The following is a 72,089-nucleotide window of genomic DNA, read 5'->3' as shown; positions in this document are numbered from 1 at the left end:
TTCTATCCAATTGTATAAATAGAAATATATTAATAAATGGCTAGGCATTCTAATTAAAGAGCAGTGATTATGAAATTAGATTAAAATGCAAGACCCAAAGATATGCTGTCTATAAGAAACCCACTTTAAATATAAAAATACAAATAGCTTGAAAAGTAAAAGGATGGAAACCTTAATTAGAATAAAGCTGAAATGGCTATCTTAAAATCAGATAATGCAGACTTCAAAACAAGGTATAAACATAGGATAAAGATGGATATTTCATAAGTAAAGGGGATCAATTCATAAAGAAAGAATAGTAATCCTAAATGTATATGCAAGTAAAACAGAAGTTCAAAATACATGAAGCAAAGACTGATGGTACTAAAAGAAGAAATAGAAAAATCCACAATTTTAGTTGGAGACCTTAGCATTCCTCTCTCTGTAATTGATAGAATGAGTAAACAGGAAATCACAGTAAGAATACAGAAGACTTGAACCACACTCTCAGCCAACTTGACCTAATTGACACTAATGGGACACTCTACCCAATAACAAAATAAACATTTTTTTCAAGTGTACTTGGAATATTGGTCAAAATAAATCATATACTATGCTATTAAAAACTCTTAGTATAGGCCAGGTGCAGCGGCTCACCCCTGTAGTCCCAGCCCTTTGGGAGGCCAAGGTGGGCAGATCACTTGAAGTCAAGAGGTCAAGACCAGCCTGGCCAACAGGGTGAAAACTCCATCTCTACTGAAAATACAAAAATTGTCTGGGCATGGTGGCAAGAGCTTGCGATCCCAGCTACTTGGGAGGCTGAGACAGGAGAATTGCTTAAGCCCAGGAGGCAGAGGTTGCAATGAGCTGAGATCACACCACTGCACTCCAGTCTGCATGGCAGAACAAGACTTCATCTAAAAAAAGAATAAAAAAGAACTGTGAACTAAACCTCCATTCTGTATTAAACAAAAACAAAAACAAAAACCCTCTTAGTAAATGTAATAGGATTAATATTACAAAACACGGTCTGTAACAAAAATGAATTTAAACTAGAGATCAATTATAAATAAAAAATCTGAAATTCCAACTAATTGAAAATTAAACAATACACTTCTAAATAACAAATGGGTCAAAGAAGAAATCACAAAGAAAGTTAAATATTTTGAACTGAATGAAAATAAAAATATAACATATCAAAATTTGTGGATGAAGCTAAAGCAGTTTAAAAGCAAAACGATACCATTAAATGCCAATATGGTGGGGAGCTCTCAATTCAATAATCCGAGCTTCTTTCTTCAGTAAAAAAGCAGTAGAAAGGAAGGGAAATCAAACCAAAGGAAGCTGGAGGAAGGAAATGATGAGCTCAGAGCAGAAATCAGTGAAATAGAAAACAGAATAATAATAGAGACGGATGAAACCGAAAGCTAATCCTTTGAAAAGAGCAATAAGATTGATATACTTCTAACCAGACTGATCAAGAAAAGGTGAGAAAAGACCAAAAATAAAAAAGAAATATTATAACCAATTTTTTAGCAACAAACTCATCAACTTAAATGAAATGATAAATTTCTTTAAAGACACGAACTACCAAAGCCCCCTCAGGAAAATACAGAAAACCTGAATAGCATGATATCAATAACAAAATAATTGTTTTAGATAACAACCTTTCCACAAAGAAAATTCCAGGGCTAGAGGGCTTCACTGGTAAATTCTTCCAAACATTTAAGGAAGAAATAACACTAATTCTATACAAATTATTTCATAAAATAGAAAACAAGGAGACATATTCCAAATCATCTTGTGAGACCAACATTACTTGGACTCCAAAATCAGAAAAAGATTAAAAAAACTGCAAACCATGTTTTTTCAACAAATGGAATCCAGCAATATAGAAAGAGTAATGCACAATGACTAAGCAGGCTGATTTAATATTCAAATATCAACCAATAAAATTAATCATGTTAACAGGCAGAAAAATCATACTATGTCATCTCATAGATACAAAGTATTTGATAAAATTTAATATGCATTCATGATTTTTAAAAAACTCTCAAAAAACTAGAAGCATAAGGGAACTTTCTCAAGTGGATAAATAGCATCTATTAAAAAATTTATAGTGGAAAGGCCTAAGTACCTAAGGATAACCTACTAAACGATTTCCTGAAAAAATCAACCACTAAGTGTTTGAGGACTAATCGCCCCTGATATCAAGACTTACTATAAAGCTATAGTACTGGGGATCCAAAAAAATGTGGCAGTATTGTACACTACTAGACATGTGAAACACGTAAGAAGTAAACTCTAGAAATAATACATTGCCAATGGGTAAGTATAGTCTTTTCAAGTGGTGCTGGAAAAACCTGGGCAATCCACATGCAAAGAAACTAGAATCTAGACATGCGACTCTTAGCAACTTTTCACGACACACAGTCACTACACACCAAAATGTCAAAATGTGATCACATAGCAGCTAAATAATAGGAAATTGCTAAACAGTACAAAACATTTAAAAGGAGAAAATCTAGATGACCTTGGATTTGGTGATGACTTTATTTAGATACAACACGCAAAAGCTGTGTATCCATAAATGATAAAATATTTACTGGATAAGTATGGACCATCAAATTATTAAATACTTAGCAATTAATTCTGCAAAATCTGTGAATAACACTAAAGATGTAAGAGAATAGAGCAAGGGCCCAGCAGCAGTGGCTCATAGCCTGTAATCCAAGCACTTTGAGAGGCCATGAAGTCAGGTGAATTGCTTGAGCTCAGGAGTTTGAAGATGAGCCTATGGCAACACGGCAAAACCCCATCTCTCACAAAAAAAAAAAAAAAAAAAAGTACAAGAAGAATAAGTAGCAGTGGAAAACTTAGCAGGTGTGGTGGTTCATGCACCTTTAGTTCCAGCTACTCAGGAGGCTAAGGTGGGAAGATCGACTTGAGTCCTGGGAGGCAGAGGTTGCAGTGAGCTCAAGATCACGACCACTGCGCTCCACAGCCTGGGCAACAGAGCCAGACCCTGTCTCAAAAACAGAAACAGACAAACAAAACAAAAACAGAGAGAGAGAGAATAATGGCTTAAAACTAGAAACAAGTCAAACATTCATCAATAGGAAAATGGGTAACAAGTTGTAGGCATATCCGTATGTATTAGTCCATTCTCACATTGCTATAAACAACTACCTGAAACTGGGTAGTTCATAAAGAAAAGATATTTAATTGACTCACAGTTTTACAGGCTGTACGGCAAGCATGGCTGGGGAGACCTCGGGAAACTTACAGTCATAGCAGAAGGGGAAGGGGAAGCAGGAACATCTTTACCTGGTTGGCAAGAGGGAGCAAGATAAGGGGAGCAGTACTATGCACTTTCAAACAACCAGATCTCTTGAGAACTCTATCAGGAGGCAGAATTTGGGGAATGGCACCAAACAATTAGAATCCATCTCCATGATCCAATCTTCTCCCATTAGGCCCCATCTCCAACACTGGCAGCTACAATGCAACAAGAGATTTGGGTGGGAACACAGAGTCAAACCATATCACCATACAATGAAATATTACTCAGTAATAAAAAAGAATGAAATGGCCGGGTGCGGTGGCTCACACCTATAATCCCAGCACTTTGGGAGGCTGAGGTGGGCGGATCACCTGAGGTCAGGAGTTCGAGACCAGCTTCAACATGGAGAAACCCCATCTCTACTAAAAATTCAAAATTAGCCAGGCATGGTGGTGCATGCCTGTAATCCCAGCTACTCGGGAGGCTGAGGCACGAGAATTGCTTGAACCTGGGAGGCGGAGGTTGCAGTGAGCTGAGATTGTGCCATTGTACTCCAGCCTGGGCAACAAGAGTGAAACTCTGTCTCAAAAAAAAAAAAAAAGAAGAATGAACTAAGGATACAGAGAACAACATGGATGAACCTCAAAGCACTACATTAAGTAAAGGAAGCCAGATGAAACAAGACTCCATGCTTTCTGGTTTCACTTATATGTAACTCTGAAAAGGTGAAACTATAGTAGAAGATAGCAGATCAATAGTGGCTACAGGTTAAGGGTGGGGAAAGAGGATTGACTACAAAGAAAGCACAAAGAAAGCTTTTGGGTGCTAGCAATGTTCTATACTATATATTGATTACTCATATTTGCCAGGGTTCACTGCACTTGGGCTGAGTGAATTTTATGTTAGTTATACCTCAATAAAACAGATTATTTAAAAATACATCTGCAAATCCTATTCCCGCCATTGATCAACAGTGTCCTCTTTCCATTGCCTAAAATATCCAGAATTTCATTTGAAGTTTTGATGCCATATAAAGTGAGTCATGGAAGCCAGCTTTTATTCATCCATCCATGCAGCCAGATAGCCAAGTAGAATAAGAATAAAATACAGTTTGGTTTTTAGAAATCTTACAATCTAAAAATAAAACTATCATGTTTAACATTTATGGTGTGAATGTTTTATACTGCTATTCTAAGCACTTTGTATATATTAACTTATTTAATTATTTCAATAATGCTATTATATGAATTGCATTATTAACTCCATTTGAGGAAGAGAAAAACTGAGAAACAGAGAAGCTAGGTTAGCTTCCTGGCTGGTAAATGATAAAGTTGGAATTTGAACCCAGGGAGACTGACTCTATACCTGCTCTGCCCAATATAGTAGCCGCTAGCCACACATGCCACCTGAGTACTTGCAATGTAGTTAGAATAAACTGAGACATAAGTATAAAAATGTACCACAGAGTTCAAAGAATTACTAAAAAAAGTAAAATATTACATTAATAATTTTAATATTGATTATATATTGAAATATTTTAGATATTTTGAGTTAAAATGAAATATATTATTGAATTACACTTACCTTAATTCAATAATTTATTTACTTTTCAAAATGTGGCTATGAGAACATTCAAAATTATCTATGTGTCTAACGTTATATATCTATTGGACAGCACTGCTGTAGATGTTGAGAATTTAACTATCACATTCTACTGCTTTGGTGACAGACCTAAGAGCAATTATGAGATGATGCATAAGTGGCGAAATAGAGGTATGGACAAAGGATCATGGGAGTATTAAAAGAAAATTATCAGTTTTGTTCTGACCAGGGATAAAGAACCTAAGGAAGGGCCGGGTGCAATGGCTTACACCTGTAATCCCAGCACTTTGGGAGGCCAAGGTGGGTGGATCACCTGAGGTCAGGAGTTCAAGACCAGCCTGACCAACATGGTGAAACCCCGTCTCTACTAAAATACAAAAAAGTAGCCAGGCATGGTGGCTCATGCCTGTAATCCCAGCTACTTGGTAGGCTAAGGCAGGAGAATCGCTTGAACCCAGGAAGCAGAGGTTGCAGTGAGCTGAGATCGCGCCATTGCACTCCAGCCTGGGCAACAAGAGTGAAACTCCATTGAAGAAGAAGGAGAAGGAGAAGGAGAAGGAGAAGGAGAAGGAGAAGGAGAAGAAGTCAAATCTCAAATCCTGCAGGCAGAGAGCTTTGAGCTCTCATCCTGCCTCCACCGCCTATTATCATGAAACCTTGGAGTTTCCTAAGCTCTCTCTTAGCCTTTGTTTCCTTACCTCTAAAAGAAAGATGACAGCAGAGCCTATTCCTAAGGCTTTTCTTTATTGGAGTTATATCTATAGATATTTAGTGTATTAGGTATTAAAATAAATAAATGTTAAAATATTAATTCACTTAAAAATATAAACTCATAAAATGTTAATGCAAATAACATATTTTAATTTGTAAAAGCCTATATTTTCCAAAACAAAACAAAAACTTAATGAGAATAGTATCATTGTTTTACATTTTTGCAAGTCTCTTTAATGTCTGGCTTAATAGAAGATAACTGGATTCTCATATCTGTTATATCTCTATCTCATATCAAAGAATGCCAAGGTCCCAGAACTACGCTTTCAGAACTACTGGCCTAATACAAAGCTCTCAATGGCTGTTAGCCATTTTTATTCACAGATTCCATTCCCCTATGAGTTACTGTGAGGATCAAATGAGAACATGTATTTTTAAAAGACTGTGAAATCATGACAAGCTTACAATGCGAAAAACTCCAGTCTGAGACATTGGTGGCTATTCTTGAGTATTTATATTTTTTCAGCAATTGAAATTTAAACTCTTGAAATGAATTTATCAGAGCCCTGCTTTGCTATTTTATGACCTCAAATGGAATTGGTCCTCAGAAATGCATATAGAAGAAAGAAAAGGAAAAAGAAAGAAAATGAAGAAAGGAAGCTCCGAGAGGAAGGATGGGAGAGAGGGAGGGCATGCAGGAAGGCTGTCTGACATTCTAAGATGTCTTAAAATGTTTAGGGATCTGCTGATGGAGACATTGTCTTAGCTACTTCATCCTAAGACTCACAGACTCTAGAAGCCCTGATAAGTATCTTCACAAAAGGACAATCATCAAAGCAATATATAGTGCCCATCAGAAGACGACTCAATTCCTTTGAACAGAAAGCCCAAGAGCTGGGTCGAGCGCGGTGACTCACACCTGTAATCCCAGCACTTTGGGATGCCGAGGAGGGCGGATCACGAGGTCAGGAGATCCGGACCATCCTGGCTAACACGGTGAAACCCCGTCTCTACTAAAAATACAAAAAATTAGCCAGGTGTGGTGGTGAGCGCCTGTAGCCCCAGCTACTCGGGAGGCTGAGGCAGGAGAATGGCATGAATCTGGGAGGCAGAACTTGGCAGTGAGCCGATATCACACCACTGTACTCCAGCCTGGGCCACAGAGCAAGACTCCGTCTCAAAGAAAAAAAAATAAGAAGAAAGAAAGCCCAAGAGCTACCCAGTTGGCCCTTCAAGGGTAAGGGATGAATTTGAGTTGCTCCTGCTGATGAGGAGAAATGGAAGGAACATAGTATTGCCCTTTACCCACAGTTTCAGTTACTAGTGGTCAACGGAGTGAGGTCTGCAAATAGGTGAGTAGGATATCATAAGGTATTTTGAGAGAGACCACATTCACCTAAGTGTATTACCATATATTATCATACTTGCTCTATTTTATTATTGTCGTTAATCTGTTACTGTGCCTAAATTATAAATTAAACTTTATCATATGTATGAGTGCACAGGACAAAAACATGGTATATATAGGGTTTGGTACTATCTACAGCTTCAGGCATCCACTGATGATCTTGGACCATATCCCCCATGGATAATGAGGAGAACTAATGTAGGCAAAAGATTCAGCATGAAAGTTGCTGTGGATCTCATGACACTAAGGAAAGTATATTAGTCATAATCACTTCAGAACTTAGCTCAAACAGGCTTAAGGCAAAAGAAAAAGTATTGGTTCACATAAAAACCAGGTCTCACATAAAGAGAGCTCTCGCTCTCTCGCTCTCTCTCTCTCCCCCACCCCTTCTCTCTCTCTTTCTCTCTCGGTCTCCTTCACAGACTACTTTGCTTTTACCACAGACTCTGCTCTGTTTTTGTCTTAGAAGCTCCTAGAGACCGTTCTTAACTGTGAGTAGTCCCAAAAGAAAGCTCTTCCCAGCAGCCGAAACAAGTTTCAGTTTGCATCTTATTCATCGGGCTTATGTTTCTGTATCCATCCATACAATAGTATAACAGCACTGAATTTAATTCAGTTGTTAGTGACCTAAAAGTATTTCTAGCTACCTTAGGCTTATTGCTTTTAGCTTTATGGGGCATTATATTAAAATATACAGACTTTATAGGCTGCTATAAATCAATCCATCCACGATATCCATCCAAAGCAATTGATCAATATGTCTGCAGCTCTAATTTGCACAAACATGATTAGCAAAGTTTGTTAGAAAGATATTGGCCTGTTCATCCTCTAGTCTAGCAGGATAGAGGCCTAAAAACAAAAGGAAACAAAGCACTTCTTGTACACAAGCCACACTGTGCCTTGAAAGATATATGTCCTGTTTCATTAAAATTTATTATGTTGGACGATCATAAGATGTTTACTGGAGTCTGGCCTCTGCAATTCATTAGAGCTCCAGGGAATAGAAATGCTCTCCTGCAAACCGAAGTATCACAATGGCATGCGATAGCTTTGTTTGACATCATCGGTTTGGGTTTATCACATCTGGCTTATTTTGAAAATTATTTCACATTAAATGATTTACTTTTTAAAGGGGAATGAAGGGAAAGAGGAAGAGTAATCTAATAAAAGAAATTTAAAACTCAGTTAATTAGGACAAAAATGTTTTTAATCCAGCTCTATAGATTTGGCAAAAAAAAAAAAAAAAGACACCAGCTGGAAAGCAATAAAGCATATCTACTTCTCATCCACACCGCTGCCAGCTGCTGCTTCAAGGGTTTGGCAAAACAAGCCTTTGTACAATAAGTCCACTTCTTTTATTCCTAGAGACTACAGCCTTTTTTGAACTTGGATGGTGACTTCATAAAGAGTGCTGTTGTTTTATTTACTCTCAATTAATCATGCTCGACTGTAAACAAAGTGTCTGTTTTAGTTCTGCTGACAATTATCCACTTGTCAACAGCTCCCTCAAGTACCTTCAGCATCTGGCTACGGCAGGAAACCTCTACATCAAAATGAATGTTTCAGTAAACTCAGGATTTCATCAGCAGTCAGGATTACATTGTAACAAATGTCACCAAGCCTCCTTGATGAGAATACATAGCATCAGTTGATAAAGTGTTTTTCAGGATATCCCTTCGTTTCTCTCTGTTTGCTTTGGCACAAACAAAAACAAAAACAAAAACCAAACAAAAAAAGAAGAAGAAGAAGAAAATTTCAGCTAAGGACTCTTGGAAGACGGGGCTGAGGAGGTGGCGGGGGGTGGGCAGCGGACAGGGAGGGATGGGACTGTGACTTGGGATATTTTTACAAACAACCAAGCACATGAAGACAGCTTCAGAAGTCTTCAACTATGGACAGCAAACGTCCTCATTAGTTACATTCCATGAGATCAACAGAGCCAAACTGTTATAATTGGTGGTAATTTGTGTGAGGAATTCATAGTAAGTTTTAATGCTATTTCACTAAGGCTTGAAAGTGGCACGACTTTATCCAATGTTCAAATACCCGCTTTCCCTTGGGAATTTTCCTCCCATTTAAGATGTGTATAGAACGTAGGGGAAAGTCAGTGCCAAGGTCATTAATATTTTGACAACAGTAGAACTGTTATAAAGACAAAACAAATGTTACATTTGGTGGTTTGTTGAGGGGGAATTACTAAGGTGTGTTCCCTGGAGCTCCCCTTGGAGAAGCGAGCCATAGAAAATTAAACTGAACATCCATACTATATCCCATTTCTGTTCTTCCAGCCCTAAGAAAGGAGAAAAATCATATACATCATGTGGGAAGGAGAGCTGAGTGGGGGCTCTGACAAACCAGTCCTCAGGGACAATGTATGGATTATTTACTTAGACTTTTTATCTCCTTGGGATTAATTTACACCCACTTCAAAACCGAAGAGATTCAAATAATTTGGCACCACTCCCTCAAAGTTGGACTTCTGAGTGAGGAGTCAGTGGTGGGGAGCCCGAGAGGATTATAAACCATCAAGAGATATCAAGCACCCAGCACCGCCAGACCGGCGTTCCCATGGACCCTAAGCGGCCTAGAACTAACGCCTAATCCAGAAACCTTGCCATCCTTCGCGACAGGAACGGAGGGCCAGGACAGAGAGACCCGCTCAGCGAGGCCCCTCCCCCAGGACCCCCCATCTCTACAGTTACCAGCTAAGGTGGATTGGCGGGGTAGGGGGAGGCGGACCAGTGAAGAGTCTGCTTCTCTCCTCTTTCTGACAAAAGCTAATCAATCTAACTGCACATAATTGATTTTAATGAGGGGGGGCGGGGTTCTTCGTTTTAACGATTGCCCGTGGTCCTCAGCTTGCGCAGGCAGCGGCTGCGGGTGCTGATCTCCGTCTTTCTTCGCCGGCCGGCCTGCGCGACCCGTGAGCCAGCCACACCGCCTAGCTTTGGGGCCCTAAAGAGCAAAGAGGTCTGAGAACGGGGATCCTGTCCGGACCGCTGCCCCGTTTCACCTGGTAATTTATGCACAATTAATTGAGATATCTTTTATACTTGATGTGTTGCAAAATTAATGCCTAATTTATGTAATTAGTCAATTAACTCTAATTCCAGCATATGTTCCCAATGCCCAGAAGGTGTTCTGTTTCCCAGGTACTTATTTTGATGTCACGAAATGCAGCTAATTAATTTTACATGCATATTAATTTGGGATCTCTTTAGCAGTTCCCTTTGTGCAAGTAATTTTAATATTTGTCTTTCTAACCTTTTGGGGTAGGGTGAGGGAGGTGCAGGTGGGTATGAGCAGCACGTGGGGGCGAGCGTGGATGGTGCCTGAGGGTGGCCCAGGTGGCGGGGCGGTGTTCCCGCAGAGGCTCCAAGTGGCAGGGAGTGTAGGCGCTGCGCTCAGCAGGCCCTTAGGGGGCGTTACTGTTGCTGACCCCACGTAGTGCATTTTGCTCGCCTTTGGGAAACAGAGAGCCTTCAGGGCAGGGAGGTGGAGGCTCCCGGGTTGGCTGATCGTTACCCCTGGGGCATTTCCCGGGTCCCTAGACAAATCGCTCCTCGCCCAGTGGCCCTCACCCCTGGGAGCCAGTGACACTTTATTTATTTATTCATGTATTTGCGCCCTGAAGGACGACTCAGATTTCCAGGCCAGTCGGAGGAAGCAGAAAGCGAACAGGCTGCTCAGAGGTAGTGGCCCTTCCTTCCAGACGTCGTGCTGATCCCCAAGTGCCCGGAGCCCGAGTCCCTGAGCTCCCCAAAGCTGAGGGGTGGAGCAAGAGGGGAAGCGAGCCTCCATCTCGGGCTGCGCGAGCCTCCATGGGGCGAAGACTAAGCAGGGCGAAAGTCTACTTTCCAAGTTATTGGGTGGCACATTAAAACTTTTATCCATTTTGGACAAATTAATGAGCAATTTAATTAATAAAATCAGAGAGTAGTGTAAGTGCTATGATAATGAAGTTAAATGAGTGCACAGTAAAATATTCACTAATCCAGCGCATTGCCAAATACCCCCTTAATTCTGCTTAACACTAAAAGGGTTTTGAGCACCATAATGAGATTCTTCTGTCTGCTAATTAATTGACACGCTCCTGAATATTCATATGAGCTAGCACCAATACGTTCCTAATTGCACCGTGGAATAGATCTCAGAGGAAAGTAAATCGCCATAGACTTAATTAAAATAATGTATTCCAGATCCAGGACGGGAAAGATGAGACATTTGCCTTCGAGCGCGCTAAGAAAGTGGCACCTGGTTGGTGGAGGGGAGAGATATCAAACGTCGGCGCCCAGCCTGAAATAAGTGGCGTGGGACGCGCAGGGAGGGCGTTCAACTTCAGAAAGCAGCGGCTACGCTCGGTCCAAACACGGCGGCTCGGGAGGCCATAGCTCTTAGGTGCGTCGGTGTTCCTGCTACCCTGCGCGATGTTGTCCTAATGGAGGAAGTGGCCGATGGACAGTCTAGGATCCCGGCCCCTGACCCAGGGCCCTCTCTTTCCTCCCTGCGGTCCTGGTCCCGATCATGGTCCCGGGGCTGGTCTGAAGTGCTGTCTACAGAGGCACTGGGGGAAACATCATAGGTCCGGAAATTCCTAGGGAAACTTTTTCGAGGATTTGTGGACGCCACAGCAGCCCCAACTCTCCCAACCCAGCTTGCGACATGAGAGAAGTCACTCACACTTCTCTTTGGGGGAGAGCGACAGCTCCGGGGAGGATGCTTGGATCCTGAAAATGACGGGATCCAGGTCCCACATCCCTCAGGAAGCGCTGCGGTCCTCAAAACTGCGCAGCTAAATTCCTGGGCACATTCTCCCTTCCTTGGCCAGTCCAGTGACCGTGCCAGGGAGCATTCCATCCGAGCTTACCTCGGCAGGTAGAAAGCAGAGCAGCGAGGCTGCAGACCCTACATCTGGGCTCCACATCAAGGCCATTTTTACCAGATAATGCAAGAGAAATAAACTCTCCTCCCTTGGAAACACAAGTCCCCCACCCCCTTCTTTTTGGGGGGAAAAATCACCACAGGTTAGAAACTGAAAAGAGTTTATTTGAAGGCATACAAATGCATATTTATTATACACATGTAGGCATTAACAATGTAAATTACACCGCCAGCAGTTGCTGGTTGTTTATTCATTAGATCTTTAGAAAATCTACATTGCCTCCAGACAGCGCGATGATAATGTGAAATACACAAGCAGTTTACATAACCAACTTCAACGCAGAGCTTCGCGCTCCGCCACTCGGAGTCATCAACAGGTCGCGGGGAAGCGGACGCGAAGGAAAACCTAAGTTCCTAATAACTACGGAAAATCTGGGAAACCTATGAGGCCCACAGTTCCCTCTGTCCTTTTGGGAAGCTATAAAAGACCTGGAGAAAAAGAAGCAACTGTCTCACTATGTTTGGTTCATATATTTTACCCCATTTGTGTGTAACTTTTTTTTTCCTTGCAATTAAAAAAAATCGGTAAAAAGGGAATGGATGGGCGGAACGGAAAGATCAATGTCCTCCCCAAACTCCTGGTATTCTGGAGTTTTCCTTAAAGACTGTGAACCCAAACTGCTTTCAGGGGTGAAGTAAGTGACGAGGTTTCCTTTACTGCCTGCGCAGGAAGAAAAGACAGCCAATCTACCTTGGCTAAGGGAGGCCATCGGCTCCACCAATCAAATCGCTATGGCTATAACAAATGGTTATCCACTCCAAAGAAAATCACTTGCTGGATCAGCCTTCTTGGAATTAAATCCTCCGTGGTTCTAGATTTATCCAAAAGATGGAGATGAGGTGACACTTTAAGAGAAAAGTAGCAGTGCAGACTTAATGGTTATTTTAAGTACATAAATATTGTATATCAATATATTTACAAGATTCTTTCCCAGTAAAAATATTACTGGGAAATGAGGAGGCGGGTGCCAACTAGGGTCTCCTGCGTTGGGCCAGTGAACGACGTCAGCCACAACTCTTAAGTGGTAACGTTTTCGAAAAACCGCGCCGATCCTCTGAGGGTCGGGTTAATGATTTACCCCATTTGCCAACCACCTGGCGTAGCCTACCGCTACGCCGCGGAGGTGTGCCAGTGATGCGCTGCAGGAGGGATGCTGGGGCTCTGTTTTCTGCTTCCTTCTTTTCCTCCCTTCTTTACCTCCTTTCTTTTGGTTAGGCCAGCTGAGCACAGAAGAAAATGCCCTGTCAATCCCGGAAAGCTTGCGCTACTGGGAATGCCTCGAGTCAGTTTGCAGACCTAAAATCTGGTGTTCATACCTGTGCTGGAATTGAAACTGTGGGCTGAGAAAAAGGGCGGGAGAAGGAGGGTAGAGAGGGAAAGGTTAGCGGGAATGAGAAGGGGTGGGGAGAGGGAGGGAGAAAGTGGGGGAGAGGGAGGGAAAGGAACGCAGGAAGCAGGGATCTATTTTGGGGGCGTCGGTAAGTCCTTGGGGCAACCTCGTTTTCCCCTGCTGACAAGCTGTGTCAGTTAACTACAACCCCCCAAAAGTCAGCCAACAGTCCCCGCGCTGCTAGAGCGCCCCAAGCAGAGGCCGCGAGGGCCAGGGTGCACCGCGAGGGGCTTGGCACCGTGCACCAACCCGCGAAGCGGCGCGCTAGTCCCAGGTGAGCCAGAAATGAGCTGAAGGACTGCCGCGGCGGGGCGGCGAGCGCCAGGCAGCACTGCAGGCCCCACCAAGCCCCGCCCCCTAGCCATTCTTAGCTGGGGGAGGCCAGTACGGATCAGCCGCTTTCTTCCTTTTCTCTCTTTTTCAAACCAGCTTTGTGGGTGGCAACTCAGCGGGGGACCCATGGAGACAAGAAAAGAAAAAGCAGAGAAAAAGAGGGAGAGAGGGAGAGAAGGAGAGAGGGAGAGAGGGAGAGGGAGAGACAGAGAGAGATCAACAAATAGTTTGTAACCTTCCTAGGAACACAGCGAGTTATTACATTTGAAAGCTGTTGTGGTCTTCAGCTAAACCTGCTTCTGCCATTAAGAAAACACATACTACACACGTTTACCCTGGTTAAGCTCTCCTCCCTGGTCAGCCTGAACAAACAAAGCAGAAGCGCAGGGTTTAAAGGCTGAAGATCTATAGGTTGTCCGGTTTCAAAACAAATTAAAGCAGAGGGATCCACCAAAAAATATATATATTATAGATGCCAAATATTCTTCATTTCACATATCTGCAGTTGCTCCCCAATCGATTTTATTCCAATATATTAGCAAAGCACATTTTAGCCTACTGTCCAGGATTTACGTTAATATTCTATTCAATCAGTAACTTATTTTTCCCAAATCGTACATTCAAAGGAGCTTAAAACCGTTTTCCCACTTATTGGAAGCTTTAAAACATTTTATAAAGCTAAAAATCACTTCCCTGTTGCAGCTCTTCCAAAATTCCTTCCCCAAAACTAACATTTTAAGAGTGGGTGCCCAGCCAGAAATACAATTTTTTTTTTTAAAAAAGGAGCAAACCAATAATTTTTGACAAAGAAAATTCATATGAACAGTATAGGATGATTTTTCTCTCCCTCCCCACTTTAAAAAAAAAAAAAAAAAAACCCTTTGCTCCACCCCGCTATTAAACAAAACACAATACCTTTCTCTGGGTGGTACTGCACAGAAGTTGATTCAGTTTTGACAATGTTGTTTAGCTATCATTTGCTATTTTGAATGAATGGGAGCAATCCCCCCTTTTACAACATTTGTTTCCTATTATGGAGAGGTGCAGCAGTTGAGGGCAGACATGTGAAAGTGGCTGTTTGATTCTCTTTTTCATCTCCCTGACCCTGCTTTTGTCCCTTCTCACCCTGGGAATGTCACGCCTCGCTACTTCACTTTGAGATGCTCCAGAAAGTGGCTTTGTTATTCCCTTTTAGACATACACGAAATTGTTCTCATTCCCCCCGCTGTAAAAGATACTTCACATCGGGACTCGGTTCACAAGTGCAATGCAATTTGGCTTAGTCCAACCTTTGTTCTGCTTGTACAAATGAGCGAACAGTGCACACATTATACAGTTGATCTACTGCTGTCTTAACCCCAGAGTTAGGGGCTGGGAGAAAAGCAAGTTAATCCCTTCAATACCAAGGTGGCTTTAGCAATATTTCCTCCAATAATAATAATAGATTTGAATTGCTTCTTCTGTTTCACACAGTACAGAGCAAAACTTATGGGGAGGGTTTAGCAACAACACAAAAAGCCTTCCACCAACCTTTTGCAAATAACTTTTTAGACAAATACACTTGTGTGCATGGTAATGCCCAATTTAAAGCTATGCAACTGTTTGTGCAAAGGAGGGATTTGATTTGGAAACAAAGATTTTAAAGCCTTGAAGTCTCAGAACAAATCACAGCCAAGCAAACATCAAATGGTATTTAGCAAAGCAATTCCAAAGAGAGGGCATTGTGCTGAGCAGGGAAAGAGTTGTTTTCACAGGCAGGCATTGAAATTGCTTGCTCACTATGATGGGGGAGGGGGAGGAGGAGAGCGGGTGGCACCTCTTGGGGGTGGGGATCAAGCTGCACCAGCACTTAATTCTGGCTACTCTTTATTTTATGCTTGAGGTGGAGGGGAAACTGGGCCTTCCATGCTCTCCAAACTGCAGCAGCTGCTTGGGATATACTATTAAAATGTGTGGGGTGTTGCCTCTCCCTTTACCTCACTCCTAAGTGAAGCACAGATTTAACTCTAGGTGCCCCAGCCACAGCCAGAGGCCCTATTCACCGCTGGACAAGTTATTCTGGTGGCGGCTAAAAATTGACACCCTTGAAGTTGAGCCCCCCAGTTTGGATGGGAGTAAAGGGTGAACAGGAGGTGGAGACTCTTGTCTTAGAACCCCGCAAGATTGGGCCCGGAGGGGAGATCTAATTATGGCCAATACACTACTTGTCAAAGGTTTTTTTGTTTTGTTTTGTTTTTTCCTCTCTGTGATGAGTTAAGGTCCAAACCCCCTGTAGCCCAATCACCAACGGATGAAATAGCTGGCTGCAAAGTTCTCCGGCAGATATTCTTCCCCACTACTTGGAAAAAGTATGCTCCTGCGGCAGCACAGTGCAGGGGTCGCTGGCGAGGATAGGGAGTGTGGATGGGTACGGAGTCCTTTCACTGCCCGTCCGCAGTTGGCACCAGAGCGGAAAGTGTGTCCCCTCCCCCGCCTCTTTCCTTTGGGCAGTTTGATTTCCCGCCAGACTCAGTCGGAGTGGTCTGAAAGAGCGGGCTCAAACTCCCGGGGCAGTCGTGGGAGAGTCGTAGCGGATAGGTTTCCCCTGACACGCGCCGCGTGCTCGTCTCTGCCCCCCCCCCCCATCTCCGCCCCCAACCCGAACCTGCAAGTCGATGTTGTCCGGTGAACCCGGGAGAGGAGAACTTTCTGAGCTAGTTCCCTCTGGTCCCAAAATCCAGCAAGTTAAAGCCAGGCCTTGCGGTGTTGGGGGGTTGGCGAGGGAGGCGCACAGATACTGAGGACAAACAGCCCCCAGGACACTCAGGATGGCAATTTTTTTAAATTGACCACTGACAAGCTGAGCGAGTTTGTTTTAGTGCTGAATACCCCGGGAATGAAATCCTTTTAAAAGGGAGGCTAAGTCGTTTCACGCCACCAAAGTGCAGATTTGAAGAATGACTGATGGGACAAAGAGGCGCGATGCGTTAGCGCGGGTTCCCAGAGCGAGCGCAGCACTGGGGCAAATTCGCGAGGCGGCCTGGAGAAGTGGGGCGGGGCAGGGGAGACTCTCAAGGCCCTAAAACCTGAAATCGACAGCGCACCAGCCTTCGACCCTCTCCCTCAGCACATTTCACTGTCAATTTGGTAAAGAAGATGCAAAAAGGAGAAGGGAGAGAAGAAAAGTGTAGCGAAGAGGAGTGAAGGACCGGAGTGCTGTAGGAGAGGGGAAAGAAGGAGAGGGAGGGACTCAGATTGAGGAAACGTAAAGGAGTTCAGGGAGACTCAGGGAGAAAGAAGAGGACCGCGCAAAGGAAGGCTTAGCCGAAACGCTCCAGGCAGCGCAGAGTTCATTTTCCAAGTGGGGACGACGGGTATTGTTTTTGGCACCTAGGAAACCTTCGGAAGCTGCCGGGTACTTTCCCTCCACCTCCCGTCTATGTTTGGTAAATATTAACAAACCAGAGCGCGTTATTTTCTGGAGTGTGCATGGAGGGGCTGGCGGGGACTAGGGACAGATTTCCTCTCCTGGAGCCCCCGCCCCCCAAGCCGCAGCCCCACCCTTCACACACACACACACCTGCTTGACAACAGAAGGAATCAAAATCAATATTGTATTTGTCACCCCTCTGTCTCCTTTTTACTCCCTCAGCAACCCGGGTGCCACTGAAGCGAATTGTGGATTTATGGAGGGAAATTAGCATAAATTATTACGAAATCTGTAGCCGTGTGTGGTCCAGCTTGTGGGAAAAGAGGCTATTGCGAACTCTCCAAGCAGAAAGGTGGTCGGTGGTGGGCTCTGCGGAGGCGATGAATGGCTATTGCACGAAAGAGATTTCCATTTGGTTTGCACATGGGTATAATTGACTTATGTGTATTTTATACAGTTTTCCCAACAACTCGCTAAGCCTCCGGGTCGGATGTGCCTCCCCCCAACCCCCACCCCCTGTTTGCTTTGGGTTCTGCACAATAGACTCTGATGCACTTTTCAAGATTTCTGGAAAGTGCTCCTTCCCTCCTCCTTTTCATAATACCAGTCTTAAAATGCTGTCAATAACATGCAAATCCTCCCTCCCCGCCCTGGGCTTTGTAGACCTCCAGCAGAACCAAGATAAAACTTTGTAGCAAAGCCCAAGTTTTAAATGTGTATCTCACAACTTCTCTCCTCATCCAAGGCAAACTTGTGCTATTAGGCTCGGTTTACTTAAGTAACCCTGGTCGTGTGCAATGTGCGTCAAACTCCTATCTCCACACTAGCCAAACTTTAAAGATTCATCAGACACAAATTCCTACTTGTATCCTCGCATGTTCCAAACTTGGGGGTGACAACTTTCCCGGGGAGAGAGACAAAGATTTATTCCAACTTCGGTCTTTTTTTTTTTTTTTTTTAACCCGAACGTTTTTACTCTTAGAATTTAGTTAATCTCCTGTTTACTCTGAGCAATGATTTCGACAGGCATACAATGGCCTCTTTGCAGGGCAACAAAATGCCAATTGTTAAAATAAAACACTCCTCTCTCCTTATTCCCCACCCTCAACAGGCACCCATGCCGGATAGAAAAGAATCTTCTGGCTGTCACTGGGCGAACGGAGGAGAGCTTTCATTCCTATCTAAATCCCGAATCCAGCCGCCCATGATATTTTATCGGTCTATATATCAGTATGAACAGATGCACATATTTACTGAGAGGACCCTAAAAATTCTTGGGGGTGTCTACACTGGTACCCTTCCACCGCAGGAGCGCTCCTGCCTTGCCCACAGTAACTGTTTTGTACCGAGGCCAGCCGTACTCGCGAGCAGGAAAGCCGTGGACCAGCGCCTTTCCATTCTGGGAAACACAAGCCTTGCCCACTATTCCTCCTCACGGATCCCCCAGGCTCCCAGGCTCTTTGGACTTCCCAGCTCCTTCCTCCCCCGGACCTTCGATTCGAATCTGGCCGCACCAAGTAACCCCCCAAAACGCCGCACCTCCTTATGACCTGAAGCGCGAGCAGCTGGGACGAGTACGGCTGCCTCCGGCCAAAGCTTGGCGGAGGTTCCACCCGAGTCCAAGTGGTTTATCTGCTGAGAAGGGCAATACATTTATCTGCCCTTCTCGAGTCATACCCCCAGAGACAGGTCAACATCCCTCCCCCCAGCCCCTCGCACCCATCTCCTCCTCCCGGTTATTTTTTCCGAATTAAGAAGGTGACATTATTCTTTTCTTCAAGCACTTCTGTTAATATTGAAAAACGTGCGCTTGCATCTCAAGCGAGGCAGCCCAGAGCCAGAGCCATTTCAATATTAATGAAATTGTTTAATCTCCTAAATTCATCGTGTTTAAGTTACGTTTTGGTGAGTTATTGACCGCCTCCGAAACTATACTTAATGAAGTTGTGTGTGTGTGTGTGTGTGTGTGTGTGCATGCGCGCGCTGAAAGATCTTTTTTATGCTAACCCAAAACAGCTCCACTAATAATGCTCTAATATCACTTAAAGTGTTGTGTTGAAACTTAACACCCAGAATTCTCTACGACCACCATTTCTAGGGAAAAAAAAAGTTCTCACATTTCTGGACTTTGAAGATGATTCTGTGTGGTCTGTAGGTATTGAGTTTTTAACAACCCAGTAAAATGAATGTCTTTAAAAAACCTTAAAGGTCGGAGAACGTGCAGAAACCGGTGGGAACTCCTGGTGTGTACTCATAGAGTGCGTGCATGCAGGCGGGGTCGACTCACTATTTACTTCATAGCAATTTGATGATGATGATGATGACGACGGCAGCGACGACGATGAGGATAATGACAATAATAATGATTCATTTAACCCTCCCAAGGCGAATCTGAGCCGAAGGGAGCCTGCTGTTCGCACCAGGCGGAGTGACCCGAGGCACATTGCCCCCTTCCCAAAAAGGAAAAATCTATGGTTCTTTCTCCAAGTTGTAGAAGATACTGCTGTTTTAGTGGGATCGCAGGCAGCTTTTGCTACACTCTAAATCCTAAGTAAGTTCTCCATACAAAAAAAAGCGGGGGTGGGGGAGTGAGAGGGGTGGGAGGGTTGGGGAGGGGAGTTCCGGCTGTAAAATGAAAACTTCCAGGATATGCCTGAGTTCTAAAGTTTCAAACCACCTGGGAAAAGCGAGAGCCCCTGAGGCTTACCTGGTGATAAACTGTATCAAACTCAGGCCCTCCCCAAGTACGCACAACATTTGCCCCAACAGCCCCTGAGCCTCCGTCCTGTGTCCAACCAAATTCCCGGAGGACTTTTAAAGCAAATACCTGGACTTTTCGCCCAGATACACTATTTTAATTTTTAAAAATTTGATCGATACAGTTACATCCAAAATGGGCTCTTACATGGGGATGTCCAATCACATTTTGAAAGTATTTTGTAAATTCCATCACTTTTTCAAAGCTACACACCTAACTAAACAGAGCTGAAGCAGCTTCATAGGAAGGTCAAGTCAAATTTCGACCTAACTCCTGGGGTACTAGGGGGCAAGAGTGTGTTTTCATTATAACAACCCATGCAAACAACCCCGGGTAGTGCTAAGCGCAGGAAAAGGGTCGGTTTCAGGGGAAAGGCGTGCCTAAAGTTACCTAACAAATACAAACCGGATACAACGCAGAGGAAACAGAATACCCCAGCCAAGCAATTTCCATGTCAAATATCATCTGCGCGGCTGCTCCATCTGTGAATGTGAGTGGTCGCCTGGCTCCCTGCTCCGCGGCGGCCGCCTCCTCATACCTTCACACGGCGCACACCGGCCGGCGCGTCCTGCTTGCTGCCAGTGGCCGAGGCTCTTCCCCCTCGCCCAGTCTTGAGCTGGAAGTAATTCCTATTGGCCAAGGTGTCCATGTAAATAGGTGTGAAAGAAACCAGAGCTGGCCGGGCTCTCCCTTCTCGCTCAGTCCCCTCCCTCTGCAGCCCCCGCTCCCCCTCCTCTTCCTCCTCCTCCCAAGGCGATTGTCATATGATAGCTAAGAAGTGGCACATTAATGAAGCGCCGCTACAGGGGTCTTTTCTGCTCCTGTCACTGCTTAAAACTATCAGATGGTTCGAGGGAGGGCATGGAGGCAGCCACCTAGCTCAGCCGAGACACGGAGCCCACAGTAGCGCCCTCCGGAGCCCTAAGACCTTCGCTGCCACCATCCGCGCCGGGAGTCCTCAGCCGAGCTCGGCCGCCCGCAGGACGCTCCAGGAGCGTCGCGGACCGGGCGGCGCGGGACGCTGCGGGGCTGAGCTCAAGAGCCCAGGTTCCCGCCGAGTCCAACAGGACACAGACGCTGCGCTCGGAGAGCGCGCCGAGAGAGAAGCGGCGCGCTGCGGCGCCCTCCCGGATGCGGACGCGCAACTTGAAGCAACTTTAAGGTGAGCAGCTCTGTGTTCCGTCCCTGCACCCCGTTCTTGCCCCAGGCCGGACTTACTTCCCGGCTATCCTAGCGCCGTTTGTCCGCTTCCCCTCCTGCGCCCCCTGGCTGGGTCCCACTAAGCCCGCAAAGTTGCTGGCTCAAGAGCGCGGGCGCCGGCTGATCGAGCGCCGCAGCCCCCACCCCCGACCCCCGAAGTCTGTTACTCGGCCTGGCTGACCCCGCCGGTGTCTCTGTGCACCCATGCTACCTCCTCTTATTACCTCCCCCTTCCCAGATCCGAGTAGTCCGCCGGCCCGCGCGGATCCAGAGCAAGAAGAGGGCGAGGAAGAAGATGCCTCGGCCCGGCCGTAACACGTACAGCGACCAGAAGCCGCCCTACTCGTACATCTCGCTGACCGCTATGGCCATCCAGAGCTCTCCCGAGAAGATGCTGCCGCTGAGCGAGATCTACAAGTTCATCATGGACCGCTTCCCCTACTACAGGGAGAACACGCAGCGCTGGCAGAACAGCCTGCGCCACAACCTCTCCTTCAACGACTGCTTCATCAAGATCCCGCGGCGGCCAGACCAGCCAGGCAAGGGCAGCTTCTGGGCGCTGCACCCCAGCTGCGGGGACATGTTCGAGAACGGCAGCTTCCTGAGGCGCCGCAAGCGCTTCAAGGTGCTTAAGTCCGACCACCTGGCGCCCAGCAAGCCAGCCGACGCGGCGCAGTACCTGCAGCAGCAGGCCAAGCTGCGGCTCAGCGCGCTGGCGGCCTCGGGCACGCACCTGCCACAGATGCCCGCTGCCGCCTACAACTTGGGCGGCGTGGCGCAGCCCTCGGGCTTCAAGCACCCCTTCGCCATCGAGAACATCATCGCGCGGGAATACAAGATGCCTGGGGGACTGGCCTTCTCCGCCATGCAGCCGGTGCCCGCTGCCTACCCGCTCCCCAACCAGTTGACTACCATGGGCAGCTCTCTGGGCACCGGCTGGCCACACGTGTATGGCTCCGCCGGCATGATCGACTCGGCCACCCCCATCTCCATGGCGAGTGGCGACTACAGCGCCTACGGCGTGCCGTTGAAGCCGCTGTGCCACGCGGCGGGCCAGACGCTGCCCGCCATCCCCGTGCCCATTAAGCCCACGCCGGCCGCCGTGCCCGCGCTCCCTGCGCTGCCAGCGCCCATCCCCACCTTGCTCTCGAACTCGCCGCCCTCGCTCAGCCCAACGTCCTCACAAACAGCCACCAGCCAAAGCAGCCCCGCCACCCCCAGCGAAACGCTCACCAGCCCGGCCTCCGCCTTGCACTCGGTGGCTGTGCACTGACCCGCAGGAGCCGAGGCCCCCTCTCGTTCTCCTCCCCACCACCTCACTCGCCTTCCCTGGCTCCCAGCCCTGCCCGCCGCAACCTGGAACCGCCACCCTAACTTATCCCTTTCGCCTTCGGCCAACCCGTCTTGCCCCAAGAGAACTTTGTTTTGGACCCAGGAGACAAAACACAAACTTGCAGATGGGCCGGGAGGCGCGTAGGAGTTGTCCTAGTCCCCACGTCAGGGAAGGCCGGGGCCACCTGAGCCGAGCCATCCCCTCCCTGAGGCCCCGAAACCCCCTCCCATTTGACTGGCGGGGGAAATCCTGTCACCCTCTCTTCGCCGAGAAAAGCGCGTCTTCCCTCCGCCCAGATCGGCGGAGCCCCGAACTCTGCGCAGTTTCGAGACTAGAGAAACTGCCTCAGATGTTTCCAGGAACAGATCCCCCCCACACCCCCTCCCCGCGAGGGCTGCAACCGCGCAGGGGAGGGCCGGATCTCTTTACGTCTTGGAAATCTGCAGCAAAAAGGAGCCACTAATCTTCCTACCCCACTCGCCTCCGCCCATCCGGCAGGGGCTGGGCAGACCACAACTTCCCGGGGTTGCGGCCCTGCCTCCTGGGCTTCTGCGGAGATTTTGTTGTTGTTGTTTGGGGTTTTGTTTCCTTCCAGAGGCTCCAGGCGCTGGGAGTTAGGAAAGAGGCTGCCAAGCTGAGAAGGCGACGCTTGTCCTCACACAGCAAAACAAAACTAAAAGTAACCTTGTATTGTTTACAAAGCGCCCAGTAATATGTAAACAATGAACTTGAATCTGCCTTGCTAGGCGGACGAATGGGCAAAGCCCACATTATAAGTACCTGTTGTAATGTGAATGTTTACTCTTCATTTCTGGCCAGGTTTAGGGGAGGGAAGTGGGGATGGGAAAGTTAATTGGGATGTTAACTTTCCGATTACTTAGAGACCTTTTTAGCTATTTATTTTACTGTTGGAAAAAAAGAAAGAAAGAAAATGAAATAAGCCCAAACCAAGAAAGCATCAAGGGCAACCCGGGAAGAACTTAGATAAGCTGACTGATAACATGAAGGGATGTCACCGGATAGCTCTCCCACGGACAAGTCTTTCTGTTTGCTACCAGAACTTTTCCAAGAAGCTAAAGGGCTGCAAAGAGATGTAAATACTTGTGAATAGGAATGATTATACACTGTGTAAAATGCACTTTTGTTTGTCGTATTCCTTTAGACTCTTAGATAATTGGCTGGAAAACGAACTGTTGTTCTGGTGTGACCTGCTTAAGTTAAAAAAAAAAAGTTGTAGTGTCATCAGAGCTGTAAAATTTTTACCTATGATTTTTCCCTCCCTGTACAGAATTAGCATGGCATTTTAAATATTGATGTTCTTGTTCCCAGCATGCCTGTTTTAAAACAAAGGATTAAAAAAAAAGGGGGGGTGTCTACATTAAATTATGACCTAGTCCAAATAATATTTTCTCATTAAAATATGTAAATTCAAATTTTAGTTTTGTGTGTTTTTGAAGAGTTGCTACAAATAATAATTTTGCAAAAGATGGATGTAATGCTCCCCTAAGCATGCTTTCTGCAATACACCGAGTAATTTGCCTTTTTCATATCATATTGTGAAAATAGCCAAACCTTTTATGCACTTGCAGATTGTGGGAGAAATTATTCAGACAGAATTTTGAAGGTATTTGTGTATAGGGAAAAAGGAAACAGACTATTTCTATTACAGATCAGGTGCACAGGTGCAGTGTTGAAAGAAAACCTGTTTTTGAAACAATAAGTACTTTATATGTATTTTGTCTATATTAAAATATACATTTTATGAAATATAGCACTTATAACGCTTATGTAAAAATCAGGTAGAAAATATGGAGACTTAAAAAGTAAAAACAGACTTGCTTACTCAATGCTTATATTCTGATGCATCTTATTTAGTGTGAGTATTCAGTCCCTTGCTCCTTTAAATTATTGCAGTTGTTAAAATTTTTTAAATAGAAATTACCTAAAGGTTCACCTTCATGTCAAGATACCTGTTCACTTTGAACTGAACAGATTTCTTTCATTCCTTCCTCTGAGAAAATAATGCTTGATGCACTTATTTTAAAGATATGAATGAATTTACTTCAAACGCCTGACTTGAAGTATTTGCTTTTCTTCATATTTTTGCAGAGAATTAACATTTGCTAAGAATTTATGGCTCAAGGCTAAATGACACTTTATTGAAAGGGTCACAATATTTCTGGAATGAGATGTGTATTCACCTAATGAACTTACAAGGCAAAGAGAAACTTAAATGGTGATTAACACTTTACTGTGTAAAATGATTAAACAAGAGACCCTTGTGCAACACAGAGAAACCCACATAGAAACCACAATCACTGTACTTCATAGGAGGATCCTTAGCACCTGCAACCATTATATATTTAGAGGACTACCTGAGAAACAACTTAGGATTAATGCAAAAGGTAATTAATCCTGTTCCAACCATTTTTTAAAAAGAAGGATCCCACACACAGCCAAAAAAAAAAGGTGGAAAATAAATGAATCATTGGACTGATTAAAATGCATGAAGCTACTAAAGCTCGTCAAACAGGGGACAACTAAACTCATTCATCAAGCCCAATTCACAATTATATCAACAAGATCAGCTAAAGAAAGCCTGGAAAACTTAACCACCCCGGGCTAGGAAACTCTTAAAAACTTTGTTCTCAACAAGAAATCATATACTTTAAAAAAAAAAATTAAATATGTTTTCAGTTGCCTGCAAAAGAAAATTAAGGCCATCTCTGGAATACGCTAATCTCATCGAATTTGGTAACACTGAATTCAAGCTGGGGATGAAGGAAGTATAAAGGCCTAACATGGGCCTCAAACAGTTTATAAATCTTCAGCTTAGATAAATGTTCCTCTTATAACAGGCACTAGAATTCAGAGATAAGTGATGTGTACATACACACACTTAATACCTAGAGGTAAATAAGATACAGATCTATTTCTGATTTTTAGCAAAGGAGAGATTTCAACTCAGTATTTGAAAATGCTCTTTTCAGCTGGTAAGTTCGTCATGGTGTATTGCAAAGAATGAAATAACTTGGGCATTGTGAGCCCTCCTTTCACAAATGCAGGCATCTTTTCTCAGCCAAAGTTGAATGAGTAAAGTAAAAAAAAAAATCCATTGATGATATTTTGACCTTGATCAGAAATCCAAAGGCAGTCCAAACACACATGCCTCCACGCCACTCCATCCCTGCCTCACCCCCCCAGCTTTGAGACTTATGCCCTGTTTAGCTGAAGTGCCCCACAAATAAGGAAGTTTATAACTATGATACCTTCAATGGCTCTCTTTGTCATGTTAAATCTTTTCACCTGGCTCAAGTCCAAAGTCAATACACACAGCTTTAAAATAAAACTGGAAGAGACAACGCCATGGAGTGGGAAGGTGTCTGTGTGGGGTTTGTCCCCAGAACTGAGATAAGTGATAATATTTTCTATTTTCTAAATTCAAGCAGTATTGATTTCTTACTTTCGGATTTTGTATTTGGAAACTTGGCTATTCTGTTACTTTTGGTTTTTTACATGATTCTGCATTTGACTGAGTTTTTAAACAGGATTCTCTGTGATTTGAGGAAGCGCTGACACAATGAATGAATTTCATGCACTTTCTCAAGAGAGAAGCTACAGAAATTCTCACTGTTTCTATTATCTGATTTGGGAGTTTTGAAAAACCTGAGTGAGGAGTGGCACTAGTAAATGATCATCAAAATGGCCTAAATACTATAGCAGTGAGTTTAATTCCTTTAAAGAGATGAGAACATTGAGGGTCTTGCAAGCATAAATATGGCCAGGTGCTCAAGAAGGATGAGGTGGGAAGTAGGAGGGAGGAAGAGTCCAAGCCGGTGCTGCAGACAGTAAGATTTACATTCGTTTATGCAAGACTAGGGGCACTGGGGGATTGCAGAGTGTAGGGGTGAGGAATGGGTTTATACTTTTACAAATGAAAATTCCCTTTGTAAAAGGTATTCAACTAAGAAACAGAAAGGATCAGGATCTATTCTTAAATTCTTAATATAAATGTCAATTAATTTTTTTCTCCTAAAAGCCACATATGCACAGAGACACCCAAACAAAAACAAAACAAAAACCACCCAACCCACCGGCTGTGAAGCCTCAAAGGGGATGCATTTGTTTCGTTTAAACTAACAACAAATTATCTAATTAATATGTTTCAATTACAGCATGAAAGGCACAGCCCCTGGACCGCCCGCCGTGGAGGCACAATAGCCCCAGAGCCCACTCTAGGAATTTACAATAACTTCACATCTGTTTCTTTATTTTCCACTTTTTGAGTCTAAAACTCCTCTCAAGATTACTTCAAACCACGGCCTCAGTTATGAAATATGTCCCAGTGTTAAAGGGGGATGAAACTTTGCCCACGGATGCTTCATTTGCAAGCAAAAAAAGGTGAAAGCCCATTGAAGAGCATTAAACAAATATATTAGAATTCTGTCACTTTATGCAATTGAGTAGATCAAATGAAGGGTCCCGGCCACTTCATTCACTCTCATTCACTCGAATAGAAAATGCAAAGAATAGCAATCCGAGACTGGGCCACCGATGTAGATTTAGCTCCTTTTTACTGGGAGACAAAAAGGCTGAATTTTCACAAACACATTGCTGACTCGGGGACTAGGAAACCGGCACTGGAACCCCTTTGGAATTTAAATTCATTTTATCTTCCTCTCTCTTTGGGGGAATCTGTTTGCACTACAGTGCAAGATGCAGCAGGCATCCTCTGGCTTCTGAAAAAATGGGGGAGGGGAAGAAAGTGAGTGGGGGCAGGCAATGTGGGACTTGGGATTCTCAAGGAACTCTTGGTGATCAACAGTCAGGTCTGAGATAATAAGTTTAATTTAAACATATCTTTTTTATATATACTTTATGTTCTAGGTAGACAAATCTTTACCTATGTCAATATAAACATCATTATATCATACACATTTCTAAATCTACCTCTTTGCTAGGCTTGGATCGCATAAACCGCTTGTTTTCAAAAACCAGAATCACATCCGGGTCATCAAATTTTCTTCTTTCAACTAATATATCTGGTCTTTGGTGTCATAACAGGCTAGATAGCTGAGCTTGCAACCTCACCTGTTCTATCTCTCTTAGTCTCTTCTCTTCTCTTATCTCTCTTGCACACGCACGCGCGCACACACACACACACACACTACTTTCTGCTAGCTACCCTATCTGAGCACTGTGATAGTTAAACAGGTTATGTTAAAATCAGGAGAGAGGATACTCTTTGGTTAGAATTTCCAAGTCAGAATTCTCTTACATTTTCATTTTTCATGCCCGGAGTGGGGAAAATAAGCCACATGTATCAGGGTAATTGAGATAATCTTGCTCAATTTTGGGATACTTTTATCTTTTGCCTTCAATGCTTGATGTTTTTGTTTTGGTAAACTTTGTAGACTTTTATTGGCCAACATTGTAGAAAGGTTACAGTGACTATTAGTGGTATTTCTAGAGACAGTGTAATAAAAACTAAAGTAGACTTATCAGCTTTCAAGATGTGATTGCAGAGGAATAAACCAATTTTTCTCAAACTTGAAATCAAAATGAGATCTGATCTAAAGGAGAATATATTTGGAGGGTTTTCTACTGTGTTTTTAAATTTTGTCTGGTATTATTTCCAGGTACCTTTAACATTTTTCAGTTAGCTTTAAGAATTATAAGATCATATTCGACGCTATTCTTCATTTAATTCTTGGGATTGTGCCTGGAGCTGGGAATAGGACTTTGAAGGGGAAGTAGCTCAGACCTCCAGATATATTTAAAAAAAAAAAAAAAAAGATGTTGAAAACATAGTTGGTTGCATATAGCCATAGGCTATCAAACTCACTGGAACTAATAAACTAATCAGAGATTAACTATGAAAAATTGTCGTTGGCTAACTAAAATCTTCCCTGAAAGATTGTCCTTCTAGAACATCTTCAAGAATATTTGGACAAAGCGTTCTTTGGGGGCAGCCTCCTTTTGCCTGTGTCTGCAAATAACTGATGTCAAATCAGTTGCAGTCTTTTGAAGGAACAAACTCTTGGAGCATTAATTAGAGCAGATTAAGCTCAGAGATAAAACACATTCTTTATGTATCTGTTGTTTGCAGACATTGTGATTCTAATTCATGCTTTGCAGCCTGTATATTTTTATTTACTCAGTTAATTTCTCTCCATGAGCGTTCCCTGTTAACTGGGTTTACTAAGTATACAATACCGCAAGAGTTATTGGTTAGCAGAAATAATTGTTTTCAAACTCTGCTTTTGCTACAGATTTCTCTCTTCTTCATGAAATACAACATATTGGTAATTCCAGCATGTGATAGCATATAGAGACAGCAAAGGATTTTAATTTTGTGCCACTTAGAAGAAGCTTAGTATTTATTAAGTAATATCTAGAGTGTTTTGCATTAATTAGAGCAGCTCCTTGGAGAGACATTACAGCCAAGAATGGTTTCACATAACAGGAAAACTCTGAGCATCTGAACTTCCCTACTAAACCTGCTACAGTAAAACCAGAGCTGCAAAGGTCTGGCTTGCTTGGAAATATCAACACATATTTTATTGATTTACATATGTTTGATAGACTGAAAGTCTGTGTATAACAATAAAGTGATCATTGACAAGTTCCACACCACTCTGGGTGCCAGGTGAGCTACAAAAAAAAAAAAAAAAAAAAAAAAAAAAGCTGAAATAATGGTTCCTCTGAAGATTCTTAGCTTGATTTCATATTGGAGAAAAACCCTCCACATTCAATGTATTCTTCAGACTGAACCAAGTATTTCTATGACTGCCTAGAAGATGAAAAGTTGGGTTTCCATTCTTGTGTTGTGTGTTGGTAAACAGGGGAAGGGCAGGGGAGAATAAGGGAGAACAGGCAAGGATAACATCTTCTATCAGATTAGTCCAGATTATGTTTAACACAGTGGTTCCTGTGCCTAACACAGAACAATTGATGACTGAATGATTGAGCATTCTGAAAATAGTCCCATTGGTTTAGCTTAGGTAAGAACACTATGCTTTTGCTCCAGGTGTCAGTAATTAAGAGTGTTGACTGAGATTACGTTTCTGCTGTGATATTAAGTTTGTAAAATTAAAACATGTGAAATGCATTTAAGTTTACTTGTGGATGTTATTGGCTTCAGTAAAAGAGAACCCCTCACATAAAACAAGAAAATGAAAATGATTAACTTTGACATAGAAATATAAACAGCAATTTGATTAATTATAGTGCTAATTATTCTTTGCTGTGTAGCCAAACATTATCCAATTCTTAAAATGGCAGGTGCTGAATAAATCATGTAAAATAATTACTTGGAATTTCACTGCAATGAGAAATGGTGCAGTTTAGAGAGAGGTTTATATTGATTTCTAAACATGTAATAGGTTCTATTCTATTTCATTTAGAAATTTAGTTGGTACTGTAAAAATACTTTGTTATAGGAATATTTTATATATTTTGCATATGCATATTTTAAATCATTCATTTCTTCTTTCAATATTTTCCATAGTTATTTCTGTATAATACATTTTTATATCCTGCTTTTCTCCAGCATACCATAGACATTTTCCCATCTAACTATATACTTTGAATAACCATTGATTTTAAAGGTTGTATAGTATGCCACTGAGTGAATTCCTTCTGTTTGGGCATTTAGAATGCTTTTAGGTTTTGTTTATTTTTGCTAATACAAAGAATGTTGCAGTGAACATATTTTATACCTAACTAAATGCTAGTTCCAATTATATAAAATAAATTAGCTTTTGGCATACTGAATTCCTTAGCAGCTTCCTGCAAATTCAATAATGTAATTTAACTTAAGATTTCAGCTTTTGCTCTTGTATTTCCATTGCTATTTACCCTGCACCCAGGAACCCAGAGCAATATCGGCTTGACTTAGAATCATGAAAGCACTGAATGTTAGTGTTAGAAAGGTCCTGAGAGATTCCAGGTAAACCAATATATTTATTTTACTTACTTGTGAATCCCTCTGATATATTATCTTATCTGCAGCCCAATGACTTAACAATACCAGAATCAGGTTCTAAAAACAAAGAAGAAAACTTCAGTCCTACCACAGATGCCAGACAAATGCAACTAACAATAAAAAATTATGCAGGAGGCCGGGCGCGGTGGCTCACACCTGTAATCCCAGCACTTTGAGAGGCTGAGGCGGGTGGATCACCTGAGGTCGGGAGTTCAAGACCAGCCTGACCAACATGGAGAAACCCCGTCTCTACCAAAAATACAAAATTAGCCAGGCATGGTGGTGCATGCCTGTAATCCCAGCTACTCAGGAGGCTGAGGCAGGAGAATCGCTTGAACCCAGGAGGCGGAGGTTGCAGTGAGCCGAGATCGCGCCATTGCACTCCAGCCTGGGCAAAAAGAGCGAAACTCCGTCTCAACAACAACAAAAATAATTTGCAGGTATTGAAATTGACAAAATGAAGTCTTTATCTGATCATGTGAGTGAGCATGATTTCAAGGCAGCTCATGATGCATGGCACGCCATACCCTTTTGAAGTGGGTGTACTGGGCAGTTTGAGCGACTAGAGGGAATGGTCATTGCTTAACACCGGATCTCAAGAGAAAGAGATCCACCTTGAATTGGAATCATTTCTTAAGTGTCTCATATCCTTCCCCAAATTACAAACAGTCTTCCAGACAGACTGCCTTGAGTCCAAAGGGTTCAGGCCCACAACAGATATTGACCAATTTGTTTCTTTGACTGCTTTGAAATGACTAATTCCCAAGATGGGAGATTGAGAGGAAGGGGATGGCAAAGCAGGCAAGGAAACTGAACTTCAGGCTTCATCTCCTTGTTGTAGCATTTTGTTTTGACCTTTCTTATCTGACACTTTTGTGTCAGACTTCCCCATTCCAGGTTCTTGAGACCTTATTTGTTTTTAATAATATGACTTTGGCCGGGCACGGTGGCTCACGCCTGTAATCCCAGCACTTTGGGAGGCCAAGGTGGGCAGATCACGTGGTCAAGAGTTCGAGACCAGCCTGGCCAACATGATGAAACACCGTCTCTACTAAGAGTACAAAAATTAGCCAGGTGTGGTGGTGCGTGCCTGTAATCCCAGCTACTGGGGAGGGTGAAGCAGGAGAATTACTTGAACCCAGGAGGTGGAGGTTGCAGTGAGCTGAGATTGCGCCACTGCACTCAGCCTGGATGACAGAGAAAGACTTCATCTTGAAAAATAACAATAATAATAATAATGATAAGGTGGCTACACAGTGCGTGAGGCATGACACTGGCACCCATCAGTGCTTGTCAGTTGGAACAGTCAGAAGAGAATAAAGAAGGATAAGCATGAGGTCCGCACCTCATGCTATAACTAGTCACTGAGATTGAAATCATTCTCCTGAATTGGGATCAATGTTTTTTGTTGGGAGAAAAAATCATAAAACCAAAGTAATATTTTCACAAACTACTTTTCCATAGTCTTCAAACAACGAGCCACCATCTTCTGAGCTGATCATTTCCACTGTTCTAAGTTCTTTAAAAAAAACTTACTCATTTTATCCCAATAACAGCTTTATGAAATAGGTACTTTTTTATTATGCCCATTGTACAGATGGGAATATTGAGGCACAGAGCATTTAACTAACTTGCCCAAGTTTACCCAGCTAATAAGTATTATCTATACCCTATGGATACTCAATAAAAGTTGGTTTAATATAAAGACACTGACACTAAACTGCATTTTCTTCCTAAACTGTCTTCTATTTAACTTATTTGGGGGAAAGAAAACCTTCTATATAACCAAACATAGTCCTGTATTCTAGCTTACAGCAATTTTTGATATTTGATCTCGGTCAGATCATGTACCAAAAAAGTCACACTGAAATATCTCCATCGCATCCTTGAAAATGGACCTCCGCATATAGCCAACCAACCTGGATCCATACATCATGATTAACTTAAATCTTCCAGAATTGAGGGCAGCCACATGAAATCTAAGCAGGAATGCGTTCTTACAGTTAGAAGAAAATTACCAACCTGAGTGCCTTTTTCTTCCCTGACAGCCTCTATCAGATCATAAAACACATCAGAAGCAGGAAAAAGTACGATTTTTGCACTTTTTTTTTTTTTTCTTTTTAGATGGGGTCTCACTCTGTCACCCAGGCTGGAGTGCAGTGGCCTGATCTCGGCTCACTGCAACCTCTGCTTCCTGGGTTCAAGCGATTCTCCTGCCTCAGCCTCCTGAGTAGCTGGGATTACAGGCGTGCAACACCACGCGTGGCTAATTTTTGTATTTTTAGTGGAGACAGGGTTTCACCATGTTGGTCAGGCTGGTTTCGAACTCTGGACCTTGTGATCCACCCGCCTTGGCCTCTCAAAGTGCTGGGATTACAGGCGTGAGCCACCGCGCCTGGCCCATTTTTGCACTTTTGATTTTAAAAAGAAGAAAAATAGAAAGAAGGAAGAAATGATGTAACTTTCTAACTCAGTAAATATAATTTCATCTGTTGTCGATGGAACCAAATATTGAGGAAATCAGCATTTGGTGTTTTCTCTTAATGCTCAGCTTTCTAAAGTATGCTTTCTAAAGTATGCTTGGGCACTCCTATAGCTTTTTCAATGCAACTCTCAAAAGGCTGGCATTTATTTGTTTTTGTAAGCATGCATTTTCAGAAGGTTGTATGTCTTTGTGTTGACTGTCCCAACTCTAGCCTCCATTTTGACCATTGGTCGCAGTTCTGAGTGACTCCTGAGAAACAGTTTATGCTCCCAACTCGAGTTATGGGCTGCCAGTTTGCTGTGTGTCTGGGAAGTTTGTCAACCTTTCCCTAATAGAGCTGTGCTTTGGTAAATGTGTTTCGGCTGGATAAGGCTAGCGAGGTTCACCCGGGCTTCTTGTTTGTCTCATGCTGGTTTGGTGGTTGAACTTGCCAAATAAGGGTTTATACCTGGTACTGCACATGATCGCTCACTACAGGAAGTCCTGGAGCTATTACTCCAGTGGCCAAGCTTAGCCTTTGGAGTCATTACAGCCCCCATGCCATTTTTAAAGATGTATACAGTTGCAAAGACTGGGGTCCTTGTTGTCCCTCTCTCCCTATTCTGTTCTGAATTTTTGTTTTTTTTTAAATTTTTTAGGAGTCGTTTTCCTGTTGTCACCCAGGCTGGAGTGCAATGGTGCAATCTCAGCTCATTGCAACCTCTGCCTCCCAGGCTCAAGCAATTCTCCTGCCTCAGCCTCCCAAGGAGCTGGGATTACAGGTGCCCGCCATGAGGCCCAACTAATTTTTGTATTTTTAGTAGAGACAAGGTTCCACCATGTTGACTAGGCTGATCTCGAACTCCTGACCTCAGGTGTTCCATCTGCCTTGGCCTCTCAAAGTGCTGGGATTATAGGCATGAGCCACCGTGGCCGGCCTACAAATATAAAAATATCTGGTCACAGCAGTGCATGCCAGTATTCCCAGCTACTAGGGAGGCTGAAGTGGGAGAATCACTTGAAGTCCAGGACTTTGAGGCTGCAGTGAGCTAGGATCATTCCGCTGCACTCTAGCTTGGGCAACAAAGAGACCCTGCCTCTTAAAAATATAAGTAAATAAATTTAAAAATAAAATATCTAGTGTTAGTTCTGTTTTCCCAGCTGAATCCTGACTAATAGAGTGTTTATGAGCCTGGATCACTTAATCCTTCAGCACCATAAAGTCTACTCAACTGATGCATACTGAACAATGGACACGGATGCTCTACTGTGCTAGGAATTGGCAACAGGGACATAGTTACGAATACATACCCAACAAATCCTGATTTCCAGGAACTTACCATCTAGTAAAGAAGACACACATGGAGAGTATGCCTCAATAAAAGAATCGGTTCTTTGAAAATTCTGAGAAGGAAGAAGAGAAAGAGGAGGAACAGAAGGCCTTGAGAGGATTTGGGGTTTAGGACTGGCTGAAGACTAATATTTCAAATTCAAGTTTACTAGCATAAGGACTTTGGGTGGCATATCTGGCAGATAGTGACTTTTCCCACTTGGTGGAAAGAGACCTGATGGTTGAGACAGAGGGAGGTCAGATTGAGTGTGTTACAGTACCAACAGATTCATATGCCTGCTGTGTAGCAATAGGCTAATACGCAGAGACAGCAAGGGTTGTAGCAGAGAAGGAATTTAATAATTTCAGGGTGGCCAAGCAAGGAGATAAGAGGGATAAGAGAAGACACTCAAATCCATCTCCCCAAGGAGCTCTGGGCTGAGTTTTTAAGGGGCTCATGGAGTACAAGGGGCTGGAAAATTGGGTTGTTGATTGGACAGGGTAGGTGATAAAATTATCAGGATGTAGAAACCACATTCTTTAGTGAGTCATCTTCTCTTGGGGTGCTTCAGACCAGCTGACATCAGTAGTTTCATTGGCATGCAGGATCTGAAAGAATATCTCAAATGGAAAACTTAACATTTCAAAATGCTCAAGTTGTCATCTGTAGAGCAGTTAAGGGGAACTATAATCTAGGGTCTATGTGATTCTAGGGCAGCAGGCAAAGAATTATAAGGAAGCAAGTCAGAGTGTAAGCTGACCTAATGTGCTACAAGCATGGTGTATTTTCATTTCTCCCCCCTTCTTCCCTGGTTAATTTTTATAACGTTTATAGGGATAATTTCAGGTGAAGAGAGCAAATTGATGTTCTGGAGGCCAGAGTGAAGAGTCTGTGGAGCCAGTGTAGGCCTTAGGAGATTTATGAGCAATGAGGCTGCATACAGAAATGGCCTCACATAGCAGGAAGATAAGAAGTAATGAGAAGATGGATAGAGAGGTGCAAGCCCCATGAGAAGGACACCTGAATGTTCTGCAAGGATGAGAGTTGGGGCTTTCACAGTTCCTTTCATCCAGTACTAAGAACTCTAATTTCTTAGATGCCCACTGTGTATGTATATGGTCTGATTCATATGTCATTCTTTTTTAATCCTCATATCAACCCTAAAAGCTACCCCTATGACACACACGGGCAAACTAATACCTAAAGAAGCCAATACATTTCCTGATGAGGGGCTGACTGAGATTCAAACCCAGATTCTACCTGACTCTAAATCCAGTGCTCTTGCCAGTTTAGTCCACTGCCATTGTAACATACAGCAGCATGTCCTTCAAAAAGTATCTATTTAATAGGATACCATTGAGGCTAATGTGACAAATAGAAGGAGGTAATGGTGAAGTAATTAAGAATTGAAGGAAATGGATGAATTTGGAAGACATATCCCACAAATCAGAGGACATGGTAACTGACTAGAGAGTGGGGGAAAAGATACTGGGCAGGAGAGGTAAGGATTAAAATAATTGAATGACAATTCATTTAGTCAGCACTACTTGATTGCAAGTAACAGAAACTCAACTCAACCTGATAGTTCTAGCAAAAGTCCCATGAAGGAGTCTGATTCTTTCTCTCTGGATCATCACTGTAGCTAAAGAGATAAAGTTCTCTGATTGGCCACATATGGGTCAAGTTCCATCCCTGGGACCTAGGGAGGCAGGTCCACTACACAGAAGTCCTGAGGCTGAGCAGGATTCCTTTTGAATGCTCACTATACAGTAACACTAATTTTCAAGGCTGGTTAACTAGAAATGAGGTACCGTGGATGGAAAATAGCAACAGTGGGGAGCAAGTGGCTTTGGGAGAAAATGTTGAGTTTGGGTGAGGACCTGCTGAGCTTGCACCAGCTCCAACAAAGATGTAGCCCAATCTGGTAGGTGTCCAGCTGTAACCTGAAATCACTCTCATGTTTTCTCAAAAACTTTAAATCTTTTTACCTTTTAAGGTAAAAGTGTGAATTCTAGAAATTTTGGACCATCCATTGATTTCAAAAGTAGAGTGAAAGGGACAAAAAATAATGAATGAACTTATAGAACCTACATGCAAAGTAGAGTGAGATTTTTTCTTTGTGAATGCACAAATTATTGGTTCAGGTAATACCATTTTCATCCCCTCTCCATAAACTTTATGGGTTTGTGGCATTGAGCAAAAACAGGAGTTGACAAATTTCAGCCCACGAGCCAAATTCAGCTTGCTGTACAGCCTGTGTACTAAGAATGATTTTTATTTTATTTTATTTTGAGATAAAGTCTCGCCCTGTCGCCCAGGCTGGAGTGTAATGACGCTACCTCGGCTCACTGCAACCCCTGCCTCCTAGGTTCAAGTGATTCTCCTGCCCCAGCCTCCTGAGTAGCTGAGATTACAGGCATATGCCACCACACCCAGCTAATTTTTTGTATCTTTAGTAGAGACAGAGTTTCACCACGTTGGCCAGGCTGGTCTCGGTCTCCTGATCTCGTGATCTGCCTGCCTCGGCCTCCCAACATCCTGGGATTACAGGCGTGAGCCACTGTGCCAGGTCTAGTTTTTACATTTCTAAATGCTTGAAATAAGTCCACGGAATAATAGTTTGTGACACATGAAAATTATATGATATTCAACCTTCAGTAACCATAACTAAAGTTTTATTAGAATATAGGCATATTCGTTAATTTACTTATTTTCTGTGGCTGTTTTGGGCTACTAAAGCAGAGTTAAGTTGTGCCAGAGACCACATGACTTGCAAAGCCTAAAATATTTATTATCTGACTCTTTAGCGAAAAAACTTGCCAACATCTGAGCTAGAAACGTGGAGTATGAATTGGTCTGTGACAGGCCAACCAATATTTATTGGATGGTTACTGAGCTACAAATCTGGTAAAAAGCCAAGATGAAGTCTAGATTTTTATCAAGTAATCCATTTGATTGTAAATGTGGGAGCTATTAATAAATTTATTCATAGCCTGTTACAGAAGTTGGATCAGAAAGCAAAAGCTAGTCACAACTCTTAGTATATCCTTATATTTCTCTAGTTGCTCATGGGACCATCTCATATTTTTACAGACTGTGTAGTTTACAAAGTACTATCAAACACGCCATTGGTTTGAGCCAATATGTAAAACACTTCATAGTTATCTTATGATAAGACCTGACTTCTCCTGAATATAACATTTGCTAGGAATTGGTTGGTTAAAATATGTCATAATATGCTAGCATACAAACAAATGGATCAATTTAAGAAACACATTACTTGTTAGATCAAATAAGCACATCCCAGGTAGAATGAAGATTAGCTGGATGCCTTCCCAGCATCATTCTCACCTTTCCAAAACCTGCAGTTTCAGTTTGGGAGTGCATGAAGTAATAAGAAAGCTGCTTCTACCAAGAAACCTATACTAAGACAAGCGGTCCATTCTCAGGCACCATGACTGGTCAGACAGATATGTGGTCCTTAGTTGATCCTATCAGCGTGATTATAAGAAATGTGCCAGGGCCGGGTGCAGTGGCTCACGCCTGTAATCCCAGCACTTTGGGAGGCTGAGGCGGGCGGATCACGAGGTCAGGAGATCGAGACCACCCTAGCTAACACGGTGAAAGCCCGTCTCTACTAAAAAATACAAATAATTAGCCGGGCGTGGTGGCGGGCGCCTGTCGTCCCAGTTACTCGGGAGGCTGAGGCAGGAGAATGGCGTGAACCCAGGAAGCGAAGCTTGCAGTGAGCACTGAAGCCTGGGTGACAGAGCGAGACTCCGTTCCCCCCTCCCCCACAACAAAAAAAAATGTGCCAGAAATTCTTCAAAGTCAGTCGTTCTTTCCTGATAGAATTGAGTGAGGAGTGGATGGGAGTGGCTGGCTGCCCTCGTAGGAACCCCAGATAAACTGCTAAGATGAAGCTGGCATTGCAGAAGCAACAGTGGAGAGAAAAAGAAACAAATGGAGAAAAAAGAAAAATGCTTGGGACATTATTGAGTCACTCTCTAGGGTGCTACCTGATGTATATCAAGTTCTGCCTTGAACATTTGAAGTGTCGTGAACCAGTAAGTGCCCTTTACTCTCCTAGTTTGAATTGGATTTTCATTTACATGTGGCTAAAACACATCAGGTAACAAAGATTCTTTGATTTATTCATTCATTCATAAAATGGTTGTGTGTGTGTGTGTGTGTGTGTGTGTGTGTGTGTGTTTCTGACCCCAAATGTTAGTCTTTTCCAAACAACAACCACAACTGTTACCGGATATGAGTCCTGATCCAGACCCCAAGAGAGGGTTCTTGGATCCCTCACAAGAAAGAATTTGGGATGACTCCATAGAGTAAAGCGAAAGCAAGTTTATCAAGAAAGTAAAGAAATCAAAGAATGGCTACTCCATAGGCAGAGCAGCACTGAGGACTGCTACTTGGTTGTTTTTTTTTTTTTTTTTGAGACGGAGTCTCAGTCTCGCTCTGTCGCCCAGGCTGGAGTGCAGTGGCCGGATCTCAGCTCACTGCAAGCTCCGCCTCTCAGGTTTACGCTATTCTCCTGCCTCAGCCTCCCGAGTAGCTGGGACTACAGGCGCCCGCCACCTCGCCCGGCTAGTTTTTTGTATTTTTTAGTAGAGACGGGGTTTCACCATGTTAGCCAGGATGGTCTCGATTTCCTGACCTCGTGATCCTCCCGTCTCGGCCTTCCAAAGTGCTGGGATTACAGGCGTGAGCCACCGTGCCTGGCTGGTTGGTTATTTTTATGCTTATTTCTTGATTATATGCTCAACAAGGGGTGGATTATTCACGAGTTTTCCAGAAAAGGGGCAGAGATTTCCCAGAAATAAGGGCTCCTCCTCTTTTTAGACCATATAGGGTAACTTCCCAAAGCTACCATGACATTTGCAACTGTCAGGGCACTGGTGGGAGTGTCTTTTAGCATGCTAATGCATTATAACTAGCATGTAATGAGCAGTGAGGACCACCAGAGGTCACTTTCATTGTCATCTTGGCTTTGGTGGATCTGGGCCAGCTTCTTCACCACATCCTGTTTTATCAGCAGGGTCTTTAGAACCTGTATCTTGTGATACCAGTCCTGCCAGTGTGACTAAGAATGCCTAACCTACTGGGAATGCAGCCCTAGTAGGTCTCGGCCTTATTTTACCCAGCCCCTACTCAAGATGGTGTCGCTCCAGTTCAAATGCCTCTGACACAACCAATTCTTACATTTTCCTACACCAACTCTAATATTACCCAGAGGTAGTGTAGAACCCACATGTCAAGGGATCAGTCCCACAAGACTGCCCCACTTCAGACACCAGCCACAAATGAGGTCCTCAGGTTACCTGCACTTGTTACTGGCTGACTGCAAATTCAGAGTCTCCTTGCCCCCATTCTGTAATTCACTAGAACAACTGCCCAGTTTATTATAAAGGACACAGCTCAGGATAGTCAAATAGAAAGGATGCACAGGGCAACATATTTGGAGGTGGGGGGTGGGGGTGCAGGGCTTCCATGCCTTCTTTGGACATGCCACCTTCACAGTGCATCCACGAGTTCATTAGGGGTTTTAATGGAGGCAGTAGGCAAATTGAGTAAATCAATGGTCATGGGTGACTGAATGTGATCTCCAGCCCCTCTTCCTTCCCCAGAGGTCAGGAGGTGAGGCTGAAAGTTCTAACCTTGTAATCACTTCGTTTTCTGGCGATCAGCTTCCTTCCAGAAGCTGTATAGCCCGCCCATCGTCCCCTAAGTCACTTTGTTAGCATACAAAAGACAGTAAATTCCAAGTGTTTTAGGAACTCTGTGTCAGGAACCAGGGACAAAATCCGAATATTATTATTATTGTTGTTATTGTTATTTTCACACAACACAGGAAGCTTTATTCATCCACTACTGCTCCGGAGAAAAGCAGGCTCAAAGAGATCATTTACTTTAATCTGCTGCAATCTTGGGCTTCTGCCAATTCTCAAAATCCACTTCAGTTCATCCAGCTTCTTTTTCTCTTCCACCTCTCTCCTCCTCTCCTCTTGGGCTTTTCTCCTCTTTTAGGTAACAGTAGCCTGTGGCTCCATAGGCCATGCTGAGGAACAGGGTATTTTTGAAAGAACAGCCAAACTCAAGGAGGCAGAGAGACCTACACTGGTAGCACCATTTTCTATTTTTTATTATACCAAAATTACCTACACTTATCCTGCTCATATGTTATGCTCGGCTCTGGAAACTACTCAATCTGTGCCTTCAAATAACTCATGGGGCTGGGCGTGGTGCCTCACGCCTGTAATTCTAGCACTTTGGGAGGCCTACACAGGCGAATCACTGAGGTCAGGAGTTCAAAACCAGCCAGGCCAACATGGTGAAACCCCGTCATTACTAAAAATACCAAAAATTAGCCGGGCATGGTGGTGGGTGCCTATAATCCCAGTTACTCGGGAGGATGAGGCAGGGGAATCGCTTGAGCCTGGGAAACAGAGGTTGTAGTGAGCCGAGATTGCACCACTGCCCTCCAGCCTTGATGACAGAGTGAGACTCCTCCAAAAAAAAAAAAAAAAAAAAAAACCAGAAAAATAACCAGTCACTGGATGGGGAGAGAGAACAGGGTTGAGGAGGGAGAGCAATGCACAGAAACATGGAGTTTAAAGCAATGAGCTGTAAATTGTATCTGTCAGAATAACTAGTGTCCTAGACACTTTTAGTCATTTCCAGTAGTGACTTCACAAATACGGGAAAGACTTTAGTTTGCACTTTGTATCCCTTTCCTCACATAATCCTCAGATGTCATTAATTAATGATAAATTAATAACAACAAATCTGTTGAACAAGATTCTTCTCTTGAGGTTGTAGTGTCTCCCTTCAATACTCAATTCAGCACGCTGTATATTTTACAGATTTTGAGATAAGCTCAAATTCTATTTCTCCAATGCATCTAGGGATCTCTTTACAGGTATTTTTTTTCTGAAGCAAAAAATTTCTCAGTTTTGCAGGGTGCAGTTGCTCATGCCTGTAATCCCAGCGCTTTGGGAGGTCAAGGCAGGCAGATCATTTGAGGTCAGGTGTTTGAGATCAGCCTTACCAACACAGTGAAACCCCATCTCTACTAAAAATACAAAAAAATTAGCTGGCTGTAGTGGCACATGCCTGTAGTCCCAGCTACTCAGGAGGCTGAGGCAGGAGAATCACTCAAACTCGGGAGGTGGAGGTTGCAGTGTGCCAAGATCGCACCGCTGCACTCCAGCCTTGGCAGCAGAGGGAAATTTTCCTAGTTTTATTACTTTTTAAACTTTTACTAGAGTATCCATTTACTAGAATATGCAGCCTTCTGCATCAGAAAGCTGACTTCCAGGAAATCTTCAGCTTTGTCACTTGAAAGAGTTTTTATTAGTTCCACTTTGCCAATAACCCCTTGGATGTATGGGATTTTAGGGGATGCCGGTTTCCAGCTGTCATGGCTGGGCCAGCTTAGATGCCAAACTGCAAAAGACTCAGATGCTTGGGGTGGGGTGGTGTCAGCTCAGTATTGACTGGGATATCCATGAGACAAAAAAAGGATGGAGTAATAGAAGTTTAACAATGGTGATGGCAAAGGATGTGTGGCTTAGTGAAAGGAGCCGAGTCTTAGAGCCAGACAGGTGCAAGTTCACTTACTGGGTGTGTCACCCTGGCCCAACTACTGAGCATTTTGGACTCTTAGTTTCTCCCCCTGCAAAATGGGGGTAAGACTTTTCTCTTTGCTGAGATGTATGTAGTAAAGGAGCTAATGTCTGCATGGTGTTTGGCCCCTGATTGGTGCCTGATAAATGACTGCCATATTTATTTATAATAAATGCCACACAATTCTATACTTGGTTATTGCTTCAAAACGTTTCAAAAAGTGATAGCTTATTTAGCATCCTAGACTGCTGAGTGCTCGGCCTTTGCTCTGTTCGAGCACCGACTATATGCAAGTCCTGCAGGGCACACAAATCATGCCAAGATGTAGCTCCTGACCTCAAGGCAGGGCCATGGAACACTTAAATAACAGCAAAGGATAAAAATGATCATTCAACACAGCAGTAGGAAAATTTGAAAAATAGAATCCAGGATGAATTACCAAACACATTAAACCAAGTGTTATATAACTAAGAAGAAAGAGGAGTTGCAAGTCAAGCTGCTTCAGGCAATTTTAGTTTTCACCCCACTTTGGAACTTGTAGAATTCTTCCAATTTTTTTTTTAAGGTGGAAAAAGAGCTATTTGGATTTACTGACATCCTGTTTCCTAATGAATGGTCTTTCTGATTCAGAAGTTCTATCAACACTCTGATGTTATGTCTCAGGGATGCAAAATCAAGGGGAAAATTCTCCACACAAAACAAACCTCAGATGTCCTAGAACAACCCTTCTGTTCCAAATCTAGTTCTTATTTTCAATTCCAAAAACAACACACAAGGCCTTAGAAGGCACAAACTACTTCATGTTTATGCATGTGGCCCTGGAGAAGCAAGAATTTCAGATGCCTTTGATTATGAATCAGCTGAAGAAAACATCTACCTAAAGTTACTTACTGAAGAATCAGTTCTCCCTGCCCCCACCTCACCTCAACCCTAAAGAACCTCCATCCGGCATCAATTTACAACAGAGCACTTGACATGACTTTATTGGTATATCTTTCTTATGCATTTGACCAATCAAAATGATAATTTAGACAAACTGGGGATGGCAGAGTGCATTATCCAGCAATATCTCATTATTATGCAAAAAATCAGATATTCACGGCAACTGTCTCATCTATTTATTGTTTGGTTACTCATCTGGAAATTTTAATACTTTCTTCAGGGGCAGGGACTGGCAATAAAAAAATAGACCTATATATCAAACCTTTAACTTCCAGCCATCATTGTGTGCCATAATACAGATGGAGTGGCTATCAGCAAGCTTTACTGTGTTGGTTTATTTTCTTTAGCAGAGAATGTGGGTTTAAATGCGATAAAGCAACAAAGTCGACTTAGGGCCGGAGAGCCCGTCGGAACCTTCCACTTTGTTTGCAAGCAGAGATAACTGGCTACAGTCAGCCTCCCCGGGACCTGATGCCAATGGATACCTGCAGTATCAGAAGGGTGAGTATGAGGGGAGGGAAAGGAGATTGTTTAGGGGGACGAATGAGGCCTCTGCATCTCAGAAGGGCTGTTCTTCCTCATCCTTCATATTTCTATGGGTTCCTTCTCACAAGCACAAAGCTTGCTGTGTGCCAGGCACTGCTCTAATTACTTTACAAACAATTACTCATTTCGTCTTCATCATAGGCCTGTATGGTAGATACTAGTATTATCCCTGTTGTATAGACAGGGAAACTGAGGCACAGGGTGGTTACATAATTTGCCCAATTAGCAAGTGATGAAAGCAGAATTTAAAAGCAGATAAGCTGGCTCCAGAATTTGTGTTCATAACCACTCTACTCTGCATGCCAGTTATACAGAAGTGTAGTAGCTCTCTGCTTCTGCTTTTTATGTTCTGCATCAGAAAAATAAATTGGTGCCGGGCGCGGTGGCTCAAGCCTGTAATCCCAGCACTTTGGGAGGCCGAGACGGGCGGATCACGAGGTCAGGAGATCGAGACCATCCTGGCTAACACGGTGAAACCTCGCCTCTACTAAAAAATACAAAAAACTAGCCGGGCAAGGTGGTGGGCGCCTGTAGTCCCAGCTACTCGGGAGGCTGAGGCAGGAGAATGGTGTGAACCCAGGAGGTGGAGCTTGCAGTGAGCTGAGATCCGGCCACTGCACTCCAGCCTGGGCGACAGAGCCAGACTCCGTCTCAAAAAAAAAAAAAAAAAAGAAAGAAAAATAAATTGGTGGGGAACAAATTGCAGGCTATCTGAAAGAGAATTATATGAAATACTTGTTAAAGACCAGATTCTTAGACACAGATCAACTGATTTAGAAACTCTTCCGGTGAGATTCAGGAACCTGCATTTTCAACAAGTTCCCTAAATGATTTTTAATCACATCAAAGTTTGAGAACCATCAAAATAGATTTTCTGGGCTAGGAATCAGAAATTAATCTGTATTTAGGTACCAGCTCTGCTGTTTATGAGCTTTATAATTTTGAAGAAATCTCTGAGCTTCCTGGGCCTAGAGTTTCTCATTTGTAAAATAAGAACAAAAAATATCCGTGCTACACATACTACATAGAGTTGTTTGTAAGAATGAAATGAGACAAAGTGTGTAAGAGAAATCAGCAGATTGAAAAGTGCTTTCAAGGCTGGGTGCAGTGACTCACACTTGTAATCCCAGCACTTTGGGAGGCCAATGTGGGAGGATCACTTGAGCCCAGGAGTTTGAGATCAGCCTGGGCAACACTGTGATTTCCACAAAAAAAATAAAAAAATTAGCCGGGTGTGGTGGCATGCACTTGTAGTCCCAGCTACTTGGAGGCTGAGGTGGGAGGATCGCGTGAGCCCAGAAAGTCAAGGCTGCCGTGAGCCATGATTGTGCCAGTGTACTCTAACCTGGGTGACACAGCAAGACCCTGTCTCAAACAAAACAAAACAAAAACAAACAAAGTAGAAAAGTGCTTCCAAATATGAACTATTGTTGGTATCTCATTATTTTACATGTACAAGACTTGTCTCCCTGCTAAAATTATAATCTCCTGGGTTAACTATAGTTTTTTTCTACCTCATAATACTATGTACTATGTTGTAGCTATCTGATAAATGCGGGCTTAGTTAAATACATTTTTAAAAATATGTAAGCAGGAAACATAATAAAAAATAAAAACATATAAGCAGATCCACAAAGTCAGCCCTATCTATTTTTTGCAATTCTAGTGACCAAGGTTTATACACTGGGCTCCAGAGTCCATACAATGTCATTACACACATTTCACATTTGATTCTCACAAGTCTTATGATAGATAGGGTAGTTAACGGCGGTATCTCTGTTTTGCTGGAAAATATGGAACTCAGGTTTAAGTATTTGCCCAAAGTAACCTAGTTAGTAATCAAATAACATCCACAGCTTCTTGCAACCCTGTACAACACATTCACATGACTTTCAGAGTTTTATTGTTGTTGTTTTGTAAACAAAGACAGAATCTCGCGATGTTGCCCAGGCTATCCTCAAACTTCTGGGCTCAAGGGATCCTCCTGCCTCAGCCTCTCAAAGTGCTGGGAGTATAGGTGTGCACCACTACATCCAGTCTTCAGCATCTTTTATTTTGGGGAAGTGTTCCCTGGGTTCAGTAATACTCCCTGCAGCATTAAATAATTTGTCAAAGGCAGTCATAAGTCAGTTTCATCTGCTGGACCTAGTCCAAATGTATTTAACATTCTAATATTCTTAAATTTTCTGTGAAATATCTTTCGGTGACACAGTATGTTGAAATTTATTTGAGAACCCTTGCTAATAAGATGACGCTTGTTTACTTTTCATTTGACCCACTGGATTGAGATATCCTTATATAATGGATAGTCAAGTCTAGTCTACCCAGTAGCTTTGATATTGAGCAAGTCACAGCCACCAGAGTGATCCTTTTAAAATTTAAGTCAGTTCATGCTATTCTTTTTTTTGTTTGTTTTTGAGACAGAGTCTCACTCTGTCGCCCAGGCTGGAATGCAGTGGTGCGATCTTGGCTCACTGCAAGCTCTGCCTCCCAGGTTCACGTCATTCTCCTGCCTCAGCCTCCCAAGCACCTGGGACTACAGGCGCCCGCCACCATGCTCGGCTAATTTTTTGTGTGTTTTTAGTAGAGACGGGGTTTCACTGTGTTAGCCAGGATGGTCTCGATCTCCTGACCTTGTGATCCGCCCGCGTTGGCCTCCCAAAATGCTGGCATGACAGGCCTGAGCCACTGTGCCCGCTCAGTTCATGCTATTCTTTTACTCAAAACTCTCTAAAGGGTTTTGTTGTACTTGATAAGCTGGTTATAAAACTGTTGTGGAACTCTAAAAGACCTAAAATACACAAAACAATTTTGGAAAAGAAGAACCCAATTGGAGCGCTTACACTATCTGATTTCAAGTCTTACCAGTAAGCTGTATTAACCAAGATATGTGGTGTTGGCAGAAAGATAGACATAAATCAGAAATAGACCCATATATGTATGGTTACTTGCCTTTCAACAAAGATGCCTAGGTAATTCAATGGCTAAAAGAAGTCTGTTCAGCAAAGAATGCTAGAAAAACTGAACACTTGTATGACAAAAATCTTAACTACTATCCTATACCATTCACAAGACTAACAAATTGGATCATAGACTTAAATCAAAAGCCTAAAACTCTAAAAAGTCCAGGAGTAAAAGCAGGAAAAAAAATCTTTGTGTCCTTGGGTTTGGTAGAGATTTCTTAGAGAGGATACAAAAGCTTGAGCCATTAAAAAAAAAAAAAAATTAATGGATATGCTGGAATTAAGAAAAATGACAAGCCACAAGACTTGTCACTCTGTATATCTGATAAAGGACTTATACCAAAACATATATAAAGAACTTTTACAACTCAATAATAAGAGACTAAAAAAATGAGCAGAAAATTTGAACAGACGCTTCATTAAGGAAAATATTGTGAATGGCAAATAAGCACTTAAAAGACATGTGCTAAAAAACATTACCCATTAGGGAAATGCAAATTAGAAATTGCTTGATTTCAAGATTTACCATTAAGCCACATTAATTAACATGGCTAAAACCTGACAATACCAAGTATTGATGAGGATACAGGACTACTGGAACTCTCATACAGCACTGATGGGAATAGGAAATGGACATCCACTGACTGGGCGCAGTGGTTCACGCTTGTAACCCCAGCACTTTGGGAGGCCAAGGCAGGCAGATCACCTGAGGTCAGGAGTTCGAGACCAGCCTGACCAACATGGTGAAACCCTGTCTCTACTAAAAATACAAAGTTAGTCGGGCACGGTGGTGCATGCCTATAATCCCAGCTACTTGAGAGGCTGAGGCAGGAGAATCACTTGAACCCAGGAGACAGAGGTTGCAGTGAGCCGAGATCGTGCCATTGAACTCCAGCCTGGGTAACAAGAGCGAAACTCTGTCTCAAAAAAACAATGGACATCCATTTTGTAAAATAATTGGGTAGTTTCTTAAGAAGTTTAATATACCCTTACCAAATGACCAAAAATTCCACTCCTTGGAATTTACCCGAGAAAAATAATAACCATATAATATCCCATATATAAGTGTTTATAGCAGCTTTATTTATAATGATCCCAAACTGGAAATAGTCCAAATGTTCTTCAACTAGTGAATGGGTAAATAAATTGGTACAGCTTTTAAACAGAATACTTCTCAGCAATAAAAAAAAAAAAAAAGAACTACTGATATATGCAACACTTGGATGAGTCTTAAAAGCTTCTTTCTAAGTAACAGAAACCAGCTACAAAAGGTTACAAGTCTGTGATTTCATTTATATGACATTTTGTGAAAGGCAAATATAGGAACAGAAATCAGATCAGTAGTTGCCAAGAGCTGGAAGTGGAGACAGGGATGACCTCAAAGGGGCCCTTGGGAACTTTTGAAGGTGATGTGGGTGTTCTATATCTTGATTGTGGTGGTGATGGTCACTCAATTCAATGCAGTCGTTAAAATCTGTCAAATTATTCACTTTAAACTGGTGAATTTTACTCTATGTAAATTACACCTTAGTAAAGCTGATTTTTAAACAATCCTTGCAATGGTTCGCATTTCCCTCCGCGTGAATGACTCTGTGCAAGCCAACAGGCCCTTCAGGATCTGAACCCACCACCACCCTCTCTCTGCCCTTATCCCTGGTCACTCTCCTTACACTTTGCTGCAGCTACCAGAGCCTCCTAGATATGAAGCCTTCTCAGACTATGCAGGTACAAGTCCTCTCTGAGCATTGCGCTAACTCCCTCTACCTCCTTTAAGTCTGTGGTTAATTGTCACCACTTCAGAAAGGCCTAATCTCTCACTGAATGTTCCTTGAATGGGCCTCAGTTTCCCCATCTGTAAATGGAGGAAGCAAAACCACAGGATCTCTCTGAGAGCTTTCTAGTCTGACATCCTACAGTTCTGACATATAGCTTTTAGGTATGTAAGAAGGCATCGAATAACAAACTACAGGTGAGGGAAACAGAGTTCTGGAGTATTCTAAGGGCAAATGACCACTTCCAGCTGCCAGAATCAGAAGATACTTAATGGAGGAGTTGGCTCCTAAAGAACAGGTAGGATTTCTTTATACAAAAACAATTAACTCAACAATTGGGAACACTGTTCTAGTTTCTTTTAGAGTAAAGTTCTGGCTTCTACTTGGTTTGCATAGTTAACATTTTGCCCAGCTTTGACAACATCCTTGAATACTGTCATGCTACCCATTCTGAGTCTTTCCCACATGTTTTCTTGCTTGCCATCCTGCTGGGGTCATTGGTAATTAACTGGCCAAGGTGTACATTATGTCGATGCTGTGCCAAACTTCAGGAAAACTGACAAGATCGCTACCTTGTTGCAGTATATCTGTTCACATTCTTTTTTGTACTAGATTCTGATCTCCTGCGGGGCTGAGTTTGTGTCTCTCTCAGCTTTGGATCCACAATGATAAAGCATGGCAAACTCAAAGAATGAATGTTCCTGAGAATTCTCAACATTCTGCTTGTATGAGTGTGCACATCAGGAAGAACAATTATTTGATTGTCAAAGCTAATTGCCTATTAAGGTAAAGCAGGACTTATTTCCTTAATCAGAAGGATTACAACCTGAGCATGCTGGCAAATTTTGAGATGCTGCTGTGAAAGACAAAATAAAAGAAGTTCAAGCACAAAGCTGAAATCTGAAGGTCTTTTCATTTACTCTTGTTTACTGGTGATCTACAGTCAAGGTTGAATCCTCCCTCTGCGGAAGTAATTAAGGTGAAATGAGATCATAACGATGGGGCCCTGATCTGATAGGATTAGTGTCCTTATAAAAAGAGACATCAGAGAGCTGGCTCTTTCTCTCACTTTCCAGACACACATATTGAGGAAAGGCCGTGTGAGCACACAGAGAGAAGGTGGCTGTCTACAAGCTAGGAAGAGAGCCCTCTCTAACAACTGAATAGGCTATCACCTTGATCACAGGCTTCCAGTCAGAACTGTACGAAAATAAGTATCTGTTGTTCAAGCCACCCTGCCTGTGGTATTTTGCTATAGCAGCCTGAGCAGACTAAGACAACGATGGCACACTTTGTCCCAAATAGGTCCAACCTAAAATTCTCTGCTATATTGATTTACAGCCTCTTCTGTCCCAAGATGTGAATTAGCCTAGGGCTTTCCAGAAATTTCTCATTCCCAAACTGACGCGCTCTCTCTTAGTACTTTCCCTGCTACCTTTCAACTAATACATGACATTGAGAATTTCTCCTTCTGCTGTATACTTTCAGTTGTCAGCGACTTTCATTTTCTATAGCCATCATTTAGATTTGAAAATAACATTTTCTAGCAATTTTGGATAGTGGAAATTTTTAGAGTAACCCAATGGAGAGTGTACGCATTACCTCTGTGTATGCATGCCCAGGAAGGAAAGCTGGAACCAGCAAAAGACTGTCCACAATCTGCATTTCCTGACATCACATAATACTCTCTGTATTAGTTAGGGTTCTCCAAAGAAACAGATTCAACAGGATATACACATACACACACACACACACACATACACATATATATAAAATCTCCAATTGTGTATGTGTGTGTGTGTGTGTGTGTGTGGCAAGAGAGAGAGAAAGAGACAGAGAGAGAGAGGGAGACAGATTTACAAGGAGGAATTAGTTCACACGATTATGGAGGCTGAGAAATTCCATGATGTGCTACCTGCTATCTGCAAACTGGAGACCCAGGAAGCCTGGTGGTCTAATTCCAGTCAGATTAAGAAGGTCAAAGAACCCGGGGAACTCATAGTGTAAAGTCCCAGTTCAAGGGTGGTAGAAGACCGATATCCCAGCTCATGCAGGTAGAGAGAAGAAAAAAGGGTGGGGGAGTAACATTCCTTGTTCCTCCACTTTTTTGTCCTACTCGGTCCCTCCATGGATTGGATGATGCCAGCCCACCTTGGGGAGGGCTATCTACTTTATTGAGTCTACCAATTCAAATGCTAATTGTATTTGGAAACAACCTCACAGACACACTCAGAAATACTGTTGAATCTAAGCATCTTGCGGCACAGTCAAGTCGACACTATTAAATTAACCATCACATTCTAAAACAGTCTTTGGGGATATTTATGAATATCGTTATAGAAGACTTTTTGGCCGGGCCTGGTGGCTCACGCCTGTAATCCCAGCACTTTGGGAGGTTGAAGGGGGCAGATCACTTGAGGTCAGGAGTTCGAGACCAACCTGGCCCACACGGCAAAACTCTGTCTATACTAAAAAATACAAAAATTAGTTGTGCATGGTGGTATGCACCTATAATCCCAGATACTCAGAAGGCTGAGGCAGGAGAATGGCTTGAATCCAGGAGGCAGAGGTTGCAGTGAGCCGAAATTGTGCCACTGCACTCCAGCCTGGGTGACAGAGCGAGACTCTATCTCAAAAAATAAAATAAAATAAAATAAAAGAAGAAGAAGATGACTTTTTGGCATTACATAGAATTAATCCAAATTTTAGTTCATGATATCGAACAACATATGGCTGATACTCATCCTTGCATTCATTCAAAAATCGCTAAAATGTTATAAGGCTAATGTCCCTCATCTCCCCAGAATGTGCAAAGAATTTTTATTCTTAATGTTTGTCTTTTATCACAATGAAAATGCCATCTTGAGCGCCAGTGCTCTCAGTTAGGAGCTGGGGATGTTTTCTTTAATCTATTCTGATGGCTGATTTTTCAGATATTATGACAATGTTCTTTTGCTGTAAGCTCCCCTCTTACTTTGGAAGCCAACGCAATATTGTATTGGCAGAAAGAGTACAGGTTTTGAAGTTAGATTGTGACATGGTTTGGATCTGTGTCTCCACCCAAATCTCATGTTCATTTGGAATCCCCAATGTTGGAGGTGGGGCCTGGTGGGAGGTAATTGGATCATGTGGGTGGATCCTTCATGAATGGTTTAGCACCATCTCTTTGGTGCTGTTCTCATGATAGAGTTCTCAGGAGATCTGGTTGTTTAAAAGTGTGTGGCACCTGCCCTCTTGCTCTCTCTTCCTTCTGCTCGGGCTATGCAAGATATGCCTGCTTCCCCTTTGCCTTCTGCCATGACTGTATGTTTCCTGAGGCCTCCCCAGAAGCTGAGCAGGAGCTATCCTGAAGAGCCATGAGCCAATTAAACCTCTTTTCTTTATAAATTATCCAGTCTTAAGTATTTTTTTATAGCAGTGTGAGAATGGACTAATACAGAGAGATTCTCAGCCTTGATGCTTACTTTCTTTGTAGAACCCACTTTCTTACTTACAAAGTGGAGATACTGATGCCTAGGTATTCTGTGCTCTTAGCAATGATAAGACTAAGACATGTCTCTGGACATTTTGGGGAAGTATATCAAACAGAATTAAACTAGAGAAATGGAAACACTATGGGACCTATAGAATAAAGCATTGATTATGGGGATTAGACCTCATGCAATTGTAGGAGCAAGTACAGAAGTCTATTCAAGATTGTGACCACTATGATATTGGGTCTGAAGCTGGCATACTCAGCTAGGTTGGCAATTGGGAAAGAAGTCTTGGTATGAAGTAGAGGAGAAAAGGGCAAGTTGGAACCCAGGAAGATGTATTGGAACCTGTATCTGTCTTGCTGGACCTCCATCCTCCATAATGTGGGTGACTTGCAGGGAAAGCTAGTATATTTTGCCATGGAGTTACACACATACCTGGCCCAGGACATGGAAAAATTGAGAGATGAAATCTGGTGGGAGCCAGAGGAACTGTGAGTCCAATTACAACCCACATCCACACCCACAAGGTGAGCCAGCAGATCAGTGACAACTTGTGCAAGTCACTACAGTGCATGGCACCCTCAAAGACTGAAAATTAGTGCTGCCTCACTGCTGCCTCCAAATTTCAGGCAAGTTTCTCTTGTGGCTCATGCAAACCTACAGCCCTATAGGGAAAGGAATCCTGGGAAATGAGTTTTGGTTTAGTTACATTTACACAGTGCAATGCCACTACAGTAAAGATTTTCATATTTCTTAGAGAAGTGGAAATGAATTTATCACAAAAAACTCTATGGTTAAATGTGTGTATTTTGTGTGTGTATGAGAGAGAGACAGAAAGAGAGAGAACATGAATATCTGTGATTCTACTAGTTTGTAAATAGCAGCATCTTGATCGTTGTCCTCATGCCCCTGTGTATTGTTAGAAAAGCAAAAACAGTTTAACATGCAGGCACCAAATGATATTCTTTCTGGACAAACCAGAGAAGTAAATAATCTGTCAGAAAAGTTTCTGAACCAAACCTATTGCTGTCTGGATATACCATGCATTATCCTACACATACAGAGTTTCACACAGTGAAAACTGGATTCTAGAGCAAATTATCAACAGCACAGGACACTTGTTCAAGAAATGTTAGTTGATTCAAAGAAAAAAGGACAAAGGCTTACTGCTGCCTTCTAGTTATTAGCATATAACTACTTTTAAACCTGGAATTTGTTAATTAATGCAACTCATATTTAGTTTCCTAACATAAAAATGCTCAGTGTGAAAATGCAATGTGTGAGTTACTCTATTATAAGATAATAAGTTATGGAGAATATTATTAGCAATCAAATGGCTTTAATCATGTGGAGAGATGTGTGCAGAAACTAATAAAAATGTATTTCTAAATCTACTATTATGCAATCTCCACTGGCTTGTCAATATTTTACAATGTCACCTTGAAAACTTTTAAACACATTAAAATTTATTTAATTTTAAAAGGGACAATACATTTTAAAATTAGGTTAAATTATAGTAATGCACAGCATAACTATCTTTTTTTTTTTTTTTTTTTTTTTTTTTGAGACGGAGTCTCACTCTGTCGCCCAGGCTGGAGTGCAGTGGCCGGATCTCAGCTCACTGCAAGCTCCGCCTCCCGGGTTCACGCTATTCTCCTGCCTCAGCCTCCCGAGTAGCTGGGACTACAGGCGTCCGCCACATCGCCCGGCTAGTTTTTTTTTTGTATTTTTTAGTAGAGACGGGGTTTCACCATGTTAGCGAGGATGGTCTCGATCTCCTGACCTCGTGATCCACCCGTCTCGGCCTCCCAAAGTGCTGGGATTACAGGCTTGAGCCACCGCGCCCGGCCAAGCATAACCATCTTTTGGTCAATGTTGGATCACGTGTAAGACAGTGGTCCCATGAGATTATAAGGGAGCTGACAAATTCCCTTTGCCTAGTGATGCTGTAGCCGTCATAACCTCATAGCACAATGCATTACTAAGGTGTTTGTAGCAAAGCTTGTGTAAACACACTGACTATACTGCCAATTGAGTAAACATATAGCACACACGATTATGTACAACACATAGTACCTTATAGTGCTAATAAATGACTATGATACTGGTTTATATATTTACTGTAGTTTCTATTGTCACTTTAGAATACACTCCTTCTACTTATATATTAAAAAGTTTAACTGTAAAACAGCTCAGGCAGGTCCTTTTGGAGGTGTTTCAGAAGAAGGCATTGTTATAACAGGAGAGGACAGCTCCATGTGTGTTATTGTCCCGAAGACCTTCTAGTGTGACAAGATGTAGAGGTGGAAGATAGTGATATTGATGATCCTGAACTGGTGTAGGCCTAGTCTAATGTGTATGTTTGTGTCTTTGTTTTTCCTAAAAAAGTTTACAAAGTAAAAATTAAGAAATTTTTAAACATAGTAAAAAAGTTTATAGAACAAGGATCGAAAAAAAGAAAATACTTTGTACAGCTATACAAAGTGTTTGTGTTTTAAGCTAAATGTTGTTACAAAAGAGTCAGAAAGTTTAAAACAATTGAGTGGTTTGTTTTGTTTTGTTTTTTAGAGATGGGTCTTGCCATGTTGTGCAGGATGGACTCGAACTCCTGGATTCAAGTGATCTTCCTTTGGACTCAGGTGATCCTTCTGTTTCAGCCTCCTGAGTAGTTGGGGTAAAGCTTATAAAGTAAAAACCTTTAGTAGGCTAAAATCAATTTATGATTGAAAAAATATTTTTAGTAAATGTAGTGTAGCCTAAGTGTACAGTGTTTATAGAGTCTACACTAATGTACAGTAATGTCCTAGGCCTTCACGTTCACCCACTATTTACTCATTGACTCACCCAGAGCAATTTCCACTCTTGAGACAGAGTCTCTCTCTGTTGCCAGGCTGGAGTGCAATGGCATCATCTTGGCTCACTGCAGCCTCCATCTCCCAGGTTCAAGTGATTCTCTAGTCTCAGTCAGCTGGGACTACAGGCACGCACCACCACGCCCAGCTAATTTTTGAATTTTTAGTAGAGACAGGGTTTCACCATGTTGGCCAGGATGGTCTTGATCTCTTGACTTCGTGGTCTGCCCACCTTGACCTCCCAAAGTGCTGGGATTACAGGCGTGAGCCACTGCGCCCAGCCACAACTTCCACTCTTGCAAGCTTCATTCATGATAAGTGCCCTATCCAGGTACCTCCTGTTGTGCAGCCCAGTTCCTAAGAGGCCATGGACTGGTAGCGGCTATAGAGGTAACATGCTATAGAGGTTTGTAGCCTAAAAGCAGTAGGCTATACTGTATAGCCCAGGTGTGTAGTAGGCTATGCCATCTAGGTTTGTGTAAGTTCACTCTATGATGTCTGCACAGCCAAATACCCTAGCAACACCTTTCTCAGAAGGTATCTTTGTCATTAAGTGATGCATGACTGTATATAAACGTATACAGTAAAAATTCCCATGCAATTCCCCATCTGCTCATGGTCTTCCTCTCTTCCCAACATAGATAACCACTGTTATTAGCTATTCATATATCCTTCCAGACACTCTTATCCACATATGAGCCAGTACAAACATAACCATCTCACCCCCAACCTTATCAACCTTATTATGCAAATAGCAGAAGAGGTTTATTTATTTATGTATTTACTTCATTTAACCCATTTTAGGGTTCTTTCCATATCGGTAAGTAAAGAATTTCCCCAGCCTTTTCTTTAACTGCCTAGAATTCTATTGAATGTATATTCAGTGATTTATACATTCAAATTTCATCTTTTAGTTTCCACTCTCTGGAGATGGAGTTTGGCGTCTCCCTTCATACCTTCTGGAAATAACTGCCATGCAGCAACTGGTAATTCTTTCTCTGTTCAAAGAGCAACAACGTAAATAATGCTGACACCTGGATTTGAGCAGTTCTGGTGTTCTGCCCATTGCGTAGAGCCAAGACACACACACACACACACACACACACACTCATCAGCAAGCTGCCTGTGCTCCCCTCAGCCAGGCTCTGGCTGTCAGTGAGCGTGACAATGCTCCAAACTTCCATCTAGAGCTGAGCCTTGAGCCTGTGCAATGGCCACTGTGTTTAGCTGTAAACGAGCGTCCCAGGCCCACTGCCACAGGCACTCCATTTGCCCTGGAGCCCAAGGCTGGGCCCGCCCCAAGCAGTTCCTTTTCCAAGGTAGAGCTCCCTTCCTGGTCATAATGGACTCCTAAGTCCATATGCTTGATTGAGTTCTTCTTAATTACATCCATTGATGTTGAAAAACACTCAGACCAAGAAAGAGACCAAAGAGACTGCGGGCACTTGTAGCTGCCAAACAGGCAGGTTTTCATACCACGGCCACTGGAGAGCTGCATAAAGGCCAGATGGTAAGTCACAGCATATGTTCCTGCAGAGGACAGCCTGAAGACACTCTGTGTGTAGATAAGCCTGGGGCAGAAACGCCACCTGGGAAGCCCTGGGAACACAAAAGGATCAAAGCAGAGTGCACTGGCGCTGAGTGCTGGAGTCACTCCAGGGCAGTGGACAGCCCCAGGTGGCTGCCTCCACAGGGCCTTCCTGGGCCTTTTTCTCCAGTGCTGGTGCTCTTGCTATTTGAGATACACCCTCTACTCACGGGCACACCTGAACACAAGCATGCACTCACCTTCTGTGTGAAATACACGTCATTTCTGAGGAAAGGGGCAGAAAGGACTGACACTCTCTGCTTTTAAGTAAGTCAATAAAAGTAGCATTTGGTTGTTTAAGGATTCATCCCAGGTCTTTCATGTAGGTCCTCAGTAATAGTAATGTGGTTTCTAAACCGAAATAAGTGTGTGTGTGTGTGTGTGTGTGTGTGGCGTGTGTGTGTGTGTGTAGTTTTTGCAGTTTCACATGCCCATGTAAATGGAAACCATCCTGGCTAACACGGTGAAACCCCATCTCTACTAAAAAAACACAAAAAACTAGCTGGGCGAGGTGGCGGGCGCCTGTAGTCCCAGCTACTTGGGAGGCTGAGGCAGGAGAATGGCGTAAACCCGGGAGGCGGAGCTTGCAGTGAGCTGAGATAGCGCCACTGCACTCCAGCCTGGGCGACAGAGCGAGACTCCGTCTCAAAAAAAAAAAAAAAAAAAAAAAAGAAATGCTCTTGTTTAGCATTCTAGGATGTAGTTGCCTTACTCATACTAATTATTATGACAGTTAACACTTACTGATTACTCACTTGAGGCCTATCACTTTGCTAAGCACCTTACATCCACTATCTCGTATAATCCCTATCAACAACCCTGTGATGTAGGTCCTATTATTGTTCAAGTTTTACAGATGAGGAAGCTGAGAATCAGAGACGCTACATGACTTATCCAATGTCACACAGCATATCCAAAGGCGACCTGAGTTGTCTGTCTCAGGAGCCACTGTTGTCATCATAAAAAATGCACTCTGGAGCCTAGTTTTTGTCATAGATTATTTAACAAACTGTGGAGCTTCCTGAATTTGCTGAGTGTCGGGGGAGAGAAACATTTTTCTTTGGGTTTAGCCATCTATCCATTGTAGAACTCTGCCTTTACATTATATTCTACCTATGCATATCGGCCTTTCTTCTGCTTCTTTGGTCTAAAATAATGAAAACGTCAGTTAAGCCTTTGAATAGATTCCATTTTAAAGGTATATTTGCACTGTACTCAGGAGCCTTCAGGCTCTCTGAGAAATCTTCCCAGTTTCATAGGGAAGAGTCCTGGTTCCCAGTTCTGTGTTTGGCTTTGAATAGAGAAATACATTCATTCCTCTGTATTACAGTGGATTGTCCGTGACTCTTTTTTCTCTGTGAGCTATTGGAGAGCAGGAACCATGCAACATCCATCTTTGCATTTTCTGCATCTGGCACACAGCCCTGGCTCAGTAAATAACTGAAAGGTATTGATCATACCAGCATCAGGGTAGAGATGAGATAAATCACCTTGCCTCTTCCCCTGGTTGTTGCATACGCACATGGGGTCTCTAAGAGGCCAGGAGAGCCAAGTGAAGTTCTACCAAATCCCTCTTTCTAGGACTTGTTGCTCTGTGTTTGGGAGGCTGGGTTCCTTTGCCTGACTTGGAGCCACCCAGTTTATATCAGGGGATCCTTAATAGCCTCATCATAAGGAAATTTGGTGCCCCAAAGAACTCCATCAACGGCAAAATACGGAATTTGAGACCACAATGGTCTTTACTTTCCCTGTTCTTCCTCTATTGTGGCTACGAAGTGAAGGCGGGGATACCATTTCCAAATGTAATGAAAGGTTTTAATAGCTAGGCTTTGCTGATTTTAAAAACGCTATATTTTCTTTATCTTTCTCAGCAAAATGAAGATCAGTTACATCCTACCTCCAGGTCAGTTGCTTTTGTACACATTTTAGGTTAAGTTAGGGCTTGGTGAAAATTTTTCAGGAACTTTTGGAAAAAACTCTGAAGTTTGGATTTCAGGCATGTCCAATTATTTTCCAGAGTGAACAAAATTTTTGAGATTATCTACAATGTATCGTTCCCAATCACCTTCTTATCAGAAATCAGAATGATTCAAATGCTAGTTTTATTTATTTTATTTTGAATATTTGTGGGTCCATAGTAGGTGTATCTATTTATGGGGTATATGAGATGTGTTGATACAGGCATGCAATGTAAAATAAGTAGATCAGTGCATCATGGAGAATGGGGTATCCATCCCCTCAAGCATTTATCCACTGAGTTGCGAACAATCCAGTTACACTCTTTGTTATTTAAAAATGTAAAGTTACATTATTATTGACTATAGTCACCCTGTTGTACTATGATACACTAATTCTTATTCATTCTTTCTAATGTACTATGATACAGTAATTCTTATTCATTCTTTCTAACTTTTTTGTACCATTCAAACACTATTTCTACATGTCACCAGGAAAGCCCTAGAGTAGCATATCTACTAACAGGATTTCTAAGAGAGAACAATCTTAGGTGAGTGGAATTATCTCATGCTATCTTCCTCTTCCCATTACTCAATGGCTGAGTCTTAACCTGAAAAACTCTCATACTCATGTTTCAAAACCCAATTTACATGCCACCTCCTCTGAGGAGTCTTCCCTGACTCCACCAGACACTATTAGATGATCCCACCTCTGTGTTTGCAGAAGAGTTTGTGTGTTCACGTTTCACAGTACTTGCCATTAATATATTACATTGTATGTGCTTTTCTCCCTGACTGAACTATGAACTCCCTAGTTATTTTTATTGTTTCAAAGTTTTAAATGAAAAAGGATTACATGCTCATGGTAAAAACAAAAAAACAAAAAAAAGAGGGCAGAGGATAAGGAGAAAGATACAGAATAAGTGCTTTTCCCTCCCAACAAAGACCTTTAATATTTCTCAGAAGCAAACCCTCTCAAGAGTTTTTTGTGCACCTTCCTGAATTCATCTACATAAGTACAAATATAAATACACAAATGTATTCCTTTTTCTTTAAAAAATAACACAAATAGAACAATTCTCAATCATCATGATATTCTGTCTCAGACACAGGGCTAAAACTACAATAGGTGCTCAATTAACATATTGACTTGAACTGGGGCCTCTGCTCTCCCAGCTGAACTACCTAAGGGAGTGAAGCTTCCTGGGATCTAGATAGTAGCTCAACTGTTTCCTCTGCCCACAATCCCCAATCAGATACCAGGGAGGTAAAACTCAAGGCAGTCAATTTTCCTACCTACAAGCAGGAGCTTAGTAAAAAGACAAGAGAAGATGTATACTCATGGCTAAAATATGCACTGGTTTCAATCTTCTCTACTGCTGTATCCACCAAGTGTTCCAGATAATAGAGAACTGATTGTATCCTTGAAAACTGGACTCATGGTAAAGATTATTTGCCGTAAACTCAGGAATATACAGATTACAAAGTGAAGGATGCTCTTTGCTTAGTTTACATATTAATAAGAACATTGTTAATTCCTTTTATTATTTCTACGTTAAAGACTGCAGGGCTGTGCTGGTTGATTCTGTCATTTCAGTTTTTCTTTGTTTTATCTTTTTCTTTTCCATCTCAGTATCCCCAGCAGAATCATAACTTTTCACAGAGGCATCTAATTTCTTAACCTCAAAGCAGAATAGAAACATCTTTCAAATTTTCCTATGATAGTCAAGGAGTGGGGGTTGTGGAATGTATATACTTAGATGAATTAAACTCAGACCTTCTCCGGTTGGACGTGTGAGCCGCCCAGACAAAGATGAAGGTTAACATAGTTTAAGGATGAAATATAGACCATCCTGTGCAAAACCACTGTGTTGCAGTTTAATTAAAAGAATTCATTAAAGTGGTGCCCCATCCAGGGTAATTAGTATGCGTAATTTATGCGTTGCCTAATACACAAGGGCAGTAGCCTGAATAATAAACTCAAGTTAACCTTAAGTGAAAGAGATTGAATGGTCAGATGTTTATTTAGCTCAGGTTTGCTCACGAGTTAAGGTTAAAGAGGTGAAATTCAGTTACAGTTAATTAATTAATTTCTCAGATTTTCTTCATGAAAATCTTGCTGGCTCAATTGGGTAAAAGTTTTGTCAAAGGCAGACAGCAATATTTTTATTCATCAGCTATTTTCTACCCTGTCCTCCAGCAAGTTAGTAACCATTTGAAACAACAAATGTAAGGGAACTGCAAAGAGAGAGAAAATACGACCAAATCAAACCAACCCAAACAAACCCCAATATAGGAGCAGATCTGTGATCTGTGCTTACAGACAAAAAACAAAACCAGGACAGATTTCAGGACATCATTAACATTATCAAAATGTTGGGACCGACTAGGAGAACGTCCACGTTTTTTTCAATTGTGAACCACATATTTGAGAAATCATGTAAGTATTTGAGCTACATGAGTTTTTGTTAACAACAATGGAGAACGTCCATGCCTGGCATGGGCATAACATGTCACAAATATGAACCAGTGGTTATGCAACTTCCCTCTATTCCTTTGGTTAGAAATACTTTATCATGCCCCAATTCTGTGATGTAATTTTCATGGAATTAAACTTGAAGAGTTCACAATTATGCAATTAACTGTATTCAGCTTCGATTATAACGACTTATTAATCAAGTCCTTTGACAAGACACCTGGCACCCCACACAGTGGTTGTGATGGGAAACAGCCAGGCCTGAGGAACTTATTGGTTCATGTGAGCAAGCTAATTAGGTGAATTGTTGTTGATTGATTGCTTTATTGGTGGCTGCATGTAGGTAAGAGTGCTGAGGTTTAGAAGCTGGGATAAGTCAGGAAAGATCTAACTTAATTTGTACTGGAAAGACTGAAGGCTGTAATAAAATCATCTGATACTTATTGAGCACCAATTATGGGCAAGGCAGTGGGTTCGTCTCTGGGCTTCCATATTAAATTTAAGCATAGGACAGAGGTGTCCTTCCCTTGCTCTCACCCTGACCTTCCAAGATATGCTAAGACAGAAGCACAAGGAAATACAAACAGCCACACAGAGTTACATGAGCACTAAGTAATGAACTCCATTTATGGGAGAGCATTTCTACATTGTAGAACTGCCTTTCCTCCATTCCATATCGTTCCAGTGGGCTGCCAACCACCCCCGCCCATCTGCTCACATGGTGGGCACCTGGCCCAGGCTAGCTCAATCAGATCTTCTGTAAACTTGGATCTTCAGTGAAAAGAGACAGACAAGGTGAAGGGAGACAGTTGGCACTGTCACCCAATGGCCGCCCCCAAGGAGCTGCTGCGATTCCTGGGGCTGCCATGGTTCCTTCCCAAAAAGTGATTTTCCAGCTTTTCTCTTTTGTGATCTTAACAGGGTCTTGGCAAAATCCTATTTGCTGTTTGTCAGCCAGAGTTAGTTCCTGAGGCATGAAATCAAAGACTCCTGATAAAGACAATGAATGCTCCCTAAGTTCAGAAATGGAAGCCCTTCCTTATTAACATAATAGTTGGAGTGGTGTTGAGGAATAGTGTAGAGAAATGGCAAGATGCACTGGATTCTGGTCTGGCTTGCTGAATACTTGCTGTCTACAAAGTCTGCACATTCAGAATATGCAACCTTGCAGATACACAACAAATATCTCCATTTTATAGATGGAGGAACTGAGGCTCAGGAAAGCTCTGAAACTTACCTGAGGCCGCAATGCTAGCAAGTGGCAAAGCTGAGATGTGAACATAGGACTTTCTGACCTCAAAGCCTGGGGTTTTCTAGCTTGTGGCCTTGGGCAAGTCATTTAGCCCCTATGGCTTCAGCTTCTTTAGTGGTAAAATTTGGATGATAACAGCTGCCCTGACTCCCCCACAGAGCTGTTGTGAGGATCAAAGGGGAGAATGTCTGTGAAAGCACTTGAAAGCCTGTCACACTCTCCAAACACTTGTAAAGGCTTCTAATTGTTAGGTGGAGCTCCAGCGAGGATGGGCAAGATTCTGAGAGGTGACAAAGGAGAGATGGGTACAGGGTATGATCACAGAAACAGGATGCTGGGGAGAACTGGGGACATCTTGGTACACAAAGAGTCACTGGGGAGGTTGGGGCCAGCAGATGGAGGGCAGTAGAATTTGATCTACCCATCCAGAAAACTTAATACTGGAGCCTGGAGAGCTCGAAGTTTGAAATAGATGGTTTGAAGCCCAACAAAAGGAAGTCCTACTTTGCAGATAGTGAGTAAAGGAAAGTTCTCACCCTGAAGAGGTCAAGGTGTTTGCACATTAGCCCGTCATTTCATCAAGTCTTTACCAAAACCTTAGGAAGTTTATGTCATCCCCATTTCACAGCTGAGATTCTGAAGCTCAGCAGAATGAAGAAACCTGGCTAACATGAGAGCGGAAAATACAGGAGCAGACTTTAAACCCTAGCCTTACTGAGCTTTCCACACAGTCTCTAGCTTCTTCTGATTCTCCCTCCCACCTCCTCTCCTCACCCACAACTCATTAGCTGGAAAGCAAATGTAGACGTCCTAGTCTCACTGAATGAATGTGCTGGGTGGCTTTAGATTAATCACTTAAACTCTCTGAACTTTAGGTTTCCCCATCTGTACAACGATCTGGTTGAACTCTGAAATATTCTGCAAGGGTTATCTCCCCTGAGGCTTTACTCAGGGGGAAAAAACAAACAAACAAATAAAAACAAAAAACAAAAACTTTTGTATGCGTAAATCTCTACCTGGAAGATCCAGCCGCCCCGGTACTCCTCAGCTGCATCCTAAACCACAGGTGGTAGAGTTTTATAGAGCTGGTTGCACCACCCAAAGGAAACTTCCTGTAGCATTTGCAGTAGCCTGAAAAGAAACCATAGGTCCGAAACGTTGCTTTTACAGATCATAGTTTTACTGATCACATCAGTACCTTAGTATGGGGTGCTCTGAATGCGTTTCCCTTATTAGGAAACAATAAGTCTCCTAATCCATCTGACGTTCTTCATCTGAGGACATTGCTCTTCTTTTTTTTTCTTTTTTTTCAGACAGAGTTTCGCTCTTGTCGCCCAGGCCGGAATGCAGTTGCAACCTCCGCCTCCCAGGTTCAAGTGATTCTCCTGCCTCAGCCTCCTAAGTAGCTGGAATTACAGGCACTTACCACCATGCCTGGCTAATTTTTCTATTTTGAGTAGAGACGGGGTTTCACCATGTTGGCCAAGCTGGTCTCGAACTCCTAACCTGAGGCGATCTGCCCTCCTCGGCCTCCCAAAATGCTGGAATTACAGGTGTAAGCCACCGTGCCCAGCCTAACATTGCCCTTCTACTTTTACCATTTGTCCCTTTGACCTGTTGCCCATTTCTCCTTAGAGACTAGAACATGTTAGCCCCGCAAGGATAATAACGGACAAATGGACAGGAATGAAAATAATTGCCCAAAATTGGAGATGATAACTTCATGTTCAATAGCAAAAGCGCCTACTAAGGACCTATTTGCACAACCACACTTGGCAGAGTTACTGCATGCTGAGATGATTTTATCCCATCCTAAGATCAGACAAAGCAGTGTCACCATAAAGATCATCGCTGTAGGCCGGGCGCGGTGGCTCACGCCTGTAATCCCAGCACTTTGGGAGACCGAGGCGGGCAGATCACCTGAGATCAGGAGTTCGAGATCAGCCTCAACATGGATAAACCCTGTCTCTACTAAAAATACGAAATTAGCTGGGCATGGTGGTGCACGCCTCTAATCCCAGCTACTCGGGAGGCTGAGGCAGAAGAATTGGTTGAACCTGGGAGGCGGAGGTTGCAGTGAGCCGAGATTGCGCCATTGCACTCCAGCCTGGGAACAAGAGTGAAACTCCACCTCAAAAAAAAAAAAAAAAAAAAAAAAAGAGCATCACTGTGGCCGGGTGCGGTGTCTCACACTTGTAATCCCAGAACTTTGGGAGGCCAAGGCGGGCAGATCACGAGGTCAGGAGATCGAGACCATCCTGGCTAACACGGTGAAACCCCATCTCTACTAAAAATACAGAAGATTAGCCGGGCATGGTAGCGGAGGCCCGTAGTCCCAGCTATTCGGGAGGCTGAGGCAGGAGAATGGCGTGAACCTGGGAGGCGGAGTTTGCAGTGAGCCAAGATCGCACCACTGCACTCCAGCCTGGAGGACAGAGTGAGACTCCGTCTCAAAAAAAAAAAAAAAAAAGCATCACTGTAAGCAAACTCACAAACTCACAATGCTTACTTCTTAGAGAAGTATCTCACCGACAGTGTTTTTTGTCATTTTCTGTTCCTTTTGCTTAAGACCGTAAACTGCATGAAGGCAGAGGCTCTTGTTTCTTGGTCACTAGAGTAGTGCCTGACCCATAGGGGACAATATATATTTGTTGATTGTTCCAACTTTCACTCATACAAGATTGTTAAAACAACTAGAGACTTGTGAATTTCAAAAGGGATCCAGGCGTGAGGGAGATAAGGGAAAAGCATCCTGTTTTTTGGTTCAGTTATGTATACGATTACACCAAAGCAAGGGGCCCCACACCATCACAGCACACACAGCATGGGCTTCGGGTTCAGACTAACAGCTGCATTCCAGCTGCTTCACTAATTTACTGTATGGCCTTGGATAAGTCACTAAATCTCACTGAGTCTCGGTTTTTCATGTACAATGTGGGTAATGATAGACAGGACTGTTCTGAGGAATAATTGAGATCCTTTCTTTGAGATCCAACTATCTAACAAAACGCCTGGCACCCTAACAATCGGTTCTCATTCTCCTACAGTCCAAGTTTTGGCATCCAATAAAGTGGCCACTAGACACATGTGGCTATGGAGCACTTGAATGAGACTACCGCGGCTGAGGAATTACAATTTTAATTGTATTTAATTTTAATTAAATTTAAACACTGAAGAATTGTGAAAATTATTTTCCTCTTCAATACCATTTTATCCTATTTTGATAAGACAGCATTTCACCTTACCCATTGCATTGCGTAAGGCATCGTTATGATGTTGTAGTGCATGTATGGGACACCAGCATTGTTTCTAGTATTATTCACAAACACATCACTGATGCAGTCAGTGGACAGACTGACTCCCTTCAGATGATTTTCTTCTATGCACTAATGTAACATTATAATGCATTCATTTGGAATTTCATGCAGACAGCTCCAGTTATAGCAATTTCTATGTAAACTGTAATTGATAATTAAATCGAAATACTTATTTTAATTATAATATAATTAAATTATGTTTCTAGTTAGAAAAAATAAGTATGGGCAAATTTTCAAATTTAAAATGAAGGCGTCCTACGGATATGGAATTGAGTGGCAATGCAGAAACTAGTCCCAAGACCTGAACAGTAAAGAATAAAAGAGACTGGAAGAAGGTGTGTTCCAAATCTCACAACATATGGCAATTGCAGTTGGCTGCCACAGAGCCAAACAAAAAAGCTGTTAAGAAAAAAAAAAAAAGGAGAATAACGTGGACAATATTAAAAGCTGTTTAAAGCAAACACACATTGAATTTGATAAGAAGTTTCTCTCAACAACTAAAAAAGGATTGAAGAAATTAGTCACTTGCAATCAGTATTAAATGTCCAGCAAACATATCTTAAGCAATTTTTGACACGTTCTGATCTTGTAACTGGTCAGGTATAAAATGGCTTGAATTCTTTCACAAAAATCCAAACTAAACCAAACCCAAACCCACATGTTTAGATGGAGAGGTGGTGAAAGAAATCATTTCAGTTGTGGAAATTTTGTTAGAAAATTATGAGGAAAAGACTAAAAGATATTTCACAAAAGCAAAATATAAAGTAAGCCATCAAACAAGTGATTGTAGAATGTAAGACTAACAATGTCAATGATCAATTGATTCAAAATGTGAAAAATGAGAAGGCCCTTTTTTAAGCTTTAGACATGCCGTATAGAATAAGAGACTGTGCCCAGTTAATACTGGACACATTTGGTTGCATTTGTGTTTACAAACACTTTCAAATTTACTTAGAAATGTTGTCTGTGACCTAAAGAAAAAAACCAACTCAATGTGTAGATAGCTTTGAATATTTTAGATATGTCAAAGAAGAGTTTCAACTAGGTAAGAAAAAAAAAACTACCACTATCAACAAGACAGATGATGGCCCAGCTATGTTAGGTCAAAAATCTAGATTTATCAGAATTTTAAAACAAGAGACTGATTTTTCCCTTATTGCTTCACTCCATTGTGTGACACACACTGAAAATATTTGTGCTAATTTTTTTTTAATGAAAAGTATCATGGATACAGCTGTTAAAATCATTCAGTATGTACATGTTGTAAACCACGAGTGTACGGAACTATTGAAAGAAATAGAAAATGATGTATTTGATGATTGTGTGCTCTTTACTAATGTTGACTGCTTAAGAGTTGTGGGAGAGTTTTATAAAGATTTACAATACTAGTAACCCCAGTTCAAGATTTTCTTGAAACTGAAAGAATGATTAAAGTAAAAAAAAATGGCTGCATGATTTATGGTTTATCAACTATATCAGATTGCACATGAATGATCTAAACTTAAGTACTACAGAAAGCAAAAATAATTTATATTGAAATATAAATTGTTCATAAAGCAAATTAGTGATGTTTTTACATATTTTTTTAAAGCATAAATTGAGATGCATATTTTAATTGTAATCAACTGTTAGGTAAATTGGCGGCAAAAATTACAAGAAAAACGTGAGCATCTCTATGTTTATATTGATAAATTTAGAATTGCTTTTCAACTTACGCAATACTCTTTTGAAATCAATGTTAATATTACTGAGTTGATATAAGAGTTAATGAATTTATTTAACTTGGACAGATGTAGTTTCAAAATTGGTATGGTTTTGCCTCAGAGTCAAATTGATTCTTTGAAGGAAAAACATGAACCAGTTTTAGAAATAAAAATGCAAACACTAAGGGAAAAATGTTTTGGTACAAGATTCAGTTATTGAGAAATTTTTAAGTACATTTGGAACAACTTGAATAGGTGAATGTACTTTTTCAATTGTAAATTTTATAAAATCTAAATATCGATCAGGTATTTCTGATGAAAATTTAACATTTGAATTGAGATGTATCTAAGTATAAAACAGACAGTGGAGTTCCAACACTTACTATGAAGAAAATAATGTAAAATATCTTGTTAATTATTTTTATACTTATCAGATGTTGAGATGATCATCATTATGATATATTGGGTTAAATACAATACTAAAATTAATTTTCTTATTTCCTTTTTACTTACTTTAATGCTGCTTCCAAAAATTAAATTATGTATGTGAACTGACTTAGATTTAAATTAGACAGTGGGAATCTGTAGGTACAAACACTATGCCACATATAGGGCTACCTCTCCTACAACCTCAAAGGCTCCGAGATTTCTTCTTCACAGTGTTCCATCTGAGTCTGTGATTTCCTGGGTGAAAAGGACAAGTCCTGTCGTCCCAATTTAACCTCACTCCATATTTACCCATTTGCTTTTTTAAAATAAGTATACCATAATTCTGTAATTATTTTCAAGTTTTGTTTTTATTTTCTTCAAAATTAGATTTTCACGTAATTTATAGAATCAAACAATTCTGTGAGACTTATTCCAAAAACAATCATCCTACTATTCAACCCTTGACCACCACCTCTTCTGTTTTTCAATAGCAACCACTTTCATTTATTTTAGCTGTTTCTTTGTTATTTACCTCCATATATAAAAATAACAGCCTTGTATTTCCTACCTTCTGAATTTTCAATTTTAGGTATCACGTAGGGAAAATAAGGATTTAGCTCTTATTCATCATCTCCCATTCCTTTATCACAGACCACCACACCACCATTACTACCACCCACATTCACACAAACTCTCTGTCCCATGATCCCTTCAATATAATTATATCATACTTCTGTTTAGATTAATACTGTGTTTAAATTAGTATGACAATTTCAATGTTATTCATAGCATTGAACCTATAGATACGAATGATATAGTATACTATCTTTACTTTTCCTTTCTTGCACAATTTTATTTTTCCTAAAGTAATGCTTTCCTCTTTTTTGGTTTAGTTTTCTATTCGTTACTAATTCAGCCTCTATTTTCCCCTAATAACCTCAAATATTTCCTCTCTGCATTCAGATACACCAGGGTGTTCTATTGTTTTCTTTACTTGGATTAATCTCTCCTGGCATCTTCTGATCTGCCCCACTCTAGGCCTACTTCACACTCTATTCCTGGGAATTCATTTCACCAAAGTGTTAAGAATTTCTTTGACTTCTTTCTTCTTGGATCCAACGTCTTTATGCTTTTATTTTTGTGCAGCACATTATCTACTAGCTAGCTTCCTGAGAAAAGGTACATGAGATGTAATTTTTGTGAGCTCCTGAAAGCCCAAATTTTCTTTGGTCTAGAGCCTTTCTTTAGTGATAGTTTAGTTGGGTATAGAAATCTAGTGGGAAAATATATTTGCTCAGGATTTTAAAAGATATTGCTCGATTGTTTTCTAGCATCTGGTGGTGGTGTGAAATCTGATCCTTGATTCTTCATATGTGGCTTGTTTTATTTTTCTCTCTCTCCTCTCTGAAAGTTTATAAATTTTTTTCTTTAGCCTATGTTCTGAAATTTCACAATGATATACTGCATGTCCTCCACTGTTTTCTGGAATTCATATTATTCAAATGTAGGATTTAATAAGGGAGAAGTAACATAATTATCTTGTATTTTCTCTCATTTATTTCATCTTCATTTTTAAAGGTTTTTTTGCTTTATTTTAAGAAAGATTTTCTCAACTTTATCTTATGAGCTTTCTATTGAATTTTATTTATACACTATACTTTTAATTTTCAAAAGTTATGTCATGATTGGAATGTTTTTGTCACCTCCAAAACTCATGTTGAAAATTAATTCTCAATGTAACAGTGTTGGCAGATGGGGCCAAATGGGCAGAGCACTCATGAATGGATTAATTACTCTATAAAAAGAGTAAAAAGAGCTTCTGAGAGTGAGTCACCTCTCTTCTGCTATTTGAGGAACAGCATTCTTCCCCTCTGGAGGATGAAGACTCCAAGGCCCCATCTTGGAATTGGAGACCAGGCCCTCCCAAGACACCAAGCCTGTTAGCACCTTTAGCTTGGACTTCCCAGCCACCAGAACTATGAGAGAATATATTTCTATTCTTTAGTAAATTACTCAATCTCATTATTCCATTATAGCAGCACAAACAACCAAGACAAGTGTTCCTTGTTCTTTTTTTTTTTTTTTTTTTCACAAAACCTCTTCTCATTTCATGAATCCTTTTATTTCAGAGGCTATTAATAATAGTTTCTTTTTTCTTTCTGAAGTTCTGAAGTTTCATCTTCCTGCTTTGTCTCTACTTCTTCCAAGTTTTGTTGTTTTCTATTAGTTGTTTTGATTTCTGTCATGTTATAGGCTTCCTTAGGTGTTTACTAGTTCATAGCTGTTTATTCATATTTAAAAATGGGATTAAAAAAAATGATTGGAAAATTTGTCTAAATGGATGAGACCTGCTGACTGTGGTATTCTGACTGAGTCATTCATGTGGGAAAACCTTGATGCCAGTATCTTTTTTTTTTTTTGACAGAGTCTTGCTCTATCACTCAGGCTGGAGTGCAGTGGTGTGATCCCGGCTCACTGCAACCTCTGTCTCCCGGGTTCAAGCGATTCTCTTACCTTAGCCTCCCAAGTAGCTGGGATTATAGGTGTGTGCTACCACGCCTGGCTAATTTTTGTATTTTTAGTAGAGACAGGGTTTTGGGATGTTCAAGTGATCTGCCCGCTTCAGCCTCCCAACATGCTGGAATTACAGGTATGAGCCACTGCACCAGGCCCGATGCCAGTATCTTTAGGACTTTTTTCTCTTTGACTAGTTGGATTTTTTTTTTGGTCACAATTCATTTTTATTGATAGAAAATAAACACTTATTCCAGTTTCAAAGTTGTTATACTTGAAGTTGCTATTTTAAAAATATGAATTTTAAATAATCACTTAATAATCCTGCTTTGACTAAGACAATAAAATGTGGCTTAAAAAAAAAGTATTCAGCACCATTTGCTCATAGATCTTTCAGTGTTCTTAATGTTTCTGGAACTTTCCTATCTGTAAAGTACAGGAATTAATCAGCTACATGAGAAAGCCTCTCTGGCACAGGCAATGGGAAGTTAAGCAGTCATCATAAAGGAATCGATGTATATTCTGTGTGATTTGGACTACAAAACAGTCTCTTCCCTTCTATGGTAGCTCAAGAGAGACATGCTTCTAAGCACTGAGGTATGAGGAGTCTCAGATTGTTATTTGCTGTTAGAATTGGTCTTCCCAGCTAGTAATAGTAAATCTCTGGCACAGGTGCTATTGGTCCTTAATGTCCTGTGATTTTAGGAAATTCTGTAAATAGTTTGGATTCAGTTCAATTTATTCAGAAATGAAACATGTTTAATTAAGTTCACTACTCTGACAGAGTAAGGATATTTTGGTTTAGCATCCTTATAAAATATATGTAATGTGTAGGTAAATAATGGTCCTAAATCATACTTAGAACACTACATTATTTAAACCAATATCTCTTTTAACAAAATGTTTATAATTAAAAACAGCTGATGAAACTACATCCAAAGGTATGACAAAGGAGACTCAGCTCTGTGTTGCTTTTAAAAGAACTTTTAAAAAGCCATTCAAGGATAGGTAAAGAAGCCCACTTCTCATTGTAGAATTCCTATTGGGACTGGACCAGAAATTAGCACTTCTAAATATTTCAGAAAAGTCCAAAGTGTTAAAAAGCCTTCCAGGCAAAAGAACGTCTTTCTGCATCAGAGAGTAGTAGTGCTCATCAGAATTTCCTAATAACACAAAAACAAAGGCAAGTCTTTACATTTGATCAGATGTCAAAAAAATGGGAGACAGACTATTATGTCAGCCTTACTTAGAGCTCATGCTGGCTTCTTCCTACATACTGTTGACCAATTTGAGTTAAGTGGACTTTGTGAGAGAATAGTGTTTGATGGCTAGGATGTCTTTTGGGCGTTTCTTCCTAAGTGGAATACACAACATATAAGGGAATAGGGGAAATAATAGAGGGAAGCTACTCTTTCCAGCTCAGAAGGAGTTGGTGATGCCCATATATGCATTCAAGAAGCCCATGGGATCCTCTAGCTGTGGATAGTGGCTAATGCGGTCATCCAGAATCGACACTGTAGACCGCAGAAGCATTTTCCTGTACAGCTCCAAAAACTCTGGATAGGGATTTACAGGATCCAATGACCCATAGATACAATGAATGGAGATACTTTCAGAGGCAAGAGCTCCCACCCAGCGCTTTCTAATCTGCTTCCTCTGATTGATGTACTCTAAGACACTGTTGGTGATGAATTCCTGTCATTGTTGCGGACCCCGGCCCACATGTCCCACAGCTAACTCTCAGACGGCTGAGTATATGGCCCAAAGACTGGCGTGAAACCTCGAGAGAATACAAAGGAGTTCATCAGCTGCGTGAGGATGGGTGACAGCACAACTCCATTTTTGCGCAGCTTTTGGAGAAGGAGTAGACAGTGAGTCTCAGGAAAGATACCTCCATTTGATAGACAGATGCCACAAAAGTGCTTCCAGGATGCTGGTCTACTCAAATATGGAATAGTGAGTGATATGGTCTCAGTTTGTCACTGAAGCCAAAGCCTAATAAATCAAGGACAATCACTCAATGAAACCTCAAGGTCAGACCTTCCCAAATCTTGTACCAATCATAGCTGGATGTTGGAAAGCCATGTAAAAGAACAACTATCTCTGGACTTCCAACCACATCCACAGAGTCTCGGTAGAAGATAGGCCGTCCCTTGTAAGTGAAAAACTTGCCTGAAGACTTCCATGAGTGAAGGGCAAGGGAGAGCTGAGCGGGTGGGATGTGCAGGTATGTGGCAAGCAGGAGCACTTTCAACAGCCCCACCTCGACCCACCACCCCCTCATCCTGATTCAGGTTAAGACCTGGGCTGCAGGACTTCATGTGTGGGGAAATCAGTTGTGCATGCTGGCTAGTTGGATTTCTTAGCGTAGAGTCTTCTAATCTCTTGCCTAGAGGATCTAAAGCTGACTGCCAGCATTCTAGAAACAAAATAAGTGAAAGGGCTGAAGAGGGAGAGGAGAAGTTTTAAAATTCAGCATGTACATTTTCACTAAGTCTCTATCCTCAATTGTCCTAAAGTCTCATAGCCCTCAGTC

General features: G+C 42.0%; 1 protein-coding gene, 1 long non-coding RNA gene and 1 pseudogene across 3 annotated transcripts in view; 2 read left to right on the top strand and 1 right to left on the bottom strand.

Moving 5' to 3' along the window:
- Positions 1–19,232: 19,232 nt before the first annotated feature.
- LOC116275812 lies at positions 19,233–49,751 on the top strand. The gene is made up of 3 exons (XR_004185148.1): positions 19,233–19,608; positions 43,058–43,211; positions 48,604–49,751. It is a non-coding gene; the product is annotated as an uncharacterized LOC116275812 (long non-coding RNA).
- Positions 21,240–23,486, top strand: LOC101000499 (forkhead box protein B1). Its single transcript, XM_009210309.2, has one exon. It carries the CDS (start codon positions 21,311–21,313, stop codon positions 22,286–22,288), a length of 978 nt encoding a protein of 325 aa, XP_009208573.1. The 5' UTR covers positions 21,240–21,310; the 3' UTR covers positions 22,289–23,486.
- Positions 49,752–69,755: 20,004 nt separating the features above from the next.
- The window catches only part of LOC116275811, a 3,114-nt pseudogene continuing 780 nt past the window's right edge, over positions 69,756–72,089 (bottom strand). The window contains exon 1 of the transcript XR_004185147.1: positions 69,756–72,089. This exon is cut by the window's right edge and continues 780 nt beyond it. The product of XR_004185147.1 is annotated as a mesoderm-specific transcript homolog protein pseudogene (transcript).

The sequence above is a fragment of the Papio anubis genome, chromosome 7 (assembly GCF_008728515.1).
Source record: "Papio anubis isolate 15944 chromosome 7, Panubis1.0, whole genome shotgun sequence".
Classification (NCBI taxonomy): domain Eukaryota; kingdom Metazoa; phylum Chordata; class Mammalia; order Primates; family Cercopithecidae; genus Papio; species Papio anubis.
The sequence above is the reverse complement of the archived record's forward strand: the minus strand, read 5'-3'. Positions and strand labels throughout refer to the sequence as shown.

Bases quoted from the DNA above. Each gene is read 5' to 3' on its own strand.
- LOC101000499 (XM_009210309.2), top strand. From the start codon at position 21,311: ATGCCTCGGCCCGGCCGTAACACGTACAGCGACCAGAAGCCGCCCTAC.